Raw genomic sequence first — 72,089 nt, 5'->3', positions numbered from 1 at the left:
AGACGGAGTGGGTGAGAGAGAGAGAGGGATGTGGAGAGAGAGAGAGAGAGAGAGAGAAAGTGTGGGGCGAGAGGGAGATGGAGGGGGCGAGAGTGATGTAGGGAGAGAGCGAGAGAGAGAGGGAGGGGTTGGGAGGGTGAAAGAGGGAGGGGGGCAAGAGAGAGAGGGAAGGTGTGAGAGAGATGTAGGGAGAGGGGGAGACAGAGAGTGAGGGGGCGACAGAGATGTAGGGAGGGGGCGAGAGAGAGAGAGGGGTGTGAGAGAGGGAGAGGGAGAGGACGAGAGAGAGAAAGGCGAGAGAGAGAAGGAGGGTGCAAGAGAGAGAGAGAGGGAGGGCGCGACAAAGAGGGGGGGGGAGAGCCGAGTGAGATTGGGAGAGGGCGAGAGAGAGGGATGGGGCCCAGAGGGAAAGGGAGTGGGGGCGAGAGAGATGGGGAGGTGGAAAGAGAGACAGAGGGAGGGGCCGAGTGAGAGTGGGAAGGGGAAGAGAGAGAGGGAGGGGGCGAGAGAGCGAGAGAGAGGGGGTGAAAGAGAGGGGGAGGGGGCGAGTGAGAGAGAGGGAGGGGGCGAGAGAGAGAGGGAAGGGGCGGGACAGAGAGAGAGAGTAGAGTTGAGAGAGAGAGGGAGGGGTTTGAGAGAGAGAGGGACGATGGGAGTGAGAGAGAGAGGGTCGGGAGAGAGAGAGGGAGGGGGCGAGAGGGAGAGAGACGGGCTGAGAGAGAGAGGGAGGGGTTGAGAGAGGGATGGGGTGAGAGACAGAGAGGGGGAGGAGGCGAGAGAGGAAGAGGGAGGGGATGAGAGAGAGAGGAGTGGTCTAGAGAGAGAGTGAGGGGGCGAGAGAGAGAGAGGGAGGGGGCGAGAGTCAGAGAGGGAGGGGAAGAGAGCGAGAGGGAGGGGGTTAGAGAGCGAGAGGGATGGGGTGAGAGATAGAGAGGGAGGGGACGAGGGAGAGAGGGGATCGAGAGAGAGAGTGGAGATGAGAGAGAGGGCGGGGTGCGAGAGAGAGAGAGCAAGAGGGGTGTGTGTGAGAGAGAGAGAGAGGGGGGCGAGAGAGCAGGAGGGGTCGAGAGAGAGAGGGAGGGAGGGGGCGAGTGAGAGGGAGGTGTGAGGGGGAGGTGTGAGAGAGAGGGGGAAGGGGCGAGAGAGAGAGGGAGGGGGATAGAGCGAGAGGGAGGGGGCGAGAGAGCGAGAGGGAGGGGGTGAGAGAAAGAGAGAGAGTGTGTGAGAGATGGAAGGGGAGGGGGCGAATGATAGAGAGAGAGAGGGGGTGAGAGAGAGAGAGAAGGAGGGTGAATGAGAGAGAGTGGGTCGAGATAGACGTGAGAGAGAGGGAGGGGTGCAAGAGAGAGAGAGAGGGAGGGGATGAGAGAGAGAGGGAGGGGTCGAGAGAGAGAGGGAGGGAGGGGAGAGAGACAGAGAAGAGGTGAGGGGGCGGCGAAAGAGAGAAGGAGGGGGCGAGAGAGCGAGAAGGAGGGGGTGAGAGGGAGAGAGGGGCGAGAGACGGAGGGGGAGAGGGAACAGAGGGAGAGGGAGGGCGGCAAGAGAGAGACAGAGGGTAGAGATAGAGAGTGGAGGTGAGAGAGAGAGAGGGAGGGGTGCGAGAGAGAGATGGAGGGGCGAGAGGGGGGGAAGAGAGAGATGGAGGTGGGCAAGAGAGAGAGGGAGGGGGCAAAAGAGTGAAGGAGGGGTCGAGAGAGAGAGGGAGGGAGGGGCGAGAGAAGAGGGAGGGGGGCGAGAGGGAGAGATACGGGCTGAGAGAGAGAGGGAGGGTTTAAGAGAGAGAGGGAGTGGGTGAGAGAGAGAGGGATGGGGAGAGTGAGAGAGAGAGAGAGAGAGAGAGAAAGTATGGGGCTAGAGAGAGATGGAGCGGGCGAGAGAGATGTCGGGAGGGAGCGTGAGAGAGAGGGAGGGGGTGGGCGAGTAAAAGAGGGAGGGGGCAAGAGAGAGAGGGAGGGTGTGAGAGAGATGTAGGGAGGGGGCGAGACAGAGAGTGAGGGGTGAGAGAGATGTAGGGAGGGGAATGAGAGAAAGGGAGGCGAGAGAGAGAGAGGGAGGGGGCGAGAGAGAGAGAGAGGGAGGGGGTCGAGAGTGAGAGAGGGGGTCGAGAGAGAGAGAGTGGAGGGGAGAGAGAGAGGGCGGAATGGGAGAAAGAGAGGAAAGTGTGTGAGAGAGAGTTGGGGAGAGAGAGGGAGGGGGCGTGAGAGAGAGGGTGGGGGGCGAGAGAGAGAGAGAGGGAGGGGGCGAGAGAGCGAGAGGGAGGTGTCAGAGAGAGAGAGAGAGATGGTGCAAGAGACGGAGGGGGACGGGGCGAGAGAGAGAGAGGAAGGTGGCAAGAGAGAGAGGGAAGGCGGTAAGAAAGAGGGGGCGCAGGCGAGGGAGAGGGGGAGGTCGGCTAGAGAGAGAGGGGGGCGAGAGAGAGAGCGGGAGGGGGCAAGAGAGTGGGGTGCAGAGAGGGAGAGACACGGGCTGAAAGAGAGAGGGAGGGGTTGAGAGAGACGGAGGGGGCAAGAGAGAGAGAGGGACGGGGCAAGAGAGAGAGCGAGAGAGACGGAGGGGGTAGAGAGAGAGGGATGGAGGCGAGAGAGAGTGGGAGGGGGGCGAGATAGACAGGGAGGGTGGTGAGAGAGAGACAGGGGTTTAAGAGAGAGAGGGAGGGAAGGGGACGAGTGAGAGAGGGGGCAAGAGAGAGAGGAAGAGAGACAAGGGACAGGTGCGAGAAAGAAATGGAGAGGGGTGGCGAGAGAGAGGGGGTTGAGACTGAGGGGGTTACAGAGAGAGATGGAGAGGGCGAGAGAGAGACGGAGAGGGCGAGAGAGAGAGGGAGGGGGGCGAGATAGACAGGGAGGGTGTTGAGAGAGAGAGAGGGGGTTAAGAGAGAGAGGGAGGGAGCTAGAGAGAGAGGGAGGTGGCTAGAGAGAGAGGGCGGAGTGTAAGAGAGAGAGGGATGGAGAGAGAGACAGAGGGAGGTTTTCAAGTGATAGAGGGAGGGGTGAGAAAGAGAGAGAGAGGGAGGAGAGTGGAGAGAGAGGGAAGGGCGGCGAGAGAGAGAGAGGGGGTCGAGAGAGAGAATGGAGGTGGGAGAGAGAGGGAGGGAGGGGTGCGAGAGAGAAGGAGGGGTGCGAGAGAGAGAGAGGGCGAGAGTGAGAGGGAGGGGGGCAAGAGTGAGAGGGAGGTGGGCAAGAGCGAGAGGGAGGGGGGCAAGAGAGAGAGGGAGGGGTCAAGAGAGGGAGGGAGGGGGCGAGAGAGAGGGAGGGTGTGTTCTAGACAGAGGGAGAGGTGCGAGACAGACAGGGAGGGGTTCGAGAGAGAAAGGGAGGGGGCGAGACCGAGAAAGGGAGGGGTTGAGAGAGAGGGGGAGTGGGTGAGAGAAAGAGGGGGAGGGGGCGAGAGAGAGGGAGGGCGCTAGAAACAGAGGGAGGGGGTGAGAGGGAGAAAGGGAAGGGGGGCGAGAGGGAGAGAGGGAGGGGGTGACAAAGAGGGGGGTGAGAGAGAGAGGGCGAGAGAGAGAGGGAGGGGGCGAGAGATCGAGAGGGAGGGGCGAGATAGGGAGGGGGCGAGAGAGAGAGGGGGAGGGGGCGCGAGAGAGAAAGACAGGGGTGTGAGAGAAATGGAGGGGTGTGGCGAGAGAGAGAGGGGGTCGAGACTGAGAGGGGTGTGAGAGAGAGATGGAGAGGGTGAGAGAGAAAGGGAGGGTGTGAGAGAGAGAGGGAGGGTGCAAGAGAGAAAGGGAGGGGGCAAGAGAGAGAAGGAGGGGGCAAGAGAGAGAGGGAGGGGCGAGAGAGAGGGGGAGGTGGCGAGAGAGAGAAGTATGGGTGCAATTGAGAGAGGGAGGTGTGCTAGAGAGAGAGGAAGGTGGGTGAAAGTGAGAGAAGGGGCAAGAGAGAGGGAGGGAGGGGTTGAGAGAGAGAGTGGGAGGGGGCGAGAGAGAGAGAGGGAGGGGGAGAGAGAGAGAGGGAGGGGGCGAGAGAGAGAGGGAGGGAGGGGGCGAGAGAGGGGGGGCGAGAGAAAGATAGCTCGAGAGAGGGGGGCGAGAGCGCGAGAGGAAGGGGGCGAGAGAGAGAGAGGGGGGCTCGAGAGAGAGAAGAAGTGCGGCGAGAGAGGGGAGTCGAGAGAGAGAGGGAAGGGGCACGAGAGAGAGAGGGGGGTGCGAGAGAGAGAGGGATGGGGGTGAGAGACAGAGGGAGGGGGCAAGAGAGAGAGGGAGGGGTGAGAGAGAGAGAGAGGGAAGGAGTGGGGAGAGAGAGAGAGAAAGGGAGGGCGGCGCGAGAGAGAGGGATGGGGCGAGAGAGAGAGGGTGGGGGCGAGAGAGAGAGAGGGAGGGTGCGAGAGAGAGAGAGGGAGGTGGCGAGAGAGTGAGGGAGGGAGGGTCGAGAGAGAGATGGAGGAAGGAGCAAGAGAGAGAGGGAGGGAGGTGCGAGAGAGAGAGGGAGGGGGGCGAGAGGGAGAGAGAGACAGGCCGAGAGAAAGAGGGAGTGGGTTGAGAGGGAGATGGAGGGGGCGAGAGAGATGTAGGGAGGGGGCGAGAGAAAGAGAGGGGGCTGCGAGAGAGAGAGAGGGATGGGGGCGAGAGACAGAGGGAGGGGGGCAAGGGAGAGAGATAGGGAAGGAGTGGCGAGAGAGAGAGAGAATAGGTGGGCGGCGAGAGAGAGAGGGGATCGAGAGAGAGGGTGGAGGTGAGAGAGAGGGGGAGGGGTGTGAGAGAGAGGGAGGAGGGGGCTGAGAGAGACAGGGAGGGGGGAGAAAGAGAGAGAGGGAGGGAGGTGAGAGGTAGAAAGATGGGCTGAGAGAGGGGGGGTGAGAGAGAGAGAGGGAGGAGGCGAGAGAGGATGAGGGAGGGGACGAGAGAGAGAGGGAGTGGGCTAGAGAGAGAGGGAGGGGTCGAGAGAGAGAGTGAGGGGACGAGAGAGAGAGGGGATCGAGAGAGACAGTGGAGATGATAGAGAGGGCGGGGTGCGAGAGAGAGAGTGGGAGGGGTGTGAGAGAGAGGGGTTGAGAGAGAGAGGGATGGGGTGAGAAAGTGAGAGGGAGGAGGCGAGAGAGGAAGAGGGAGGGGACGAGAGGGGGGCTAGAGAGAGAGGGAGGAGTGAGAGAGAGAGTGTGAGGGGACGAGAGAGAGAGGGGATCGAGAGAGAGAGTGAAGGTGATAGAGAGGGCGGGGTGTGAGAGAGAGAGAGCGGGAGAGGTGTGAGAGAGGGGGGAGAGAGAGAGGGAGGGGTGCGAGAGAGAGTGGGAGGGGTGAAAGAGAGAGGAAGAGCGAGAGAGAGAGGGAGGTGTGCGAGAGAGAGGGGTTTGGGGATGGAGACAGAGGGAGGGGTGCAAGTGAGAGAGGGAGTGGTGAGAGAGAGGGGGGTGAGAGTGAGAGAAGGGGTGAGAGAGAGTGAGGGAGGGGTGAGAGAGAGAGAGAGGGAGGGGGCGAGAGAGAGAGAGGGAGGAGGCGAGAGGGGGGGGGCGAGATAGCGAGAGGGAGGGGGCGAGAGAGAGAGGGGGGACGAGAGAGGGAGGGAGGGGACGAGAGGGAGAGTGAGGGGACGAGAGAGGGAGGGAGGGGGCGAGAGAGAGGGAAGTGGGCGAGAGACGGGGAAGGAGGGGGCAAGAGAGAGGGACGGGGCGAGAGTGAGAGAGAGAGTGAGGTGAGAGAGAGAGGTAGGGGGTAGAGAGAGAGAGGGAGGATGCGAGAGAGAGAGGGAGGGTGCGAGAAAGAGAGAGGGAGGGTAGAAAGAGAGAGAGGGTGAGGTGTTGAGAGAAAGAGGGCGAGGGAGAGTGAGTGGGGGGCAAGAGAGAGATGAGGGGTGGGGGGCGAGAGGGAGACAGAGAGAGAGGGGTGAGAGAGAGAGGGAGGTGGCGAGAGCGCGTTAGAAAGGGTGCGAGAAAGAGAGAGGGTGGGCGCGAATGAGAGAGGCAGTGAGGCGAGAGAGAGGGATGAGGTGAGAGAAAGAGGGAGGCGGCGAGAGAAAGAGGGAGGGCGCAAGAGATAGAGGGAAGGGGAGAGGGAGAGATGGAGGGGTGAGAGAGAGAGAGGGAGAGGGCGAGAGAACGAGAGGAAGGGGGTGAGAGAGAGAGGGAGGGTGCGAGAGTGAGAGAGGGGGGGTGCAAGAGAGAGAGAGGCAGGGGGCAAGACAGAGAGAGATGGAGGGGCGAGAGAGAGAGGGAGGGGCGAGAGAGAGGGGGAGGGGATGAGAGAGAGAGGGAGGTGTTGAGAGAAAGAGAAAGGGGGCGAGAGAGAGTGGGAGAGGGGCGAGAGAGAGATGGAGAGGGGCGAGAGACAGAGAAGGGAGGGGTTGAGGGAGAGAGGGAGGTGTTCAGAGAAAGAGAAAGGGGACGAGAGAGAGATGGAGAGGGGCGAGAGAGACAGGGAGAGGAGCGAGAGACAGAGAAGGGAGGGGTTGAGAGAGATGGAGTAGGTGAGAGATAGAGGGGGAGGGGGCAAGAAAGAGAGGGAGAGGGCGAGAGAGAGAAGGGGTGGGGATGCGAGAGGGAGAGGGAGGGGGTGAGAGAGAGAGGGAGGGGGCGAGAGAGAGAGTGGGAGGGTGCGAGACAGAGAGGGAGGGGGCAAGAGAGAGAGGAAGGGAAGCGGGAGAGAGAGAGGGAGGGGACGAGAGAGGTGGGGGAGGGGTGAGAGAGAAAGGTGGGGGTGAGAGAGAGAGAGTGATGCGAGAATGAGAGGTGGGGTGAGAGAGAGAGGGAGGGGCCGAAAGAGAGAGACTGAGGGGGCGAGAGAGTTGGGGAGAGAGAGGGGAAGGTGATGAGAGAAAGAGAAAGGGGGCGAGAGAGTGGGAGAGGGGCGAGAGAGAGAGAGGGAGGGGTGCGAGAGGGAGAGGGAGGGGGCGAGAGACGGGCGCGAGAGAGACAGGGGGCGAGAATGAGGGGAGGGAGCATGAGAGGGGGGTGGAGGGGCGAGACAGGGAGGGAGGGGCCTGAGAAATTGGGATGTGGTGAGAGTGAGAGGGAGGGGAGCGAGAGAGAGGGGGGCGAGAGAGGGGGATGTGGTGAGAGAGAGGGGGAGGGTGCGAGAGAGAGAGTGACGGGGCAAGAGAGAGAGAGGGAGGAAGCGAGAGAGAGGGAGGGGGAGGGGGGCGAGAGAGAGAGATGGAGGATGCGAGAGACAAAGAGGGAGGGGGTGAGAGAGAGAGGGTGTGGGCGAGAGAGAGAGGGTGTGGGCGAGAGAGAGGGAGGTGCGAGAGAGCGAGAGGGAGGGGATGCGAGGGAGAGGGAGGGGGTGAGAGAGAGAGGGAGGGGGCGAGAGAGAGGGAGGAGGGCAAGAGAGAGAGAGAGAAATGTGGTGAGAGAGAGAGGGTGTGGGCGAGAGAGAGAGGGTGTGGGTGAGAGAGAGAGGGAGGTGCGAGAGAGCGAGAGGGAGGGGATGCGAGGGAGAGGGAGGGGGTGAGAGAGAGAGGGAGGGGGCGAGAGAGAGGGAGGGGGGCAAGAGAGAGAGAGAGAGATGTGGCGGCAGAGAGAGAGTGTGGGCGAGAAAGAGAGAGGGTGTGGTTGGGAGAGAGAGGGAGGTGCGAGAGAGCGAGAGGGAGGGTATGCGAGGGAGAGGGAGGAGGGCGAGAGAGAGTTAGGGAGGTGTCGAGAGAAAGGGAGTGAGGGGGCAAGAGAGACAGGGATGGGGTGAGAGAGGGGGGGAGGGGGACGAGAGAGAGAGTGAGGGGGGCGAGAGAGAGAGTGGAACGGTGGGTGAAAGAGAGGTGGGGGTGAGAGAGAGGGAGGGGGTGAGAGATAGCACGGGAGGGGGGCGAGAGAGAGAGAGGAGTGGGGCGAGAGAGAGAGGGAGAGGGCGAGAGTGAGAGAGGAGGGCGAGAGAGAGAGAGGGAGGGAGGCGAGAGAGTGGGGGAGTGGGCGAGAGAGAGGGAGAGGTGTTGAGAGAGAGAAAGTGGGCGAGAGAGTGGGAGAGGGGCGAGAGAGAGAGGGAAACGGGCGAGAGAGAGGGAGGGGGGCAAGAGAGAGAGAGAGAGAGATGTGGCGGCAGAGAGAGAGTGTGGGCGAGAAAGAGAGAGGGTGTGGGTGAGAGAGAGAGGGAGGTGCGAGAGAGCGAGAGGGAGGGTATGCGAGGGAGAGGGAGGAGGGCGAGAGAGAGTTAGGGAGGGGTCGAGAGAAAGGGAGTGAGGGGGCAAGAGAGACAGGGATGGGGTGAGAGGGGGGGAGGGGGACGAGAGAGAGAGGGAGGGGGGCGAGAGAGAGAGTGGAACGGTGGGTGAAAGAGAGGTGGGGTGTGAGAGAGAGGGAGGGGGTGAGAGATAGCACGGGAGGGGGGCGAGAGAGAGAGAGGAGTGGGGCGAGAGAGAGAGGGAGAGGGCGAGAGTGAGAGAGGAGGGCGAGAGAGAGAGAGGGAGGGAGGCGAGAGAGTGGGGGAGTGGGCGAGAGAGAGGGGGAGGTGTTGAGAGAGAGAAAGTGGGCGAGAGAGTGGGAGAGGGGCGAGAGAGAGAGGGAGACGGGCGAGAGAGAGAGGGAGACGGGCGAGTGACAGAGAAGGGAGGGGTTGAGAGAGAGAGGGAATAAAGGAGAGATAGAGAGGGGGGAGGGGGCGAGAGAGAAAGAGGGAGGGGATGAGAGAGAGGGAGGGGGCAAGAAAGAGAGGGAGGGGGGCGAGAGAGAGAGAGGGAGGGGGGCTGAGAGAGAGAGGAGGGGAGTGAGGGGGGGTGGTGAGAGAGAGAGGGGGAGGGGACGAGAGAGAGAGAGAGAGAGTGGGAGGACTGCGAGTGAGAAAGGGAGGGAGGATGAGAGAGAGAAAGGTGGGGGTGAGAGAGAGAGTGGGGGCGGGAATCAGAGGTGGGTGAGAGAGAGGGGGGGGCGAGAGAGAGTGGGAGGTGGCGAGAGAGAGAGGGAGGGGTGCGAGAGAGAGAGTGCAGGTGAGAGAGGGAGGGAGGGGTGAGAGAGAGAGGGAGGGGGCGAGAGAGAGGGAGGGTGGCAAGAGAGAGAGAGAGAAATGTGGCGAGAGAGAGAGGGTGTGGGCGAGAGAGAGAGTGTGTGGGTGAGAGAGAGAGGGAGGTGCGAGAGAGCGAGAGGGAGGGGATGCGAGGGAGAGGGAGGGGGCGAGATAGAGAGGGAGGGGGCGAGAGAGAGGGAGAGGGGCAAGAGAGAGAGAGAGAGACATGTAGCGACAGAGAGAGAGTGTGGGCGAGAAAGAGAGAGGGTGTGGGTGAGAGAGAGAGGGAGGTGCGAGAGAGCGAGAGGGAGGGTATGGTAGGGAGAGGGAGGAGGGCGAGAGAGAGGGAGGGAGGGGTCGAGAGAAAGGGAGTGAGGGGGCAAGAGAGACAGGGATGGGGTGAGAGAGGGAGTGAGGGGGACAAGAGAGAGAGAGTGAGGGGGGCGAGAGAGAGAGTGGAACGGTGGGTGAAAGAGAGGTGGGGTGAGAGAGAGGGAGGGGGTGAGAGAGAGCACGGGTGGGGGGCGAGAGAGAGAGAGGAGTGGGGCGAGAGAGAGAGGGAGAGGGCGAGAGTGAGAGAGGAGGGCGAGAGAGAGAGAGGGAGGGAGACGAGAGAGTGGGGGAGTGGGCGAGAGAAAGGGGGAGGTGTTGAGAGAGAAAGTGGGCGAGAGAGTGGGAGAGGGGCGAGAGAGAGAGGGAGACGGGCGAGAGAGAGAGGGAGACGGGCAAGAGACAGAGAAGGGAGGGGTTGAGAGAGAGAGGGAATAGGTGAGAGAGAGAGTGGGGGAGGGGACGAGAGAGAGAGAGAGAGGGAGGACAGCGAGTGAGAAAGGGAGGGAGGATGAGAGAGAGAAAGGTGGGGGTGAGAGAGATAGTGGGGGCGGGAATCAGAGGGGGGTGAGAGAGAGGGGGAGGGGGCGAGAGAGAGAGGGAGGTGGCGAGAGAGAGAGGGAGGGGTGCGAGAGAGAGAGTGCAGGTGAGAGAGAGAGGGAGGGGTGAGAGAGAGAGAGGGGGCAAGAGAGAGAGATGGAGGGGGCGAGACAGAGGAGAGTTGAGAGGGGGGTTGAGAGAGGGAGAGGGAGCGGTGAGAAAGAGAGAGGGAGGGGGCAGGAAAGAGAGGGAGGGGGCGAGAGAGAGAGGTAGGGGTGCGAGAGAGAGTGGGGGGAGAGAGAGAAAGAGAGGAAGAGGGGCGAGAGGGAGATAGACGGGCCGAGAGACAAAGAAGGGAGGGGTTGAGAGAGAAAGGGAGAGGGTGAGAGAGAGAGGGGGAGGGGGCGAGAATGAGGGAGTGAGGGAGCGAGAGAGAGAGGAATGGCGTGAGAGAGTGAGGGAGTGGGACGAGAGAGAGAGGAATGGGGTGAGAGAGGGAGGGAATGGGGCGACAGTCAGAAGGCGGGGGTGAGAGTGAGAGAGAGGGAACGAGAGAGAGAGGTAGGGGCGAGAGAGGGGCACGAGAGAGACAGGGGGCGAGAGAGAGGGGAGGGAGCATGAGAGGGGGGCGGAGGGGTGAGAGAGGGAGGGAGGGGCCTGAGAAATTGGGATGTGGTGAGAGAGAGAGGGAGGGTGCGAGAGAGAGAGTGACGGGGCAAGAGAGAGAGAGGGAGGGGGTGAGAGAGAGAGGGAGAGGGCGAGAGTGAGAGAGAGGAGGGCGAGAGAGAGAGAGGGAGGGGGGCGAGAGAGAGAGGGGGAGAGAGAAGGAGGTGGCGAGAGAGAGAGGGAGGGAGGCGGGCGAGAGAGAGAGGGAGGTGTTGCAAGAGAGCGAGAGGGAGTGGGGCGAGAAAGAGGGGGCAGTGAGAGAGAGATAGGGAGGGTAGGCGAGAGAGAGAGAGAGGGAGGGGGGCGAGAGAGAGCGAGAGGCCGTGAGAGAGGGGGGGACGAGAGAGTGAGGGGGGTGGCGAGAGAGAGAGAGGGAGGCGAGTGAGAAAGAGAGAGGGAGTGGGCGAGAGAGAGAGAGAGAGAGAGGGTGTGGGCGAGAGAGAAAGAGAAAGGGGGCGAGAAAGATAGGGAGGAGGCCAGACAGAGTGGGAGGGGGCAAGAGAGAGAGAGGGAGGGGGTGGCGAAAGAGAGAGAGGGGGATTGAGAGAGAGGAGGGCGAGTGAGAGGAGGGCGAATGAGGGGGCCAGCGAGGGAGAGCCAGAACGAGAGCAAGAGACACAGAGAGATGAACAAAGGGGGCGAGCAAGAGAGAGAGCGAGCGCGAGAGAGACAGCGAGAGAACGAGGCGGCGAGAGATAGAGATTTGACAGAGAGACAGAGAGAGGGGGCAAGAGAGAGAGTGAGAGACAGCGAGAGTGCGCGCGCGAGAGAGAGAGGATTGGTAGAGAGAGAGAGAAAGGGGCAGGATAGAGAGAGAGGGGGCTACAAAGAAAGAGGGGGGAGAGTGAGAGTGAGAGAGAGAGAGAAGCTGCGAGAGAGAGAGCAGGAACGAGAGAGAAGGGATAGCGAGATGGAGAGAAGGGACAAGCGAGAGGTAGAGGAAGGAGAGATGGATGAAAGAAAGAGAGAGGAGGCGAGAGACAGAGGGAAGGCCCAGAGAGGCAAAGACAGAGGGATGAGAGAGGAAGAGAGGATGCGAGAGCAATGAGGCAAGAGCGAATGAGTGAGAGAGGTGGCGAGAGAGAGAGAGAGAGGTGCCAAAGAAAGAGAGGGGCAAGAGAGAGAGAGGGGCAGGAGAGAGAGGGATAGAGTCGGGAGAGAGAGAAAGGAACGAGACGGAGAGGGGGAGAGAGAGAGAGAGAGATGGGGGGATATGATATAGAGAGAGGGAGAGAGTGACCGAGAGTGAGTGAGACAGAGAGAACGAGCGAGAGATTGAGAGAAAGAGTGAGAGAGTTGCAAGAAAGAGGGAAAGAGGGGGCAAATACGAGAAAGAGAGTGAGAGAGCGAGGGAAAGAGAGAGGGAGAGAGGGTTTGGGAGAGAGGGTGGGGGAGAGAGTGATCGAGAAAGGGCAAGGCAGGGGTTAGAGAGGGGCGACAGAGACAGCGAGAGAGAGTGAAAGGAGCGAGACGGAGAGGTGATAGAGAGAAGGATAGAGAGAGCGACAGAGGTGAGCGATGGTGAAGGGGGAACAAAGAGAGAGATATAGAGAGAGACAGGGGCTAAAGTGGGTGTAAGAGAGAGAGAGGGTGACAGTGATGGGGTGAGAGAGGAGAGAAAGGGGGTGTGAGGGGGGGAAAGGAGAGCGAAAGAGCGAAGGAGTGAGAGAGAGAGAGAAGGGGAGAGCGAGAGGGCAAGAGAAAGTGGGGGCGAGTGAGAGACAGAGGGATGAGATACAGAGGGGTGTCATAAAGGGAGGGAGGGAACTTTGGCCCGGGGGGGCAGAGTGAGAGGGGGTGAATGGGGGGAAGAGTGGCCCGGGAGGGGCGAGAGGGGGGTGAGGGAGGGTGCGGGGGGTGCGAGAGGGGGGTGGGGGCGAGGGGGGCGAGAGGGGCGGGAGAGGGGTGGGGATTAAGAGGGGTTTGCTGGGGGCGCGCGAGAGGGAAGGGGAGGGGGTGGGAGGGGAGGAGTGAGTGGGAGAGGGGGCAAGAGAGGGAAGGAGAATGCTGACTATGTCATTTCATCAGCTGTGAAACACATTAAGACCGGCGAAGTCCATCATGCTGATGATTTTGTGGTCAGGACTCCAGTCACTAACTTGCTGCCAGGTTCTGATAAATAACCAAAAACACAACAGGAGTTGCACTTGCAGAGAATAAGGGAGCCATGGTTACATCAACATCAGAGCACGAGGAGGCTATTTAGCTCCGTGAGCCTATTCCACCATTCACCCAAATCATGGTAATCTTCCTCATCATGACAAATCCCTGTCTTTGTCCCATAATCCTTCAGCATTTTCATTCAAAATCTACCAATCTCAGGTTTAAAATTTGCAAATGATTTCCAATCAATCGCTGTTTGTGGAACTTTATCAAACGTTATCCATTTCTGTGTATAAATGTGTTCCCCGATGTCACACCTCAATGTTCTGACTCATTGTTTATCTGTTTAATCTTCTTAAATTAAGCCTTGGAATCCAAGTATCACATCAGTAAATCTACACTGCACTTCCACTCAGAATGATACTCTCTTTAAGCCATGGTGCCCAGCCCTGACAGCTTGGTCTAACTAGTTTCGGATTTGCTGAAGCATGACTTCTAATCCTTTGGTATCTCGTCTTCTGTCGAGATCAATGTCAACATTCCACCGGCCCCTTGGTCACGTTTCCGAACCTGTTTGTGACATTTTCATGAACTATACAGCTGGATCATCCCACCAAGTTTCCTTGGAGTCCACTGTCTCTATTTTCACAATCAAGAAATATCCTATTTTGATCCAACCTCTCACTTGCCGACACAAACACATCTGTCGTTTTTTTTTCATTTACTGAACCTATCAATATTACTTTCTAATGCTGTGCTTCCATTTACCTACACTTGGAATCGCAGTAATCTGCAGAGTGGCCCCAAATTTTGAATGTGGCTTTCCTTTCATTATGGATAGTGAATAATTAGGGCTCCAACATCGATCCGTGCAGGATATCACTAAACATATCCTTCCAATGAGAATATCTTTTATTATCTGCACAAATGTCTCTTGTTCAAATCAAGTTCCTCTGCAAGGATATCTTTTGCATCTTATTACCTTTAATGGAGAGTAGAAAGGTGTAAATTCAGGGACATTCTTCGCAGTCAAATTTGCCTTGTGTTTATCTGATTGGGGGAGCAATGAATCCCATTAAATATTAATCTTTGTCTTCACGACATGGTAACTCAATCACAAAGATTAACAATGTTAAATATGTTTTCTCCTTCATGATTGATAAACTCTGGGCACATTGTTACCGATTGGTACTCGCTTTTTTCTCTCAAAAACACAGGCCCCGCCCAACTGTTGGCTCACACTCGTTACACCATATGGTCCTCGTCCTCTCCATCTGAATCTCATGACAATATACCTCGAACATGGAGAGGAGCAACGATTCCAAGCACTGAGATCCCAGTAATTGGTACCACCACTCACCCTAATCCATTGGAGAAGCCGATTGGTCCCGCACTATGTTCTCATCTGAATCGTCCTGCTGGCTGCGTTCCTTCCCCATATTAAAGTGGTGATGGCTCTCTGATGGCAGAAGGGAATGGACGGATTTCTCTTCAATCTCATCTTTCGTCATTGACTCATCAAACTCATGGGAGTACTTAGTGGCAACAGAAGCAGAGTCTGGAGAGACAATAAATGATTGACATTGTTCTTTGTTATTTTCCATTGCTCAGTGAAAGGTTTAGAATTTGAACTTGAAGTTAAGGGCTGAGCTAGAATCCTTGGATTAATTATCTGCTCAAGGAGCAGAGTTGGGTTACAATTATTGATTCAACACAACTTTGATATTGTTTCACACATTGTTTAAGTTTCCTTATGCACAACCACAAATCCAAGGGAAACACAAGGAAGTTGGATTGAATAGCTTAAGCACATGACTGAATAAAGGAATCTTGAAATAAATCAGTGCAGGACATGTGCCCATTTGACCCACATATCCTTTGGGTACGGAAGGAGTGCTAACGTAGCAAAAGATTTGATTGATTCAAACCATCTAACTGAAGAGACACATTTCCCTGTTTAAGTCATGAGATCAGTGGAAGGACAAAACATCATTCCTGGTTAAAGAATTCACCTTTCTCACCAGGCAATGAAGGCACACTGTCTCTGTGGATCGAGTCGTTGGCCACTGTTTGAACCACCTCCTCAATAGAGCTATTTCCCTTTTGTGTGGCCAAAGGTTCTGCTTTTCACCAAGAATGGTAAGGGTGAGCTGCCTTATTTACTGCTGCCGCTGCTGCTCCTATAGAAATGTCACAGAACAACACAGATGTATAGTTTCAGGACACAAACACAGGTTCTCAGTATTTGTGATTTACTCAGGCTTCCTTCCCAACCTAAACCCATCAACATAGTTTTCTTCGATTTCTTGTATTCCAAGCTTCTCCTTGAATTCATCTGTTATTTGCTTCAATTATTCCTTATGAAGGAAGTTCTACATTCAACCCCCTTTTCGGTAAAGACTTTGTCGCCCTCTGCAAATTCCCCATTAGATTTAATAGTGATTACAATTATATCCCCAGATCCATGGTTTCTGTCATTCACAAACAGAAACATCTTTTCCATGTCTACTCAATCAAACGTAACTGGACCATGTCACTCTTTTTCAATGAGACAACACTGCCCAATCTTACTTGATGAATTCAAACTCAGTTTGGATATAATTCCAGTAACTATTCTTTATCTTCCCAGATCGGAACTGTTTGCAGTGCTCCAAGGGTGATCTGTCCATGGTTCTACACATATCGAACACATTTCCATTTTGTCACCCTAGAAATAAACCCATGGCCTACTTCTCGATCTAACCTCACAAACCGGTGCCATTTGCTGCCAGTGACTCATTCCTATCTCCACATCCCTCTGCCCTATTTAAGGACATATTTCCAAAGAGGAAGTGGTCTCTTTAGTCTTTTGACCATAGTGTACTACCTCACACATGGGTGGAGGTTAATCTTCCACAGCTTTGACTGTAATATTCCCTTCACCAAATCTTCCCAACAGTAAATCTTCCTAAAAACAAAACTCCAATATATTAATGTACTTAATCTCATCAACTATTTCGTATTTGAAAAGCACTAACCGTCCAGCTCAGCTTTGAACAAACATCCTCTGCCACAGTTATTAAAATGTCTCAAGCTGAACTACAACCACTATTTGCATTCATATTCATTGCTGCCCAAGAATGAGAGGTGGTATCATTGAGGGTCTATAAAGTGGTCAAGGGATTGACCAAGGAGATGCAGAGAAGATGATTCAATCTACAATGAGTTGTCGTAAGTTTACAATAAAAGGAAAGTTGGAGGAAATACTTCTCTCAGAGGATGTTGAATCTTGGGAATTCACTACTTCAGAACAATGTTGATTCTGGGACATGAAGTAAATTTAAATAAGAGACACACAGGTTTTAAATTAGTAATGGGTTGAAGAGTTAACGATAGCTGGCAGGAAAGTGGTGTTCAGGCCAAGATGAGATTCACCATGTCTGTATCAAATGGCAGAGCAGGTACAAGGGGCTGGATTAATAATCCTGCTCCTAATTATGATGCTCTTATGTTCTTATTTCAAAAGGAGGAAGTAAGAGGAATGGACCAATACAAGGTGTTTAATGGGCATGGTATTGGAAAGACTCTGGTGAGAGGCTGTTTGATTTGGTGAGGTGAGGCACAATATCTCTACTGTAGTGTCAGCAGACCAGCTGGGCCCAGCACAGAGTAAAGACCATGATGTCTCCTTTGCAGCATCTTTCCCCACCTATCCGTTTCTAGCCTCTACCTTATTCCCCCCTCCCTAGCTTTCAGCCTGAAGCTCCTTCACCAAAAACCTTGCAGTCTCTTTCTTCAAACCCACCATCACCGAATCCCCCACCATCAACAATCTGGGGGTTTACTATTGACTAGAAATTGAAGTGGACTTTCCATATAACTACGGTAAGTAAACCACCCTCCAAATCTCTGAAGCCTGTCCACCATCTACAAGAATCAACTCAGGAGTGCAATAGGATATTCACTACTTGGCTAGGTTTGGGTGCAGCTCCAAGAACACTCAAGAAGCTTGACAGTGTCAGGGAAAAGCAGACTGCTTGATTGGCACCACATTCACTCCCTCCTCCACTGATGCCCAGAGCAGCACTATGTACTATCTACAAGATACATTACATCAATTCATAACACTTCAATAGCATCTTCCAAACCTATGACCAATACCAAATAAAAGGAAAAGGGAAGCAGTTTCATGGGAACATCACCTCTTGCAGGTTCCCTTCCAAGCCACTACCATCTGGAGTTGAAAATCTTTCAGCAGACCTGAAGTGTCATTGAGCCAAAATTCTGGAATTCCCTCCCAACAGCACTACCAATAGTTCTACAACCCACACGGACTGCAGTGATTCAAAAAGGGAGCTCACAACCACCTTCTCATGGGCATTAGAATGAGGCAATAAATGTTCGCACAGCCAGTGACATCCACATTCCATAAATTCATTAATTCCTTCATGCCTCCTCCTTCCTTCCACAACACCCCACCCATAGACAGCTGCGCTGCGCAAACACAAAGCCTTGAGCAGTATGTGGTAACCCACAAGGAGGCCCAAGCTACATTCAAGCCGTGCTCAGACAGGGGTGGTCCTGAACGAACAATCATCCCCAGTGATTCACACACCGTAGTCAACAGTGAAACTATCAGTTGCCAACGTTTTCACAAAGAGATTGGTTGGGACATGGGATGAACGGCCAGAGGAAGTGGTAGATGCAAGTACAGTTCCAACATTTAAAAGACATTTGGAGAGGTACATGAATAGGATAGGTTGAGGAATATGAGCCAAATGCAGGCAAACCGCACTGGCATAATTTGGGAAATGTGGTTGACATGGATGGGCTGGACCGAAGGGTTCATTTCCATGTTGGTGACTATGATTCTATTCTTTACAACCACAGTGGCATTTTGCAAATGTCCTAAACTATGGTGTAATTGAACAAGTTAATGGAGGCTTTTGACACCAGGGCCACAGTACTCTGTAGGTAAGGTGTTGAGTAGTAGCTGCAATTTAGTGGACATTTAATAAACAACATAATGAAGAAGTATAGAAGGAAATTACGACAGATTGTGGAACCTGTACTGAAAACAGCAAATGCTGGTGCTGACAGCAGGTCAGAAAGCATCCATGGAGACCAAGCAAGCTAACGATGTGTCTCAATGACTCGATCAGAGATCTGATGAAGAGTCATCTGGACTCAAAATGTTAGCTTGCTCTCTCCAGCAATTTTTAAAAAAAGAAGTTCATGGGATGAGGGTGTCATTGGCTCAGCAGCATTCATTGCTCATCCCTAATTGCCCAATGGGCAGTTAACAGTCAAGCTCATTGCTGTGTGTCTGGAGTCACATGTAGGACAAGCTCGGTAAGGATGGTAGCTTCTTACTTCAAGCACGTTAGTGAACCAGATGGGTTTTCCGTAACCCGACAAAGGATTCATGGTCATGAGATTCTTAATTCCAGATAGTCACTGAATTCAAATTCCACCATTTCCTGTGACATAATTCGAACCTGGTTCTCCAGAATGCAACCTGGATCTTTGGATAAACAGTCTAGCAGTAATACCACTCAGCCATCGGCTCCCTCCTGTGACCTTCAGTATTTGTTGTTTTCAGTTCTCAAGAAATAGGTTATGCATTAATTTTGAACTCTGTAAAAGCATCCACAGTGAACACAAAAAGCCCATCTCCAGTCATGATGTTTGAGTCTGGATGACTCAGTCAGACTGGCTAATGAAGCGGAGTTACGCATTTTAATATCTGGCAGTTTCTCCGCAGGTCCGTCTGGCGTTGGGCTGCTCTCATTCCTTCTGCGATGAAACAAACAAAGAAATGACATTCGATACTCTTCACTAAGTGTCGAAATTCAATTGCACCGCAACCAAAGTAATTTATTTTAATTCAAAAATGTTTCAGTGAAAGACATTCCAGCAAGCTCACCACCTCCTGTCTCAGTTTAATGGGAAATGGGATCAATTCTGTAGCGCCTACTGTCCCAGTGGAAAAGGCCACTGGTTTAAGCCCCTGAACAGGTTATCAGCTGATCTGAGTTTTCAATCTTGTTCTTTGACAGATTGCAACGTGTTTTGCACAAGGGGGCATGCAGATAGGACAAACTTCAATTATATTCAACACAAGAAAATGCAATTCCATTTAAATGAGGCAGATTAATTGAAATCAGGCCTCAGGTGAGGATACAAAACAGTCATGTTTGGAATTTCCAGAGACCATCAACATTGTCCATTCAACTGCTGAAGTTTGTCTCAGTATTGCTTTCGCAATCAACCTATTTCAATGCATTATGACACCTCTGGAACAGATGGGACAGTTCCAGGCCTTCTGGCTCATAGTTGGAGACACTACCACAGCATCACAAGAACACTGTGTTTTAGGCTGAGTAACTGGTGGGTTAATTTGCCCAATTATCTTACTAATCCAGAAGATACTGTTACAATCCTAATGCTGGGAAATAAGCAAGGTATTAATGGGAGCAAAGATGTTACAACAGTCTCTCTGACAAGGGACAAAATATCTTTCATCTGTTGTTTTGTTCATCCTTCGATAGTTTGAAATTTTTAAACCTTCTGGTCTACCATCATCTTTGCAGTTTTGTACATCTTTTCTTTCAATTTGATGTCACTCATAATTCCCTCAGCTATGCACCACTGTTCATCGTGCATTTCTTTTACAAGTTAATATATATTGTTGAGAATAATAAAATAACTGAATATATTCTTCTGCTTTGACATTCTAACTAGAGTCCCATTCCAGTTTAGCGAACTACTACCTCATCCCCTTGTCACTGCCTTTAAGTTTAGATACTAGTTGAAGAGTCAAATTCCTCACCCTAAAGCTAAATTCTATCATGCTGCATTGCATCTTACCAAAAGGGTCTTTTACTTTGAGCTCATTATTCAATCATATTATCAGGTCGAAAATAGCTGTTCCATGATTGGTTCCAGAGCATCTGTTCTGTAAAATTGCACAGAGCAGTCGACCTCAAACTGCTTCAGAAGGTAGCATAAGCTGAGTGCACAATACTATTTTAACTAACAGTGAACCCTCTGAATTCCAGGATTCTGTTAGATCCCCAAAATTACTCATAGCAAGGAATCCCTACGTTGTGGAAACACGCCCTTCAGCCCAACAAATCCACACCAACCCTGCAAAGAGTATCCCAACCAAACCTATTCCTCAATGTTTACCCCTGATTAATGCGCTGAAACTGTGCATCGCTGGACACTATGGCAATTTAGCATAACCAATTCACCGAACCTGCAGTTCTTTGAATTGTGGGTTTGCAGCCCTGGTTCGCAGTTGCTTCGTGAAGTCTGAATGTTGTTGCCTCTATTAGTCCAACAGCACTGTCACTGACACAGGAGCTGTTCCCCCAGATCGGTTTGTGGCAGTCAGAGATCCTGCTACAACCTGCGCACATGCCAACCCAGTCATCTCAATCAGAAAGAATTAGTACAGCACAGATTAGAAGACAACTTGGATCACATTGTGCTTTTGAAATCGGAGGCCCCTCTTCAACCCATCACAACTGTGCTACCTTTTTAAAATAGGTATTTGGCTAGATCCCTGCTCTCACAGTAATACAAACAATTTCTTTTTGCAAGTATTCAAATTAATTTTGGAAATTAACAGCGAATCAGCTGTCACTTCCTTTGCAGCTGATCTCAGATCTTCTTTGAAACAGCAAAACCCAATGAGAACATTAAGGCATCCAATGTTTAAAAAAAATCACATGCTCAGTCACTGTAATATGATGAGTTTTGTTTTACAGAATTCTTAGCAAAAGTTAATTTGAAGCAAAAAGGAGAACGCGAAGAGAAAGGTGAACCGCCCGTGGGTAACAAAGGCAGTCAAGAGCAGTACCCACAAGGAAAAGAATGACATAGCCGCGGATGACTAAAAAGGGAGAAAACTGATCATGTAATTAAATTGACAAGAAACAAAAATGAATGACAAGAGTTGTACAGGTATATAAAAATTGAGTATCTAACGTCAGCATCGAACCCTTGGAGGTTCTGACTGTGGAATTGATCATGGGTACAAGGAAACAGCAGATAATTTAAACCTATATTTTACATTGATCTTCATGAAGGAGGATACCGTTATCATCCTAAAGGTAGCAAATAAGCAAGTTAATCATGAGTAGAAAAATGTTATAACAGTTTTGTCACAAGGGACAAAGTATTGACCAACTAATAGGACTAAAGGCAGACAGGACCTAATGGCCTGGATCAAACACTTTTAGGGCAACTGACTGCAGAGATATTCAAGGCATCAATTGGAATATTCCAGAATCAGGGGATACAGGAAAAATCCAGTGGATTGATGCACCTGTTCAAGAAGGGAAGGGAGACAGAAATCAGGAAACTATAGATTAGTTAGTTTAATGTCTGTGTTTGTAATATGGCAGAGTCGAATATTAAAGTAATAAATAGCAGGACATTTAGAAAAGCTTATCATTTAACATTGTAGACTGGGTTTTGTGAAAGAGACACTATGACAAATTTGCAACAGTTCATTTAGGAGATAACAAGCAGGGCTGATAAAGGGCAATCCAATGATGTTCTGTATTTGGGTTTTAAAAAATGCATATGATAAGGTGCTATAGAAAAGTTAATTGCATAATACAGGAGCTCACTGTGTCAGGGGTAACCTATTTGCATGGAGTGAGGATTGGTTAACCACACTGGCTGTTGCTGAGACCTCACTTGGAGTACTGTACACAATGTTAGCTCCCATATTTAATAAGGGATAAACCAGTATTGGAGACAATTCAAAAAAAATTCAGCTAGCCGCTTCAAGGATGAAAAGGTTGACCTATCAAGAATAGCTAAACAGGTTAGGTCATTATTCAATAGAATCTCGACAAACAGATTACATACAGTGTGGAAACAGGCACTTTGGCCCAACAAGTCCACACCGATCTGACGAAGCACAACCCACCCAGATCCATTCCCCAACATTCACCCCTTCACCTAACACTACAGGCAATTTAGCATTGCCAATTCACCTAACCTGCACTTTTTTTGGATTGTGGGAGGATACCGGAGCACCCGGAGGAAACCCACGCAGACAACGTGCAAACTCCACACAGAGAGTCACCTGAGGCAGGAATTAAACCCAGGTCTTTGGCACTGTGAGATATCAGTGCTAACCACTGTGCCACCCACATAATATAAGGGGTGATCTTATGGAAACAAGGTTCTGAGGAGCTTGACAGGGTAGATGTTGACTCGATCTTCTAGCACCAATGAAGTCTCAAACTAAACATTACATAAGGGAACATTCATTTTGTAAAAAATGTAAAGAATTTTTTTCTCTCAGTGAATGGCTAGAATTTTCTAGCACCAAAAATTGTGAAAGTTAAATGTGGAAGGGGAATGGATCTGGTTGGGTTCGTCATCAGAGGGTCAGCTTGGCTTGTTGGGCTGAAGGGCCTGTTTCCACACAGTAGGGAATTTATGATTCTGTCTCAAATTATTCTAAAAGAGGGCAGATAGATTTTTGAAATATTGAGCAGTTGAGGGCTATGCGGATCAAGCATAAAAGAGGTGTTGAGGTCTGGGTTGGCCCAGCCATGATCTGATAGAATGGGGGAACAAGCCGAAGGGAATGAATGCCCTACTCCTGTTCTGATTCCTTGAGGCTCCATTTCATGCTTTTTTTATCTCCAAAGAAGAGTGTGATACAATGTGCTGAAGATCTCAGATGTTGTGAAAATGGTGTGTTTATGTACTGGATCATTTGGCATTGGTTCATCAATCACAGCGATACAGTCATGAGTAGGAAGGCAATTCCCTCCATGAATAAAGGAAATCTACTGAAGAGCTCACACAAAGGGATCCTTCCCCTCAGTGAACTCTCCCATCACATTATCCAACATATCAGCGAAAGCAGGACGCACAGTGCATGCTCGAGCCAACAAAGGGACCAGGGGTGATTGATGTCAGCACCGGACCAATGAAAGGACGGTGGGCGGAACTGGAGGACCAGGGGAGGTTGGTCCTCCAACCAATCAAAGTGAACTAGGCGCAGAACTAGACTAAACCACGTGATCACCCTCGCGCGCAGCGGAGAGTCGCTGTAATGAATTTTCGGGAAGTTTTGGAGCGAAAGGATACGGTAAGGAAAGAAACAAATAAACAGAGGGAAACGGGAGAAAAACTGTATTGCTATGAGGGGAGAGGTTTTACAAGCATGTTGTGCACGTCGGAAAACACAAATTTGAACTTCCCAGTCCCGTGTTTGTAGTAAAAGGGAAATTGCCTCAGCGCGGCTGCAGGCCTGAGTGAGCACCGCCATCTTTATTCGGGGCAACGATTCACTGGACACGTGCGCAGCCGCCGTCTTTGTAGGGGGCAAGGTGCAGCCAGGCGCATGTGCAGCCTTTCTCTGGTACAGAGTCATTGGGCAGGATTTACACAGAGTACATTCAAACTCAGAGTAATGAATGTTTATTTCTGGATTTGTTTCGTCATTCATTTAAAGGACTTGCTATCGTAACTGAGTTTGCAGGTCATTCAAAATTGGAGGTATTGTGCATAGTGAAGAAGGTTACCTCAGGTTACAGTGAAATATTGATCAGATACGGATTAATTTAGATAAATGTGAGGTGCTGCATTTTGGAAAAGCAAGTCAAGGCAGGACTTATACACTAGGGGAAAGTGAAGACTGCAGATGCTGGAGATCAGAGCTCAAAAATGTGTTGCTGGAAAATCACAGCAGGTCAAGCAGCATCTAAAGATCAGGAGAATCGACATTGCGGGCATGAGCCCTTCTTCAGGATTGCTGAAGAAGGGCTCATGCCCGAAATGTCGATTATCCCGATCTTTGGATGCTGCCTGACCTGCTGTGCTTTTCCAGCAATACGTTTTTCAGCCCAGGACTTATACACTGAATGGAAAGGCCCTGGAGACGTTTGCAGAACTACGAGACCTTGGACTGCAGGTTCATAGTCCTTCCAAGTCAAGTTGCAGGTAGATAGGATGATGAAGAAGGTGTTCAGTGTATTTTCCTTTATTGGCTAGAGCATTGAATATAGGATGTGGGATGTCATGTTGCTGTACAGGACATTCATTAGGCCACTTTTGGAATATTGTGTGCAATTCTGGCCTGCCTCCTATCAGAAGGGTGCTGTGAAACTTGAAAGGTTTCAAAAAAGACTTACAAGGATGTTGTTAGGGTTCGAGGATTTGAGCTACAGGATGAGGCATAAAAGGCTGGGGCTGTTTTCCCTGGAGTGCCATAGGCTGAGCGGTGATGTTATGGAGATTTATACAATCATGAGGAGCATGAACAGGGTAAATGAACAAGGTGTTTTCCCTGGAGTAGTGGTGTCCAAAAGTAGAGGACATTGCTTTAGGGTTAACGGGGCAAAAATTCAAAGGGGGCTAAAGGGCAACTCTTTCATGCAGTGGGTGGAATGAGCTGCCAGAGGAAGTGGTGGAGGCTAGTACAATTAAAACTTGTTGAAGGCATCTAAATAGACACATGATATGATTAGGAAGCGTTTACAGGGATATGGGCCAAGTGCTGGCAAATGGGAATAGACTAGGTTCGGATACCGGGTTGGCATGGATGAGTTAAACCGAAGGGTCTGTGTCGGTGCAATACGTCTCTATGACTGTGGGATCATAACAGCTTCTACAGCTCTACTTCATCTCTGGGCTCCCTTATGAGCACTTTGCCAATATCTAGCTTGCTCAGTATCAAACAATGGGTGTATTTTTGGTCTGTTTAGTATTTTACGATTACTTTTACAGACATTTTTGTAAGTTAATTTTTCTCTGCCGCCCAGCCCCTGACGATGTGCTGCTTATTAATTTTCTTTCTGGAAAATCTTTGACACTCAAGAATTCTTTTTTCCAATAAGCAAGTGTATTTTCCTTCCATTTCGGACTATCAAATTCTGCACCATTTTCATTCCCTGTAATCCATTTTGCACTCCCTGAAACATCAACTGTGTTTCTCCTTCCACAGATACCAGTGATTAATGCCAAAGCCCTGTTGCTTGTGGAGAGGGTGATGTTTGACTTTCTTGTTCAGCTGCAGTTTGTGTGGTGAAGGTACTCCCACAATGTGATTAGGTAAGAGATATTACAGAGTATTCATTACAGCAACAGTGATGATTTGAAGATAATGTCCAAATCAAGAACAGTTTGTAGTTTTATCATCATGCTTATAATTTCACAAAAATATTATTGGGAACTTTAGACATAAGGTCAGAGACTGATGATATTAGGTCAGGTGACCAAAAGCATTGCCAAATAAGCAGGCTTTGAGGAATGTCTTAAAGGAGGAAAGCAGACCTGTGAGGTTTTGGCTGCGAATTTCAGAAAATGATGCTTTGGCAACTGTAAAAGCAGCCACACAGGTGAAGTAATGAATTAATAGATCATTGGGAGTCTCGAACAGTTTGGGTTGTCGAGGTCTTCACGGATGTGTGATGCGGCAAGCTAGGGATGATCACAATCAGGAATTAAATCAAGGGTCAGAATTTTAAATTGAGGGATGTGGGCCGGATTCTGGCAGGTGGGACGGAATTGGGTTGGAATATCTGGTTGGCATGGACGGGTTGGATTGAAGGGTCTGATTCCATTCTGTACATCTCTGTGGCTCTATGTTGTTGATTATGAATAGGAGCCTTGTGATGGATCAACAAGTTTTGGTACGAGGGAGTACTTGGGCAGCAGAGATTTAGTTTTTCTTAAGATTACAGGGAGATTGAATGTGGGAAGCTGGCCAGGAGTGTGTTTGGATACTGACGTCTGGAGATAACAAAAGGTGGATGACAGTATATGAGCTGAGACAAGGGTAGAATCAGCTAGAAATAGTGATCTTGGAGTGGGACTGGGCTGTCACCCTCACCTCACCTCTGAGATTCAGCTGGTTGTCAGGTTGTGAATCAGGGCCGTAACACAATCGGGAGCTGAGTGACCCTGGTGGAGCCTAAAATGAGTTTCACTCAGCTGGCTATTGCTGTGCAGATGCTGCTTGATACCCCTGTTGATGACATCTTCCATCACTTTACTGCTGATCGAGTGTGGACTGACAGATGGAAATTGCTTGGGTTGCATTGCCCTGTGTTTTTGTGCTGAACATCCCTGGGCAAGGTTCCACATTGTCGCTAGATGCCAGGGCTGGAGCGGTCCTTAGCTTGGTGGGTGGCAAGTTCTGGAGCTCAAACCATCAGTATTATTGCCAGAATATTGGTAGGGCCCGTAGCCTTTGCACTACTTAACCATTTATTGATGTTATTTACACTGAATCAAACTGGCTTAAAACTCACATCTGTGATGTTGGAAATCACTGGAGAAGGCTGAGATGGATCATCCCACTTTGCACTTCTGGCTGAAGATTGCTGCAAATGCTGTCATCTTATCTGGTGCGTGGGCGTGTGAGACCCCTTCACCAGTAAGGGTGGGGATATCTGTGATGTTTCCTCCAGTGAGTTGTTTAATTGTCCATCACCGTTCACAACTGGGTGTGGCAGAACTGCAGAGCTCCGATCTGATCTATTGGTTGTGGGATCGTTTAGCTCTGTTGCTTGCTGCTGATGCTGTTTGACATGAAATAGCTTCAGGAAATGGTTTAAGTAGAATCCAAAGAGATCAAACAAATATATCACAGACAAAAGATTAACTGGACCAGAGAATAGGACCCCTTAAAGATTAACGAGGCTGTCTATGGAACCACCAGGGGTGGGAAAGATATGGAAATATTTCACGTCATTTTTACTGGAGAAAGATATGGAAGCTCGAGAATTTGGAGAAATAAACAGAGAGAACTTGTAAAGTATCCATGTTACAGTGGAGGTGTTACTGGATGTCTTGAATCGCATCAAGTTGAATAAAGCCCTGGGACCTGATCAGATGTATCCCGGAACTTTGTGGAAATCTAGGGAAGTGATTGTTGGGCCTCTCCTGAGGTATTTGTATCATTGATAGCGACAGATGAGGTGCCATTATTTTTAAAAGGTGGTAAGGAGAGGCCATTGAACAAGAGAATAGTGAGCCTGAAGTGGCAGGCAAGTTGTTGGAAGGGATTCTGAGGGACAGGATATCCATCTATTTGGAAAAGTAAGGAATAATCATTGAGTGTTGTCACTGTGGCTTTGTACGTGCACAATCGTGTCTCACTAACTTGACTGAATGTTTTGAAGTGACAAAGAAAATTGATTAAACCAGGCTGTGAACGTTGTTTATATAGACATTCGACAATGTTCCACAAAGCAGACTGGTTAGCAGGGTTACATAACATGGAATGAAGGGGAACAAGCCATTTGGGTACGAAACTGGCTTGATGGTAGGAGACAGAGGGTGATGATGGAGGTTTGCTTTGTGGACTGGAGGACTGTGAGCAGCAGTGTGCTACAAGGATCAATTATTGGATCCTTATATAAATGACTTGGATGTGAATATATGAGATATGGTTAGTAGCTTTACACAAGACACCAAAATTGGAGGTGTAGTGGACAGCGAAGAAGGTTAGTTCAGAATACAACAGGATCTTGATCAGATGGGCCAGTGGAGCAAGGAATGGCAGATAGAGTTCAATTGAGATAAATGTTAGCTGTTGGATTTTGGAAAGACAAATCAGGGTAGGACTGAAACACTTACTGGTAAGGTCCTGGGAAGTGTTGCTGAACAAAGAGACCTTGGAGTGCAGGTTCATAGTTCCTTGAAAGTAGAGTCACAGGTAGGTAAGGGAGTGAATGCAGCGTTTGTTATGCTCTCCGTCATGTTGTTGCTGTACAGGACATTGATTAAGGCTCTTCTGGAATTCTGTTTTCAGTTCCAATCTCCCTGTTCCAGGAATGATGTTGTAAAACTTGAAACATTTCAGAAAATGTTTGCAAGGACTTTGCCAGAGTTGGACAGTTTGAGGGCAGTGCATGTTTGGAGTGAGCTGCCAAGGGAAGGGGTGAAGGAGAGTACAATTACAATATTTAAAATACATTGATTAAGCCACTTCTCGAATTCTGTTTTCAGTTTGATTTTCCCTGTTCTGGGAAGGATGTTGTGAAACGTGAAAAGGTTCGGACAAGATTTACAAAAACGTTGCCAGGTTTGAAGGATTTGGGCTACAGAGAGAGGCCGAATAGGCTGGGGTTAATTTCCCTGGAGAGTCCAAGACTGAGAGGTGACTTCATGGAGATTTATAAAATCACGAGGGGCATGGATAAGGTGGGCAGCCAAGGTTCTCTTTCCTAAGGTTAGGTCGCTCCAAAACTAGAGCACATGGTTGAGAGGGCAACGATTTAAAAGGAATCTAAGGGCAACGTTTTCAAGCTGAGTGTGGTGTGTGTATGGAATGAGCTGCTAGATGAAGTAGTGGAGACTGATAAAATCACAACATTTAAAAGGCATCCGATTGGGTACGTGAACAGGAAGGGTTGTGATGGATGCAGGCCAACAGCTGGCAAATGGGACTCCAGTAGTTTAGGATTCCTAGTTGGCATGGATGAATTGGACCGAAGATCTGTTTCTGTGCTGTATATGTCTATGACGTTAATAAACTAAGATGCGTTCCTCTTTTGTGGAGAGCAAGCTGCAGCACAGAAAATATCCTTGGAGCTGAGAAGGTGAAGCAGTGATTTTGACCAGGTGCAGATTTGGTTCCAAGGTCTTGAATTTGCGGAGAGAGGTATTGTTAATACTGTCACAACTTTTAGTAACTACTTTCAAGTAATTGGCAAATAATACAAAACGAAAATGTGAACATTATTGTACTCAGTAAGTTCTGAGCATCTGGAACATTCTGAACGACACAGATTCAGCAGGTATTCTGAAATAGACTTGGAATTTTAATTTTTAAGGAAAGATTTGGGGGGCTGTGGGCAAATAGAACATAGAACATAGAACAATACAGCACAGAACAGGCCCTTCGGCCCACGATGTTGTGCCGAACTTCTATCCTAGATTAAGCACCCATCCATGTACCTATCCAAATGCCGCTTAAAGGTCGCCAATGAATCTGACTCTACCACTCCCACGGGCAGCGTATTCCATGCCCCCACCACTCTCTGGGTAAAGAACCCACCCCTGACATCTCCCCTATACCTTGCACCCTTCACCTTAAATTTATGTCCCCTTGTAACACTCTGTTGTACCCGGGGAAAAAGTTTCTGACTGTCTACTCTATCTATTCCTCTGATCATCTTATAAACCTCTATCAAGTCACCCCTCATCCTTCGCCGTTCCAATGAGAAAAGGCCGAGAACTCTCAACCTATCCTCGTACGACCTACTCTCCATTCCAGGCAACATCCTGGTAAATCTTCTCTGCACCCTCTCCAAAGCTTCCACATCTTTCCTAAAGTGAGGCGACCAGAACTGCACACAGTACTCCAAGTGTGGCCTAACCAAAGTCCTGTACAGCTGCAACATCACTTCACGACTCTTGAATTCAATCCCTCTGCTAATGAACGATAACACTCCATAGGCCTTCTTACAAACTCTATCCACCTGAGTGGCAACTTTCAAACATCTATGTACATAGACCCCAAGATCCCTCTGTTCCTCCACCTGACCAAGAACCCTACCATTAACCCTGTATTCCGCATTCTTATTTGTTCTTCCAAAATGGACAACCTCACACTTGGCAGGGTTGAACTCCATCTGCCACTCCTCAGCCCAGCTCTGCATCATATCTAAGTCCCTCTGCAGCCGACAACAGCCCTCCTCACTGTCCACAACTCCACCTATCTTTGTATCATCTGCAAATTTACTGACCCACCCTTCGACTCCCTCATATAAGTCATTAATAAAAATTACAAACAGCAGAGGACACAGAATTGATCCCTGCGGAACTCCACTTGTAACCGGGCTCCAGGCTGAATATTTACCATCTACCACCACTCTCTGACTTCGACCGGTTAGCCAGTTTTCTATCCAATTGGCCAAATTTCCCTCTATCCCATGCCTCCTGACTTTCCGCTTAAGCCTACAATGGGGAACCTTATCAAATGCCTTACTAAAATCCATGTACACTACATCCACTGCTCTACCCTCATCCACATGCTTGGTCACCTCCTCGAAGAATTCAATAAGACTTGTAAGGCAAGACCTACCCTTCACAAATCCGTGCTGGCTGTCCCTAATCAAGCAGTGTCTTTCCAGATACTCATAAATCCTATCCCTCAGTACCCTTTCCATTACTTTGCCTACCACAGAAGTAAGACTAACTGGCCTGTAATTCCCGGGGTTATCCCTATTCCCTTTTTTGAACAGGGGCACAACATTCGCTACTCTCCAGTCCCCTGGTACCACCCCAGTTGCCAGTGAAGACGAGAAGATCATTGCCAACGGTACTGCAATTTCCTCTCTTGCTTCCCACATAATCCTAGGATATATCCCGTCAGGCCCGGGGGACTTGTCTATCCTCAAGTTGTTCAAAATGTCCAACACATCTTCCTTCCTAACAGGTATCTCTTCTAGCTTATCAGTCCATTTCACACTCTCCTCTTCAACAATACGGTCCCTCTCGTTCGTAAATACTGAAGAGAAGTACTTGTTCAAGACCTCTCCTATCTCTTCCGACTCAATACACAGTCTCCCACCACTGTCCTTGATCGGACCTACCCTCGTTCTCGTCATTCTCAGGTTTCTCACATACGCATAGAATGCCTTGGGGTTATCCTTGATCCTATCCGCCAGGGATTTTTCATGCCCTCTCTTAGCTCTCCTAATCCCTTTCTTCAGGTCCCGTCTGGCTATCCTGTATCCCTCCACTGCTCTGTCTGAACCTTGTTTCCTCAACCTTATGTAAGCCTCCTTCTTCCTCTTTACGAGACATTCAACCTCCCTCGTCAACCAAGGCTCCCTCACACGACCATTTCTTTCCTGCCTGATCGGTACATACATATCAAGGACACGTCGTATCTGCTCCTTGAAAAAGTTCCACATTTCCACCACATCCTTCCCTGACAGCCTATGCTCCCAACGTATGCTCCTCAAATCCTGTCTTACAGCATCGTAATTTCCCTTCCCCCAATTGTAAAAACTTCCTTGTTGTGCGCACCTATCTCTCTCCATAACCAAGGTGAAAGTCACAGAATTGTGGTCACCATCACCAAAATGTTCACCCACTAACAAGCCCACCACTTGTCCCGGTTCATTACCGAGTACCAAATCCAATATGGCCTCCCCTCTGGTTGGACAATCTACATACTGCGTTAGAAAAGCTTCCTGGACACACTGCACAAACACCGCCCCATCCAATCTACTTGATCTAAAGAGCTTCCAATCAATATTTGGGAAGTTGAAGTCGCCCATGACTACGACCCTGTGGCTTCTGCACCTTTCCAAAATCTGTTTCCCAATCTGTTTCTCCACATCTCTGCTGCTATTGGGGGGCCTATAATAAACACCCAACAAGGTGACTGCACCTTTCCTATTTCTGACTTCAGCCCATACTACCTCCAGAGGCAGATCCCCCTCAAACTTCCTTTCTGCATCCGTTATACCATTTCTAATTAGCAATGCCACCCCCCCTCCTTTTTTACCACCCTCCCTAATCTTACTGAAACATCTGTAACCAGGAACCTCCAACAGCCATTCCTGTCCCTCATCTATCCATGTTTCCGTGATGGCCACAACATCGTAGTCCCAGGTACCGATCCACGCCTTAAGTTCACCCACCTTATTTCTGATACTGCTTGCATTGAAGTATACGCACTTGAGCCCATCTCTGTGTCTGCAAGTAGTCCCTGTCAGTGCTACCTTCTCCACAGCCTCCCTACAGTCTTGGACATCCTGACACACAGCTAGCTTACTTGCTGGACTACAAGTCCGGATCCCATTCCCCTGCCAAATTAGTTTAAACCCCCCCGAAGAGTGCTAGCAAACCTACCCCCCAGGATATTGGTGCCCTTCTGGTTCAGGTGCAACCCGTCCTGTTTATACAGGTCCCACCTTCCCCAGAATGCAGTCCAATTGTCCAAATATCTGAAGCCCTCCCTCCTACACCATCCTTGCAGCCACGTGTTCAACTGCACTCTCTCCCTGTTCTTTGCCTCTCTGTCACGTGGTATTGGGGCAGATGTGCAGCATCTCCAGAGGGAGAGAGTACAGCCCCAATGGGCTGAATAGCCCCCAGGCCCTGTGCTCTGTGATACTGCCCCATTTACTGTGAATGATGAAGCACATCCCAGGGCAGAGAGAGGGATTAGCCCTCCGCTCTCATCACAATGGGGCCCGGCTGATTGACGGCAGCTCCAGACCAATGGGAGGAGAGTCTGTATGGTCCTGCAGCCAATGGGAGTGAATGAGGGGTGTGGCCAGCAAGACAACACATGTCCATGAGCTGTGCAGGTGCAGTGTCACTGGGTGGGGTTGGGAGAGACAGCAGAGACTGGGACAGAGGCTGTGGGACCTGAATTACAAACTCCCGGTAAATTAAAACCAAAAGAACTGAGGAAGATGTAAATCAGAAACAACAACCAGGAGGTTCTGGAAAAGCTCAGCAGGTCTGGCAGTTTCTGTGATGAAATGTCAGAGTTAAAGTTTCAGACCCAGTGTCCCTTCCTCAGAACTGATACTGAGAGAAAAAATGTTGGTTTATATGCAGAAGGTAGGGTGTAGGGGAGGGTGTAAGGAGTAAAGGATAGGTGGGAATAGAGCGAGAAGAAGGGTTGGATAAAGGAGTGGATAACGTTCTGGCTGGGGGAGGGCTACTAGCTATTAATGGAAACTGTTAGTGGCTAACCATAGGTAATATGTAATGACAGGCTGTGAGAACAAGGACTGGGGTGTGGGGTTGGGGGGGCTAGGACATGGGGTTGTTAAACTATGGTGAGCCACTAACTGTCTCCGTTGTAAGCTGTTCTCCACAGACATCACTCCATGATTGGAGCTGCAGAGGACAGAGTTGCAGATGGGTGGCACGGTGGCATAGTGGTTAGCCCTGCTGCCTCACAGTGCCAGAGACCCGGGTTCAATTCCTGACTCAGGCAACTGTCTGTGTGGAGTTTGCACATTCTGCCAGTGTCTGCGTGGGTTACCTTCGGGTGCTCCGGTTTCCTCCACAGTCCAAAAATGTACAGGTGAGGTGAATTGGCCATGCTAAATTGCCCGTAGTGTTAGATGTAGGGGAATGGGTCTGGGTGAGTTGCTCTTTAGATGGTTTGTCTGATCTAAAAACCTCTTAAATGACCTTCCCAACCCCCTCTGTACTCCTCAAAGATGTATCTTAAAGTTGTTCTCTTTAATCAATATTTCCAGCATTCGTGAAGCACTTTAGGAGAATTGTCAGTGTGAAAGGCTCCATACAATGAAGGTCGTTGTTGTTAATGTCCGACATGAGGAGAAACAGGAATGAACACTCTCATACCTGATGAACAGCAGCAAAAGCAGGAAGCACTGAGCATGCTCCAGCCCACAAAGGGCCTCTGGTGATTGATCTCAGTGCAGGACCAATAAGAGGATGGGGACGGGGCTGGAAGGCAAGGTAGTGCCGGTTGGTCTGAGTGAATGAGAGGCGTGGCTACACTCAACCACGTGATAAGCTTCTGGATTCGTGGTGCTGGAAGAGCACAGCAGTTCAGGCAGCATCCAAGGAGCAGCGAAATCGGCGTTTCGGGCAAAAGCCCTTCATCAGGAATAAAGTGATACCACGTGATAACCTTCACTGGCAGCACTGTGATGTTGTGACCAAGGCATTAGAAATGTGTGAAGGTGCAGGGCATGGTTAAGGAAAGACATATTGACCAGGAAGAGAAGGAAATTTTAATGGAACGGGCTGAGACATTTTACAGAACTTAGTGCACATCGGAAAACAAGAGTCCCATTGCCTGTGGAGAGGGTGATGTTTGACTACCTTGTACAGCTGCAGTTGGTGTGGTGAAGGTGCTCCCACAATGTTCTTGGGTAAGAGATGTTACAGATTATTCACTCAGCGACAGTGAAGAATTGACAATGTGTGTGCAAATTAACAACAGTTTGTATTTTTATCATTTTTATAATTTCACAGAAATTGAGAATTTCTGACATAAGGCCACAGATGGGGATATTAGGTCAGGTGATCAAAAGTATTGCCAAATAAGCAGGTTTTCAGGAATACCTTAAAGGAGGAAAGCAAGTCTGAGAGGGTCAGGGTGCGAATTCCAGACTGTGTTGCCTTGGCAACTGTCAAAACAGCCAGACCGGTGAAGCAATGAATAAACACATCTTTGGGAGTCTGAAAGAAAATGAGTTGTCGAGGTCTCTCAGGTTGTGTGGTGCAGGGAGACAGGGATGTTCACAGCCAGGAATTACATCAAGCGAGAGAATTTTAAATTGTTGCTTGTAAATAGGAGCCTTTTGATGGATCAACAAGTTTTGGTACAAGTGAGCACTTGGGCAGTAGGGTTTTAGATATTCTTGAGCTTATATGTAAGTTGAATGTGGGAGGCTGGCCAGGTCTGTGTTTAGATAACGAAGTCTGGAGATAACACAGGGATGGACAAATATTTCAGTAAATGAGCTGAGACTAGGGTGGAGTTGGGTGATGTCACTGATGTAGAAATAGCAGTTTTGGAGTCTGGTTTCTCCTCATCACTCCCCCTCACCCATTCACAAATATTGTTCCCTGTCCTGTCTGTCCTTTCTGGTTATGTCCTTCTCTCCAATTCTGCTAAGAACTAATATTTGACCTCCCGGTTGTTGGAAAATCCTGCTCCATCTCCACTCTCCCTTTCCTTTCTGAATTCCTCATATGTGGTGTCCATCCAGGATCTATCTTTGTCCCCTCCTGTATCTCATCTACATACTGCCAGGAGGTGACATCGTATTGGTTTCACATGTACACTGCCAATGCCCAGCTCTCTCTCCCGATCATCCCTCTCCATTGCTCCACTGTTACTCATTCATCAAACTGCTTACCACTCGCCTACAACTCGATTGGCTGCAATTTCCTCCAATGAAACACTGCAATGGTTAAACCCATTGCCTTCAGTTGCTATGACAAATTCCCTTCCCTTACTGCTGAGCCCCTCCCTCTCACTGGGAAATGCCTGAGGCAGACCTACACTCTTCATAATATTACTCTCATATTCTGACCCCAAGGTGATCTTCTGATCAGACATCTACACAATCGCAAACACCAGGAACTCCAATCTCTAAAATGTTGCTTTTCTCCACCTCACCCCAGCTCCATTGCTATTGAAACCCCTTACCCATGTCTGTGTTGCATTAAAGTTGACAAATCTAAAACAGAACCCTTGATTCTGCAACTGACCCAGAGTCTGGTTCCAGGTTCCCTCATGATGGGACACATCCTCTCAGTATTTACCCTGTCATACCCCTTAATAAGCCAATGTGTTTCAATAAGATCCCCTCTCATTCTCCCCCAAATCCAATGAGTCGAGTCCCAACTTCTTCAGCCTTTTCGTAAAAGAGAGTCCCTGCAAACCAGGGATCATCCCAGTCAATCTTCTCTAAATGCCTCCGATGAAGTGATGTCTTTCCTTATATAAAGGGTCCAAAACATCTCTCATTACTCCATATGTAGTCTCACTTTATAAAGTTGCTCTCAGGTATATACTCCAAACTCTTATACTGCAAATCCCTTCAAACAAGGAACAACGTTTCATCTCCCTTCCTGATGACCTGTTGTAACTGTGTGCTGGCTTTCTGTGTTTCCTGCACGATTACCTCCTGGTCTCTTTTGTGTTGCAGTTTTCTACAGTTTCTACCATTTAAATAGTCCATTGTTCTTTTATTAACTCCTCCAAAATGAACAACTTCACATTATCCCAAGTTATGCTCCATTTGCCAACTTGGTGTCCACGTCTCCAACGAATCCCTCTCTGTAAACAGTTTATAATCCTTTTGGAAGTAAACTGGTCTGAATTTTCTCGGAGATTCCCCCCTCATTCTTCTCAACCTTTCCAGGGAGCACCGGGCAGTGTGAAGCATGCTGAGTTGCTGTCTTTTCAGAGAGACTCTTTGGAATGATTGGGAGGATCTTGCTGCCCATTGGTCAGAACTTGCCCATCAAGCTGCATGAGACTTTCACCCCCCATGTCTTATTGATGAGGCACAGCGGCAGCACGGAAGGAAAGAAAAGGAAGAAAATCCTGCTGTCCGCATCTCACTGACTCTTGGAACATTCTCTTCCATGTGTCAAAGATCTGCCCTGTTCAGTCACATGAAGTCCCAAGGTGGAAACTCATAGAAACCCACACAGATTTGCCCCTGAACTGACTGCTGGTCTCCACAAGGGGTGATGTGTACAGTCATCCTGGCCCAGGAGGAGGGGATGGTGTGAGTTTCTAACCTGACCTGACAGTGACAGATTTTATAAACTTGTATTACAGGATACTACAGGTGGATATTCAGATAGGAATCTCAGTAATTGTAACGCCAAACTCTGATTGAATTACTCCATTCATCAGGACCTGGATATTTGCACTGTGTGTGAGTATTTTGTTCCAGCTCAATTCCATTTTCTGCATAAAAATTCTCCTTTGAATCAAACCACCCTGTCAATCGATCTCCCCGAAATCTTCAATATGTGTCCAGTAATCCATTTATGATGAATTGATGAGTGTAAGGTTTAACATCCTGATGTATATGTTTTGTAAGCACTTGCCTCTCAGCTCCCCTCAATTTCCTTTGCTACAAGGAGAACAATCTCAGTTTCCACAAACCCCTGATTCCCCAGTGTTTGTTTGCTCTCTGTAAGGCACACATCAGGATCGTGTTGGAACATTCTCCACTTGCCTGCATCAGTGCAGCCCTCAACAGTATTAAAGAAAGTGAACATCCTCCAGGACAAAGCACTGTGCCTGAGTGGTGCCCCATCCACCACCTTCAGCATTCCCTCTCTCCACCCCCGATGCACAGTGGCATCACTGTCTAAAAGGTAAAGTCAGTATTGTCCTACCAGACCATAGGGCTGCTCTCTTATTAGGGAGAGATGTCTGGTGGTGGTTTAACCTGAAGGTTACCACAGCCCAAGCAAGGGGAGAGGTTGAGAATGAGAGTCCATCTATTATAGATGGATATTCTTGATATGTATGAACAACACCCATGTCCCTGCAACTAAAATCCCCCATTCCTTGAACCATCCTGGTAACTCTCCTGTGCCCCCTCTCAGGGACCCTGCCATCCTTTCCAATGTGTGGGCGATCTCTGGTTTGCACAGACCCAGCTGCTCTGTGTTCCTGTGGGTGATGTCATCATTGAGCAACAGTTGCACTAAACCTCACTGTCTGTGAGGGTGGGAGACACAAATCCCCAAAACATTTGAGATGTATTTAGTGTGCACTTGCTATGCCATGATAGATGACACTTTTCCACAAGTACTGGAAAATAGATGAGGATAGTTCGGTGGTAGTTTTCTTTCTCACAGACTCGATGGACCACCAGAGCGTTTTTCTGTTCTGTTTACCGCTGAGATGTTTATTATAAGAATATGACAGGCTCCTTTGGACATCAGGTCAGAAAAGGTAATACTAGAATAGATGACATGTGATTGGTCGATTTTCTTGGGAGGAAAGTGAGACGCAGAGGTTTAAGAGGAAATTCAGAAGCTCAGCGCAGGAATTGTAAAGGGCCATTATCAAGTGAGAAATAAACATTGGGCATCCTGAAAGCTGGAAATAACGAAAGGCACATATAGCAGAGCTTTGAGAGACTGGAGGGGATTAGACATGGGGAGGATAATGAAGCTGGATGAGTTGCAAGTTGGAAAGGATTGTGAGGATGGAGGATGTTACAGAGATAGAGATATTTTGTGGTAGAGGTTTTTGGATATTGAGGCTGGAGTGGAATTATAGAGATGAGGAGGATTTGAAAGGCTGGATGAGGTGGCACTGATAGGCAGAGTTCCAAACATAGAGGAATTTATAGAGATAACGAGTCATAAAGTTACACAGCATCGACACAGACCCTGTGGTCCAACCAGTCCGTGTCGACCATAAATTCGAACTGAACTAATCACACCTGCCTCCACTTGGTCCAAGTCCATCCGAGCATTCCCTATTGATATACGGGTCCAAATGTTTTTTTTTTCCTATTAGAATTCCATTCCCCTACCCTTTTGCTCTATATTTACACCTGACTAATTCACTCAACCCAATCATCCCTGAACACTATGGGCAATTGAGCACGGCCAGTTCACCTCCCCGTACATCTGTGGATTGTGGGAGGAAACGGGAGCACCTGGAGGAACCCACGCTGACATGGAGAAGAATATGCAAACTCCACATGGACAGTCACCCAATACAGGAATTGAGCCTGTGTCCCTGGCGCTGAGAGTTATCAGTGCTAACCGTTGAGCCACTGTGCCACCCTGAAATTGTAATTGCATTCACATCTACCATGTCCTCTGCAAGTTTATTCCACATGTGAACCACTCTCAGTGCAGAAACAAAAAATAAAATCCGGAACTTCTTTTTTAAGCTTTACTTTTTAACGTGAGAAACGTATGTCCCCAATCTTGAATCGTGCCCCCTCCTGGAAAGGGCACCTGCTGTTCGCATTACCGAAACTCTTCAAGATTTTATAAACCTCTAATAAGGTCACCCCTCAGCCTCCTGTGCTCCAGTGAAAAAGGACCCAGCCTATCCAGACTCTGCTTATAACTCAAACCATCCATTCCCATCACCATCCTGGTAAATCTATTCTGAACCTGCTCCAATTTAATAACATCCTTCCTATAACAGCACAACCAGAACTAGACACAGTATTCCAGAAGAGGCCTCCCCAACATCCTGTACAACCTCAACATAACGTCCTAACTCCTATATTCAAAGATCTGAGCAATGAAGGCAAATGTGCTAAACTGCTTCTGAACCACCCCGTCTGCATGTGACACATAGTTCAAAGATCTGAACCCCTCGGTCTCTTTGTTCCATATCACTATCCGAGGCCCAACTTTTAATCAGTGTAAGTCCAGCCTTCGTTTGTTTTATCAAGATGTAATATTTCGCATTTATTCCAATCCAAAAATCACAAACATCCTTTGAGTATAAAGGCAAGTGGTATATACTTAAGAGTTAAATCGGTAAGGCAATAAGGGGACAGGAGACCGCTTTGGCGAATAGGGAAAGGGTTTTTAGAAATACATTAAGAGCAAATGGGTCACTAGAGAGAGAATAGGCCACCTCAAAGATCAGCAAGGCAGCCTATGTGTGAAGACACAGGAGAGGGGGTTGTTGGGGGGATACTAAACGTGTGGCATCAGTGTTTACTGTGGAGAAGGACAGATTTGTGGAGGTTGTCAAAATTAGAGATCGTGAGGGTGATGAGACAGGAGGAGATTGGAGGACGTTACAGAGATTGAGATGTTTGTGATACCAGAGATAGCGATGGTTCTGAGGCTAGAGAGGATTTCTAGAGATAAGGAAGAGTTTAGCCTGGATGAGATGACAGTGATCTGGGGAGTTGTGAGCATGGAGGAATTCACAAAGATAGTGAGAGTTAAAGTCATAAAGTGATACAGAACAGAGACAGACCCTGTGGTTAAACCATTCCGTGTCGACCATAATTCCCAACTAATCTAATCGCCCCTCCCTCCGCTTGGTCCACATTCATCCAAACATTTCCTATTTATGTACTTGTCTAAATGTCTTTTAAACATTGTAATTGTATTCACAGCTGCCTCTTTTTCTGGGAGTTCACTTCACACATGTAAAAGTAAAAACAAATCCCCAATTTACTTTTTAAACCTTTCTCATCTATTTTCAAATTGTATGCACCCAGGTCTTGAAAAACTCCCCCCCCCCCACCCCACCCCCGGCCATTCACCTTGTCTACACGCTTCATGGTTTTATAAACCTCTAAGTTCATCCATCAACCTCCTACGCTCTAGTGAAAAAGCATCCCAGCCTATCCAGTTTCTCCTTGTGACACAATCCCTCCATTCATGGCAACATCCCGGTTAGTCTCTTCTGAATCCGCTCCAATTTAATAATATCCTTCCTATAACAGCACAACCAGAACTGGACACAGTATTCCAGAAGAGGCCTCCCCAACATCCTGTACAGCCTCAACCTAAATTCCCAACTCCGGTACTCAGTGGTCTGAGCAATGAAGGTAAGTGTGCTAACCACCTTCTTCTACAAGTTCCACTCCTGACTCTGATGGACAGTAACTGCAGAATCAGAGTCCTGCAGTGATGTGTGAACTCTACACCACACGGAGCAGGGGGATGACCACTTCCCTGTGTGCACTCACTGGTGTCTCAGTCGTGTTGAGTCTCAGCAAATCCCTTGTCACACAGAGAGGGAAACAGCTCCTACCCAGTGTGAACCCGCTGGTGTCTCAGGGAGTCAGGATGAATCACTGAATCCCCTCTCACACCCTGACCATCTGATTGGCCTCTCCCCTGTGTGGGCTCACTGGGGTCTCAGGGAGTCAGGATGAATCACTGAATCCCCTCTCACACCCTGACCATCTGAATGGCCTCTCCCCTGTGTGGGCTCACTGGGGTCTCAGCAGGTGGTGCATTTGAGTGAATCTCTCCCCACATTGGGAGCAAGTGAATGGTCATTCTCCAGAGTGAGCTCGCTGGTGTTTCAGCAGATCAGAGGACTGAGTGAATCCTTTCCCACACATGGAGCAGGTGAAGGATCTAAATCCATTGCGCCCGCTCTGGTGCCTCAGCAGATTGTAAGATCGAGTAAATCCCTTCCCATACGTGAGGCAGGTGAACAGCCTCTCCCAGTGTGACTGTGTCAGTGAGTGTCCCACTGGGAGGGGTAAGTAAATTTCTTCACATTTACACAGCTTCGCCCTGGTCCCGTTACATTGGTGTCTTCCCAGATCACATGACCGGTTAAATATTCGACCAGCTGCCGAACATGGGAATGATTTCTCTGAGCTAGGAATGCTGCTTTCCCCTTTTTATATTACTGATAAGGATCAGGACCTGCAGAATTGGACGACTCTGCAGTTGATGTGATGTTAAAGCTGAGTTTTCCATCTGTGAACGCTCTCTGTCTGTGAAACTACAAATGCCAACACCAGCTCTCCCTTCAGCTCTCCTGAATGTCTAAATTTAGACGAATGCAAAGACCTCAGGAATGTGTTTTGCTCTCATTTGTTTCTGAAAGTAAATTGGAGCCATTTTGAATAAATTTATACACTTTACCAGCAGAACTCATGCCTACTCTGTCATTTACGATTTGTAACCTCTGGGAAATTTGTTACCATCTTCGATGACCGTTATAATGCTCTGCCCACTTCTTTGGAGCCAGGATAAGTCAATTCTAATAATTACCAATAGATTGTATCTGAACAGAATGTCCCCACAACAGTAGGCACTCTGACACTCAGTGCCCATCATTTAAGTTCTTTTTCTTAAACCCCTCATGTGTCTGGCAATCTGGCAATACAATTGGAGATATTTTATACAGTAACCTTTCAGTCTCAATTGCCAGTTCCAGTCCTTGAAGCAGCCAGTAACACGCCATAGTGACTTGAATTCTAACAGCAGCATTGCCTTGGCAGGAGAGATTGAGGAGAATGAAGCTGTCTTCTCTGGACTATCTAAACATGAAACACTTCAAATGAACAAAAATCTTAAAGAGATCAATATGGTAGACACAGCAAGGATGTGTGCCCTGGCTGGTGTGTCTGGAATGAAATAAGTACTAACTGTGGTATCTTTACCCAGCATCACCTTTAGCTGCATAAATGTTTAAGATTTATTTGCTGCTCTAATTCCACTCTCTTGATCACTCCCCTTTGTAACTTCTGTAATGTTGGCAACCGTGCAAATTGATAACATTTGTTTCAATCCATCCCAAAACCTCTCTGTATCTGTGTCTCACTTTTGTTCACTGAGACCCTCATTCAATCTGACCTCTTTACAAATCCTGCCCTGATATTCCCTTAGAGGGCTCAGAATAAAATGTTCACAGAATTGTTAATGCAGAAAGGAGGCTGCTTCACTCATCAGCTCTCCAAAGGTAAGAGGGCTGAAAGGTAAGGAAGAGGGGTGTGTGGGGTTGGTGGGATGGGAACTCGGAAGGCAATAGGTAGATGTAGATGGGAGGTAATGGGGAGAGGGTGGGGTGGATAATTGGGAAGGAAGATGGACAGGTGGGACAGTTCAAGAGACCAGTGTCGAGTTGGAGGGTTGGATCTGAGAGAAGGTGGGGGGAGGGGAGATGGGCAAACCTTGATACCGTGTGGTTGAAGGGTCACAAGATGGAAGATAAGGTGTTATTCTTCCAGGCGTCGAGCGGCTGGGATTTGGCAATGGAGGCAGCCCAGAACCTGCATCTCCTTGGTGGAGTGGGAGAGGGCGTTGAAGTGGTCGGCCACAGGGTGGTGGAGTTGTTTGGTGCATGTGTTCCAGAAATGTTCTCTGAATCAAGGTGGCGTCCTGACTCCCCAATGTAGAGGAGACAACATCGAGAGCAAAGGATAAAATAGGTGAGGTGTCTGGACGTGCAGGGAAATCTCTGCTGGATGTGGGAGGATCCTTTGGTGCCATGATTGACGTGATGGGAAGGTGTGGGCATAGGTTTTACACCTCTTGAACTGGCTGTCAAAGGTGCTGGGAGTGGGGGGTGGATTGTCGCAGAGGAAATGGTCTTTGTGGAATGCTGAAATGGGTGGGAAGGGAAATATATCTCTGATGATGCGGTCTGATTGTAGGTGGTGGAACTGGCAGAGGATGATGTATTGTATCTGGGTGGAAGGTGAGGACTGGGGGGTTCTATCCTTGTTGTGGTTGGAGGTGTGGGGTACAAGAGTAGAGGTGCAGGAAGTGGAGGAGATACACTGGAGGGCATTGTTGACCACATGGGAGGGGAAATTGTGAATGCTTGAAAGAGGAGGCAATTTGGTATGTTCTAGAGGGTTCTGCCAGCTTGCATCAAGTTTCACTGGAACACTGCAGTAAGCATGAGACAGAGATGTTGGCCAGGGAACAGTCTTATGTGTTAAAGAGCAGGCAACTGAAAGCTCAGGGTCTTTTTTGCAGCAGAACGTAGATCATCAGCCACCATTTCCACCACCTCCACTGAGATGCTGCCAGACACAGGTTCCTGTCCCCTCCATTAACAGCGATGCACCCTCCCAGCAAGATCATTCTCCACTCCTTTGTATTTCCAAATGTTTCTGTCTCTCTTTGCACTCCATCTCAACCTATTATTTACTCTTTATCCCCTATCTCCTGCAGTCCAAAGATATGCAGGTTCGGTAAATTGGCCAAGCTACATTTCCCGGAGTGTTCTGGGATGCATAGTTTAGGTGCATTAGTCAGGGGAAATGTAGAGTAATAGGGTCGTGCAATGGGTTTGGGTGGGATAATCATCGGAGGCTGGGTGTGAGCTTGTTTGGCTGATGGCCCTGTTTCCACATGGGAGCTGGGAAAATTTAGAATTCCTACAATCGGATCTAAGGAAGGGTCACAGGTACCAGAATGACCCTTGGTGTGTGAAGGAGGTGGAAACGGGAAACGGGAAGTGGCAGCGGAAACCGAATGAAATGTATCAGTTTAGACTGGGAGGGGTTTAATTACACTCTGTACAGGTCGCTAGTCCTGAATTAGAAACTCCTGCTCCCACGTTTGCAGCAAATGGGAAAATGTCTGCGAACCTCAGGCAATGATAGGACCTGGGTTATGGCCACCACCTTTATTGGGGGCAAGGTACAGCGAGGCGCATGGACATGTCCTAATCCTGGGTGGGGGCGGGGCGATTTGAAGAGGAGCATTTACACATCAGACACACACCAGGGAAATATTTGTCTTTAATCTTCATCTTGCACTGACTGTGAGCTTTGTCTTGTGAATTGTTTTTTATGAGATATTAATTGAGAATAATTGAGACCGGGATCTCAAAAGCATGTTTCTACAGTCAGCGGAGTCATCAAGATCTGAATATCATTGGCATTTAACTGTGGAACGAGAAAGGTTTGTCTGTTCTGTCTGTTGAAAAGTAGCTCATATTTTTAGGTAAAAACAATGTCCTGTGGCCCAACATTTCAACTCCCCTCCCACTCAGCAAGGACATGGAGGTCCTGGGCCTCCTTCACTGCCGCTCCCTCACCACCCGACGCCTCGAGGAAGAACGCCTCATCTTCCGCCTTTGAACACTTCAACCCCAGGGCATCAACGTAGACTTCACCAGTTTCCTCATTTCCCCTTCCCCCACCTCACCCCAGTTCCAGACTTCCAGCTCAGTATTGTCCCCATGACTTGTCCTACCTGCCTATCTTCCTTTCCACCTATCCATTCCACCCTCCTCTCTGACCCATCACCTTCATCATCACCCCACTCACCTATTGTACTCTTTCCTACGTTCTCCCCACCCCCACCCTCCTCTCATTTATCTCTCCACGCTGCAGGCACCCTGTCTCTATTCCCGATGAAGGGCTTTTGCCCGAAACGTCGATTTTACTGCTTCTCGGATGCTGCCTGAACTGCTGTGCTTTTCCAGAACCACCCTATTCCAGACTCTCATATTTTTGTAAAGCAAATAGCAGAAACATGTACAAATTCATGGTTGGATCACCCTTGGGGTATGTGCTCTGTTCTGGGCCTTGCAGCCCAGGAAGGAGATATTGGTCTGAGAGGGAACATAGATTTATCCAAACTACACCTCGCCTCTTTGCAGGAACTGTCATGTTTAGACCCAGTCAACCACTTCATGACTTTAACCTGTGAACTCCTTACTTTCAATTCCCTGTAAATTTCCCATTAAAATTTCTTATGGACTCAAATTCCAGTAACTTTTCAGGTGGAATTTTACAGATTCTGACAATTATCTGTTCATCCAGAAATTGCTGAAGGCCATGTTGACGCTGAGTGCTGCTTGGCTCAATGAGAATGTTTTGGAGTTGGGTGAAAACAAAGGGAGATGAGACAGGGAGAAGGTGAAGCTGAAACTCAGTTTTAGTTCAAGCCATTCAGATTTTCGCATGGTCCCAATGGGAACAGCCAATTTGTAAGCGACACTGTGGAGTATTTGTTAACAGTTTTTAAATTAAATATATCAGTTTAAGTAAAGATTGGGGCTATTGATTACAATGGACATGTTTGAAGTGAAGGAAGGTTGAAAGCTCTTTTAAATTCTCTTAATGGGAGTAACTAGCTGAATCTAGAGAGACATTGAGACAGGAACCCTCAGACCCGTGGCGGGCTCCTCTTGTACAATGTGGGAAATAAGGGAAGCTTCTAGTGTCCCTGACGGCTATGTGTGTAGGAAGTGTGTCCATCTGCGCTACTGGGAAACTGCTTTTCAGACCTGGAGCTGTGAGTGGACTCACTGTGGACCGTCTATGACACTGAGAATATTATGGACAGCATGTTTAGTGAGTTTGTCACACTGCAGGTGAGGGTTACACAGGCACAAAGGGAATGGGTGACCATCACATCAAGTTAAAGGCTCAGCAAGGGAATGCAGGAGTCCCCATTGATCATCCCCTTCTCAAACAGATACTGTATACCGGTTGAAATTCTGTTGGGGGTGAATGGGTGGGGTGGTCTCTCGGGGAAATCAGCAACAGCCTGGGTCATGACACCACAGATAGCTCTGCTGCACCGAACAGGAGGAAAGACAGTTGCAGGGCTATAGTGACATGGGATCAATGGTCAGAGTAAGGGCAGGTATTTCTGTGGCCACAGGCATGAATCAAGGATGGCATGTTACCTCCCTGGTGCTAGGATCTGTAATAGCATGGAGTGGCTACAGTGAGTTCTGCAGCTGGAGGGTAAATAACCAATGGTTGTGGAACACACAGATATCAACAACATCGCGAAACAAAGGGATGAGGGCCTGAAATATGTATAAAGGAAAATCAGAGATATATTAAAATGAAAAGTAATAATGTCAGACTTACACCCAGTGCCATGTGCTAGTGAGAGCAGGAACAAGAGGATAGATCAGCTGAATGTGTGGCTGGAGAAATGGTGTACCAGAGAAGGGTTTAGATTTTCCAGGCACTGCGACCGTTTCTGGGCTAGGTGAGACTTGTACCAGCCTGATTGGTTACCCCTGGGCAGGGCTGGGAGAAATCTCTTGGTTGGGTGATTGCCAGTTCCATTGGTGAGATTGTAACTAGTCTGGCAGGGGATTGGGAGCTAAAGAGTGGCTTAGATGGGCCAGATTCAGGTCAGGGAACGGGAGATAGAGTATTCGTGATGCAGACAACAGCTCAGAAAGACAAAGGAAAGGAGAATTAAACGAGGATTGAGTCCTCTTCATCCATCAGTCCTGCCATCCCAGGGGTGAGCGTCAACAAAATATGAAGCCTTTTAAATGTCTATGACTCTAAGTGCCTCAGCAAAATCTTGGAAATCTGAAATAAAAACAAAAAAAAATTGCTGGAGATCCTCAGCAGGCCTGGCAGTATCTGAAATGGTGACAGTTGCAGGAAACATTGCAGTTTTGAAGACGTTGTATAATGCCATCCCACAGTGTCCACTACTCCAGGCAAAATGTCCCCAGCCCCTCCTTATGGGTCACATGTTTCAATACTGGCAGCACCCTTGTAAATCTTTTCTGGACTTTTTCAGGTTTCCCAACATCTTTCCTACAGCAGGGATATTAGAATGTAAAGCAGTCTGGGCATTCCAAAAGTGGCTGAGCCTATAAACTCTACAACCGAACCATGATCTCCCAACTCCTATACTCAATGCACTGCCCAATAACAGCTAGCATACCACTGACTGTGTGGAGTTTGTACATTCTCCCCGTGTCTGCGTGTGTTTCCTCCGGGTGCTCCGGTTTCCTCCCACAGTCCAAAGATGTGCAGGTCAGGTGAATTGGCCATGCTAAATTGCCCGTAGTGTTAGGTTAGGGGTAGATGTAGGGGTATGGGTTGGTTGCGCTTCGGCGGGGCGGTGTGGACTTGTTGGGCCGATGGGCCTGTTTCCACACTGTAAGTAATCTAATCTAATCTAATCTAATCAAACACCACCTTCACCGACCTGTCTACATTCAGCCCCACTTTCAAGGCTCTATCAAACCACTCTGCACAGTGTATTTGTTCGTCAACACTTCCCAGGAACTTGTTATTATGGCGCTGAGTCCTATCTTCCTGAAATCGGGGAGACTAGAATTGAATGTAGTATTCTAAAACTGGCCTCACCAATGCCCTGTACAGCCACAACGTGACCTCCTAACTCTTATACTCAGTGAGAGAATCCATACAGTGTGGAAGCAGCCCATTCAGCCCATGAGACCTTACCAACCATCGGAATACCATCCCACCTGAACCATGTAACCCAGCATTACCCCCAGTTAATCCACCTAACCTGCACGTCTTTGGATTTTTTGAGGAAACCAGAGCGCCCAGAGGATGCCCATGCAAACACACAGAGGGAGAATGTGCAAACACAACACAGAGTGGAATCGAACTCAGGTCCCTTTATTAATGAGTGCACAGACCAATAAAGGTCAGCGTCCCAAATGCAGTCTTCTGCACCCAGTCTCCCTGAAACTTGACTTGCCAGGAGCTATGAAGTTCTGAGCTCTTCAGAGGGATTGAAAGTGAGGAGGAAAAAACAGGAACAGGGTTGAGTTGTAGATCTATAAAATAACTCTCTGTTCCCCCCTCTCTGTTTCCCTCCCCCTCTGTTCCACTCCCCGTTCTCTGATTCTCCCCTGCCTCTGCCTGTCCTCCCCTGCCCCCATCTCTGTCCTCACCTGTGCGACACTCTCAATCCCCACATCGTCTCTTTCCCCCCACCCTCAGCCCACGCTCTCTGCCTACTCTCCCCTCCCTCTTCCCTAGTTCTGTATACCCCAGCCACAGGGAAAGGACCTTGTCTATTTGCCCTACCCATGACCGGCTGTTTTTATAAATCTCTATCAGGTCACCCCTCAGCCTCCGATGCTGCAGGGAAAACAGCCTATCCAACGCTGGCAACATCCTTGTAATTCTTTTCTGACCCCTTTCAAGTTTGAGAACATCCTTCCGATAAGAAGGAGACCAGAATTGCTGGAATATTTCAAAAGTTGCCTAATCAATGTCCTGTACAGCCACAATATGACATCCCGACACCTATACTACATTCTCTGACCAATAAAGGAAAGCATACCAACTGCCTTCTTCACTAACCTATCCATCTGTGACTCTACTTTCGAGGAACTATGAACCTGCACTCCAAGGTCTCTTTGTTTCGCAACACACCCCAGGAACTTACTATTAACTGCAAAAGTCCTGCTAAGGTTTGCTTTCCTAAAATGCAGCTTCTCACATTTTTGTAAACTGAACGCCTCAGCCCATTCGCCCATCTGATCCAGATCCCATTGTACCCTGAGATAACCTTTTTCACTGTCCACTGCACTGCCAATTTTGGTGTCATCTGCAAACATGCTAACAATCCCTCTTATGTTCACATTGATATAAATGGCAAACAGGAGTGGATTCAGCACCGATCTTTGTGACATTCCATTGGTCACAGGCCTCCAGCCTGAAAATCATCACTCCACCACCACACTCTGTCTTCGACCTTTGAACCAGTTCTATATTCAAATGGCTAGTTCTCCCAGTATTCCATGAGATCTAACCTTACGAACCAATCTCCCATGAGGAACCTTGTCGAATGCCTTACTGAAGTCCATGAAGATCATGTTCACCGCTCTGCCCTCATCAATCCGCTTTGTTACTTCTTCAGTAAACTCAGTCCAGTTCATGAGACATGATTTCCCACGCACAAGGATTTTATTGATATCCAGGACTTAACTCTGTACATTGGGGTCTGTGTCGCCCAGTTATAGGAGTTAATATTCTGGATAACGTTCACGTACACCAGCTTTGTGTTTGTGACTGTGTATTGAGTCTTGTTAATAACACCAACACAGGTGAGTTCCTTTTGAAAGGCAGTCCCTATATCCCTACCCCCTCCCACCTGCTCTGTCTCCTCCATCCCCACCGTAGACAGTAAGTACGAGGAGCTCATGGAGTTTCCATGTGAGTGAGGTTGAGCAAATCTTCCTTTATTTCCACCAACCCACTATGAAATGGTGGTAGTGTCCTTTCCTCTGGACCAAGAGGATCGGGTTCAGAGTTTGGTAACAGCGGCTTTGAAGAGGCTGATTAGTAAACATGCCCAAGCCACCAGGCAATACTGTCTCCCACCTGTCCCTGCCTGAGTCTCCAAACAGAACCTTCCTGTAGTATCAATCCTGTCAGACTCTCCCATTGCTCAGTTTGTCCAGGATCCCCTCCTGCTGCTGCACTGCTCCTGTCCCTCACTGGCCTGTCCATCCCCCAGTGTCCTCCACATTCATTCATTGTTTACAATCCCATTATTTCCCGTCCTCAAGCCCAGCCCCCTCCACTCTATTGGGCAGCAGCTGATCTCAATCCTCCAGGCTCCTGTGTGATCTAGAGCATGTTCCATTGGAAAGGAGATCAGTGCACGGGCGCAGTGCTGGCCAGTTGGTGGCGTATGTGCAGGGCAGGTCAGTGCCAGGGAGGGAGGCTGTGGATGTGTGGGATTAATCTGTCATTAGCAGCTCCCTTCCTTCTTTCTTCTGAGGACACGACCCAGGGGAATAGCCCTTTGCCTGGTGTCCTGACGAGTGGTCAAAGTATCAATGGGGGAGCATTTTACAGCAAGTTGTCAGAACTCTTATGAATAGTCAGGATTGTTATGGAAAATGACAAGGATGGGCCTCTAATTATAGTTCTAATTTGGTTAATTTTAGTTCAACCAGATATGATTTGGCCAGTGTGTGCAGAATGGCTCTCATCAGAGAATGGGGGTTCTGGGAGATGGGGGGAGGATTCACCAACACCCTGGAGGCTCCAAGTCAAACTCATTGATTTGGTTCTTCATCTGCAGACAGCAGCTCGGAAACTGAATTCAAGGCGAGGAGAGAGATTGTGAGAACTGGGTATGGAGGAAAGGAGGGACGAGATTGGTTTGGATTTCAGTTAACAAGAGAGAGAAATTGTGAGATTGAGATTTAAAGCTTTGGGGGAACAAGGAAACTACAATTTAATACTATCATTGTCTTATAGAGTTCCATCCTGTATTAAAAATGGTGACTTGTTTTTTTTCTGTTGTAGGGTACGGAAAGGGTGGATTTGCAGATGAGAAATTCAAATTGAACTTCATGTTCTGATCTGATATTTACTTGATCTGTGTCGATCTGAATATCATTGGCCTTTTCATCTGGAAGGAAAGGTGTACATTCTGTCCGTGGGCGAATATTTCAAATCTCAGTGTGACTGGAAAACGTACTGAGACACAGCCAAGTCCATGTTAATGTGCTTTGTGGCTTTGAAAGGAGGCTGGTTGTCAGGATTATCTCTGTGGCAACGGCAGTTCAAAAAGTCTAGTTCAATTCAGCACTTTGTGTTTAAACAACACACCCCTCCCCAACACCTCCGTGGCTCAGTCAAGTACTTGACAGGTGTTTCAGTTTCGTTGGGGTTGTCTGTCAGGATTCTCATGTGGAGGAGCGGGTCTTGGAATGGGGTGGACAAATTTAAAAATCACACGACACTAGGTTATCGTCCAACAGGTTTATTAGGAAGCACTAGCTTTCCAAGCACGATGTAATATTTAACTTTCAGGTGCATCTCTATGCTGACAGACTCTTCAGATAAGTACTTCAACAATTAAATAGGCCATATGTTCCCCATGCAATAGGTTTCCTCGAGCAGTGTAAACTGCTATTCTTGCCCTGGGGATAGCTAGCCATTTGTATACCCAGTCAAAATCCCATCAAGCTTTTTGTTGACCTTTGAAGTTTTTCTAATCTCCTAGTTTCTCCTTGGTCTTTGCCAATTTGTATGCCTTCTATTTCAATTTGATAGACTCCCTTATTTCCTTAGACACAAATGGCAGATTATTCCTTTTCCTACAGTCCTTCCTTTTCACTGATATATATAATTTTGCTGTGCACTTTGAAAAATTACTGCCTCATCCTGTTGTAGTCTACTTTGTTTAAGCACAGGATCTTGGGATTGGACTTAATCTTCCCGCTTTCCATCGGTGTTCTAAATTCAACCAGGCTTCTCACAAGTCTTTTATCAGATTACGAGGTGAGGCGATGTTTCCTGGGTGTTTTGGTTTTCATTGTCAGAGACCTTGGCTTTGTAATAAAGTATAGAATCGATATTCACAACAGAAAATTTTGAATGCCGTGAATGTACTACACAGTCTAAAACCATAAATCACTGTCTCCCCTCAGTTTAAAATTGCAAAATCATTATCTCCTACACACGTCCTCACTATCTAAGTTTGGAATGCTAATCCACCTGACTATCCTGCATTTTCCGAAAATCTCCTTTAGTGAAGATGGTGAGTTTTGGATTCAGTTTTGCAGTCATTACCGTAAGAAGATAAGCATTGGGCACAGGAGAGGCAATGCAGCCCTTCGAACCAGCTCCACCATTTAATACGGTAATGATTGAGCTCACCTCGGTCTCAGCTGGATTTTCCCGCCTGCTCTGTCTCACCCTTCAACTCATTGCAAATTCAACATCTGTATCTCTTCATTAAATTTGTGCATTGCCCTGGCATCCACCGCATTTTGAATAGGGGATTCCACAGATTCACAACACATTGAGACAAGTACATTCTTCCTCATGAGAATAGAATAGAGTCCCTATAGTGCAGAAACAGGGTATTCGTTCATCGATTCCACACCAACCCTATGATGAGCATCCCATTCAGACCCACTCTTTCCTGTAACCTTGCTTTTGCAATGGCTAATGGCTTAACCTGCAAATGTATGGCAATTTAGTATGGCCAATTCACCTATCCTGCACATCTTTGGACTGTGGGAGGAAACTGGAGCACCCAGAAGAAACCCACGCAGACATGGGGAGAGCGTGTAAACTCCACACATTCGCCTATGGCTGGAACCAAACCCAGGTCCCTGAAGCTCTGAGGCAGCAGTGCTATCCACTGAGCCACCTCTGCTACAAATCTACTTGGCCTCATTAACCTCCCCACCCCCAAATTGGTCGAATCTATGTTGCTTATGTCAGAAATCAGGTTATGGAAGCAGATGTCTGAGCAAAACCCAATGACAGCCCATATGTCCTGCGTGTCTGAATGGGGATTCTCTTCACAACAACATCCAGCCCACACTTTCCAGAGATAGGGCTCCAGTGGCTTCATGTCGACTACAACTCACACAATCCCTGAGGCAGGGACTACACGTGTGAGGGGAAACCCGGCACTGCACATGTACACATTGTGGGCCGATTTTGGAGCATGTGCTTTGGGGTTAATAGCGGAAAGTATTTCACACTGTGATTGGCTGGAGGAGGAATGCATCTGCTTGTAGTATTGATCTGTTGGTGCGTTAAAGTGTCATCACACCCATGTGGGACCAAGTTCCATCCCCAACTCATTGTAATGCTTGGAATCGACCAAGGGGAAACACAGAAGGATCTGACCCATTCTCCCAGACTGAAGGTTCCTCTTCTGTCCAGGATCTGCCACCTCCCTTTCTGTTTCCTTTTGTTTCATTCTGCTGTTACATTATTGACTTGCAGCAACTGAAGGGAAAGGAAGTGAACCCAGAAAGGGTGCAGAGTCTAACCAGGGACTGGAAGTGGTGGCATGGATCTGTTTATCAGTTACTCCATGAGAATGGGGAGGGTGTACATTAGGGGTTAGCAGAGTCAGAATGTTGGGAGAGAGTAAGAGGGCTGGAGGGTTACAGCTTTGGGGGGAGAAATGGTAAAAAGATATTCCAGAGAAACTAGAATTGTCTGTTCTGAATTTCTAACCTGTACATATTCCTTTTATACAGGGTGCTAGATGGTGAAGATTTGCAGACTGAAATCTCAAAATCACGTGCAGATAGTGATTAAGTTACACAACATTTGAAGAACCAAAGATGGAGAATCACTCGGCCAAAATCCTGCAACACTCCCCCTCACAGCATTGTCGGTCTATCTGCGCCAAATGGACTGTGAATGGTTCAAGATGACAGTTCACGACCATCTTCTCAAGGGTAACTAGAGATGAGGAATAATGTTGGCTGAGCCAGTGATGCCCATATCCTGGAAATGGTTTCTATCTCTCGTTGCTGAAACCCAATTGATGTTCCTGCAGGATGATGAGGGGCGCTGAGTGCATTCTCCAGGAGGCAGCACCCTCACATTACCCCTGCCTACACCCACACAGTAACTTAGCAACGTCACTGGAACAAAAGGCAGTGAAGTCCAAGGAGGACTGAGATATAGTTCTTCGAGGTAAAGTCATTGGAATACAACAGGAACAGGAAACTGAGCGGGATGGTCAGCTGTTTCCCATTGAATGGTGAAGCAGGATCGAAAGGCCGAATGGCCTTCTCCTGCTGCTATCTTCCAGGTATGTATATAGCCATGGAGCCTGGGTAGGAAGAAGTAGGCAGGGCAGGGATTCTCCAGGCGATAACACTTCCACAACAGTTTTCAGTGAGGGATGATTTGATGGATTTTATTTAACATTTATCTTTAAAGCAAGGTTTTTGAATTTGTTTTTTTAAAGCAAATGTACAAGTTTATTCCACAATAAATACATCGAAAAGAATCGAAACTATCTGCATATAACAGCTTTTAAAATTTCAAATTCACTTGAGAACAAAATCCTGTCTACTCCTGGACACCACCACTTTCCAGTTACTCAAACTCCAGTGAAGTATTCCCTCCCTGTCTGAGCCTTTGGTTTGATTTAACTGCTTTTCAGTCCTCGTTCTGTGAGCTGTGAAGCGTTCTTATTCCCCATTTCTCTTACCCAGAAATGTTATCTCACACAACTGAGCAACCTTCCCAGCATCAACATCACTATTGCATTATTTTGCTTTTTGTTAACATATAATCACCAGCAGTAGCACACCAGTGTCATCAGTTGAATATTTAGAAATAAAGCCCATTATGGGCAAAGCAAACCATTACAAGTGACAGAGTGGGAACCGACTAAATCAAAGTCGAGTTGGAGGTGAGGGGGCAGCGGTGGAGATAAAGCACTGTATCCCCTGCTGTGCCCACCTCTATCTCAAGGAATCGAGAGCATTGATATACACCACATGCTCCTTCTCCAAGGACACCCTGCTGCGTCGCCTTTATCCTCAATCGTAGAATAGAATCCCTACAGTGCGGTAGGAGAGCATTGGCCCATCAGACTCCACCGATCATCCGAAGAACATCACGCCCACAGCACTCCATCCCTGTAACACTGCATTTCCCATGGCTGATCCACCTAGTCTGCACAATCCTGGACACTGTGGACAATTCAGCATGACTGATCCACCTAACCTGCACAACTTTGGACTGTGGGAGGAAACCAGAGCACCTGGAGGGGACCCACACTGTCCTGGGGAGAATGTGGGAACTCCACACAGTGTGTTGACCAAAGCTGGACTCCAACCTTGTACCTGGTGCTGTGAAGCGATCATAATTTAAATAAAAACAGATGATCATTGCTCATTGTCACATTGCTGTTGTTGGAGACTTACTGCCCAGAGAAACACCCTGAAGTTCATAAAGCGGCAATGTAAGTTCAGTCACCTCCAGCCCAGTTAATGTGATTAACAACAACATCAATACTCCAACAGTGTCATCATGTACAAGGTCCAGTCCTGACTCTGATGAACAGTAACTCCAGAATCAGAGCCCTGCAGTGATGTGTGAACTTTATCCCACAGCAGGTGGATGACCACTTCCCTTTGTGCACTTACTAGTCTCTCAGTCGTGTTGAAGACTGTGCAAATCCCTTGTCACACAGAGAGGTAAACAATTCCTACCCAGTGTTAGGGTGCAGGATGAGTGACTGACTCCATTCTCACACACACAACATCTGAATGGCCTCTCCCCTGTGTGGGCTCACTGGGGTCTCAGGGAAGCACGATGAATCACTGAATCCCCTCTCCCACACTGACCATCTGAATGGCCTCTCCCCTGTGGGGTCTCACTGGGGTCTCAGGGGGTCAGGATGAATCACTGAATCCCCTCTCACACACTGAGCATCTGAATGGCCTCTCCCCTGTGTGGGCTCACTGGGGTCTCAGGGAGTCAGGATGAATCACTGAATCCCCTCTCACACCCTGACCATCTGAATGGCCTCTCCCCTGTGTGGGCTCACTGGGGTCTCAGGGAGTCAGGATGAATCACTGAATCCCCTCTCACACACTAACCATCTGATTGGCCTCTGCCCTGTGTGGGCTCACTGGGGTCTCAGCAGGTGCTGCATTTGAGTGAATCTCTCCCCACATTGGCAGCAAGTGAATGACCTTTCCCCAGAGTGAGATTGCTGGCATTTCAGCAGGTCACTGAGTGAATCCTTTCCTACACACGGAGCAGGTGAATGGACTCTCCCCGGTGGGAATGCTCTGATGTCTCCGCTAGTAAGAGATTTGAATGAATCCTTTGTCACACATGGAGCAGGTGAAGAATCTAAATCCACTGTGCCCTCTCTGGTACCTCAGCAGATTGCAAGATCGAGTAAATCCTTTCCCATACGTGGGGCAGGTGAACGGCCTCTCCCCAGTGTGACTGTGTCGGTGAATGTCCCACTGGGAGCGGTAAGTGAATTCCTAATTATAATTGAGCCCAATCTCATTCTGCTCGGACCAGAACCTGTTCCAGAGAGTGTTGCAGGAAAGGCAGAATGCTCAGCTGCAGCTGGTCACCTGACCAGTCACCAGACCCGAAAGGTTCACTCTCCACAGATGCTGTCAGGCCTGCTGAATCTTTCCAGCAATTTCTGTTTTTGTTTCTGATTTTCCAGCATTTTCAGATGTTTAGTTTTCCTGTACTCATCTTGTCTGTTGCAGTGGAGTTTATTGATGAATTTGGAGGGTTTAGAAAATCGTACGTCAGGACACACATCAGCTGTGATGATCATGAAGGCAGAGCAGGGTTAAGGGGCTAAATGGCCTCTTCCTGTTTTGATGAAAGTTATCCATCTGCAGCTTTTGGTAACATTTCCCCTCACTGCTCACTTCACCTCCATGTCTAACACACTGTTACTGACTGAACAAACCTCCTGTGTTTGAACTAAACCTGCTCATGTTCAGTGGCTCCCTCTCCTACCACCCGGATTTAACTCTCATCATGGAATGCTGTCTTGTATTACTGTGGGAATGCGCACAAAGGACTAATGCTGGAGTCTGTATTCCCTGGGATCCACAAAGCCCGTTTATTTCCTTCTTCCTCTCTTATTCTGGCTATTGACCTCTTGGTTGCAATCCATTCTCCTGTCATGCTCTTTAAGATGCCCATGTGGGTGGACTAGAGGCAGCTGGGATTTAATGAAGGGAAGTGTGGATTACGCAGGTACGAGAAGCTGTGACAGCAAAGTAACGGCAGAGTTTCTCCGTGACCCAGTGAGTGGTGAGGCACCGGAGATTGTGGGGGAGGCAGATTCAATCAGGGATTTGGGAAAACACTCAGAGACTGACCTATCCATCTGATTGTTAACTCGGTTAGATAGACATAAAGCAGAATACACATTTCGATAGCACGTTTGATGACCTGGGGTAAGATATAACATGTTTCCAGTCAATGATTTCAACCTCAAATCTCTGAAAACACAGGCACAAAGCTTCCTATTTGTACCAGGCTGTCTCTCAACCTTCTCTTTTCTTGGGAAAATTGTTTTACGTTGTTTAGCCTTTCCTTGTGATTATAACCTCTGTGTTCCTGTAGAATTTGTGACTGAAACTTTATTTTCCTGATCCTTGTGAGTGATGCCATCAGCAGAAACAGGTCCTGATCTGTTAGGAGTTTTGGTTGGAGTATTTGTATTTACAAATTCATTCTCACCCTCATGTACAGTGTGAAATTGCTGTAAAACAGAATGAGTGGAATGAGTGCAAACCCACAGAAACACAAAGGCAGCGTGTGTACCTGAGCTGAATGAACCTGGCTTGAGGAAAACGTGACGACAATCAATGCTAGTTCGAGTCACACAATCCCTTAGGCACAAAAACAGGCTATTCGGTTCATCGAGTCGGCAACGACCAACTGTCCAACCATACCCCCATAACTCCACATTAACCATGGCTTACCCAACCCACCGAAATTGTACACTACAGACCATGTTAGCATGGCTAATAGAGCAAACCTGCACATCTGTGGGAGGGTCACAGATTACATCCAAATGCTCGGAATTGTGGATGAAGGCGCACAAATACTTTTGGCTGATGCAAATGCTGTATTTTTCAAAATACAATCGGGGGGGAACTGCAACCAGAAAGATTTCCAATTATCTCTAGAGGAAGAGAATTCAAAACTCGAGCCACTGACCCAGGGGGTGCAGTGTAAGTTACAGAGGTCTGGGAACCATCAGAAATGTAACAGGTTGTGAGTAAAGTGAGGGTGAGACAAGGACAAAAAGACAGTCTGTCACATGGGGGAAGGCAGGAGAGATTGAACAGCAGAAATGGTAGTCCGTCAAGGCCACGGGGAATGGAGTTAGAGCTGGGAAAGAAACAAGGAAACAAGGTGTGGAGCTGCCAAAGAAATGCATTGAGAAAATAGATTATAACAACATAGAGGGCAGAGTTCACAGTCTGAAATTGTTGCTCTCATTGGTGAGTACAGAACACCGTAAATCCGGGGTAGTTCTCTGATAGCCAACGCATACAGGATAGGCCAAGTGGCCTCGATTTGTGCTATAACTTTCTGATAATTGTATTGTGACATTTGGAATTCAGGTCAGATGAGCTTTAACTTCTCAAATTGGACTGGAGTTTAATATTCTGGAGAAATGTCAAATAAATCGCATCGATCCCATTCTGCAGACTTTAGTCCATAGCCCTGCATGTTCCAGCATTTCAGTTACATCCATATCCTTTTATTCTAATGTGATGCATGTTACTGCCTCTATCAGCCCATCAGTGAGTTCCTGCTCCCCACCATCTCTGAGGGAAATGAGTTCTCCATTCCCCTTTTTTTCTGAGAATTACCTTCAATCTAAAACCTTCAGTTCCTGACAGCTCTGTTAATGAATGGCTGCTTCCTCTCCACTTTTCCTGGATTCCTCAGCATTTTATAACTTCAATTAAATCTCAGCACATCTTCCTTGGATACACTCCCCACCCCCAGCCTATCCAATCTTTCGTCAGAGCAGAATTTGTCCATTCTGAGTAACAATCTGATCAATCTCGTCTGTACCCTCTCTGGTCAGAACACAACAATCCTGGAATGTGGGGACTAGAAGTGAGTGCAGGACTTTAGCCGTGGTCAGACTAGTGTTCCTGACATTTCCAGTGTCACCTCCGTGTTCTTGTGGTTGTCGCTGACACAAGAAGTATCCTGGTTTTCCCGCATGGAACTGGATGTGCACTCCATGGGACTGGGATTCCCTACCATGTGTTTATTGTTAACTAATCCTAAATTAACTTCAGATTTAAACATAATTATCAGCTACCCACCAATCAACTTCTTTCATTATACTCAAGTCACCTTACTTCTTAAAATCTCTTTAAAATTATTGCTATCTAAACACAACAGGGTTGAATTTGATGAACAATTACTCAGGTGTATTCACTGTTGCAATCACTTTAAGATTATCTTTACCTTCAGCTACATCTGGTGAATTGAACACTGATTGTAATTGTATGAATATCAAATGGACTTGAGCTTTATGATAACTAATCCAGTCTGACATTCTTGTTGATTAATATCTTGGAGAGAACTGTCCTCAGAACTCCAGCTGTGCTTTGACTTCAATCACAACTGGATGTGGATGGATAGAGATCTTCGATCTATTCTGTTGTTTCCCGAATTACTTTGCTCTGTCTATCACTTGCTGCTTATGCTGTTTGGAACACAAGTAGTCCTCTTTGGTAACTTCATCAGGTTAACAGCTCATTTTTAGGTTTTCATGCTGCTGTAACTGACATGCCCTCCTGAATTCTCACAGTTGATTGAGGATTGATCCTCTGGTTTGATGGTAAGAGGTAAATTGGGGGAATATGCTGGGCCGTGATTCTGTAAGTTTTGTTGGCGTACAATTCTACTGCTATTGATGGAAGTAAAGAGCGAAACCCTTACACCGTAGGCCCTATATACAAGAAGCTACATGCAATATCATGAACACTGATAGGCCAAGAAATGAAATGAAAGAGCATCACTGTACAATGATGCAGGATCACAACTGCAGTAAGGGGAGATTAAGAGCCAACTTGACATAGGAGTTGGGAAAGAAGCAGCTGATCAGATTGTCTCATTCATAGTCACAAAGGGAGTCTGTGAGATTATTGTACTGTTGGAGGTGAGGATGGAGGAGGTCAAGAGCCCTTCAAAAGAAACTCATCTGCCTGAGAGTTATGGGATCGAGTTGATTGCCATGCATTTAATAGAAAGCTAATTCAAACTGTTTTTATTCACAAAAGATAACAAAACTGACAGTGTTTCCAATCATCATCAGAAACAAACCCGAGAATACACGGTTCCGAGATGGATGTTAATAGCCCATCAACATTCAAACTCCTGTAATCATTCAGCAAACTTATGCATGATTAATCAGTCCTGATGAACCAGAAAATCACTGTTCACTCTGTTCAGATAGACAGCGATGTAGGGAAGGATTGGCCGAGTGGTATTGTCACTAGACAGTTCATCGAAAGCCCCAGGTAAAGTTCTGGAGAACTGGGTCCAAAGCCTGCTGCAGCAGGTGGGGGAATTTGAATTCAATGAATAACCTCAGGAATTTCAGAATCTTATGGTGACCATTAATCGGTTATCAGAAAAACCCATTTGGTTCACCAATGCCCTTTCAGGAAGAAAGCTGCCATCCTTACCTGGTCTGGCCAACATTGTGACCTCAGACCCACAGTAATGTGGTTGACTCTTACCTACCCTCTGGGCAATTAGGGATGGGCAGTAAATGCTGCCGGGCCAGTGACATCCTCATCCTGTGAATGAATAAAGGAAAATAAAAGTCTCTACCCAGTGTGAATCTGTACATGTTCAACAATGTTGTGAACATTTCCAAAGCTTAGTTCTCTATATACAAAACATTATTATCATTAAAACTGCCAAAATTATTGTTCACTCCTTGGTGTGAGCAAGAGAAAGAATATCCGTCTCCTGTGGTTATGAGTAAATTCCCTGATGTTTCAGCCGGATGGATGCCTGAGGGAATCCCTCTACCCCACACACAGAGCAGGTGAATAGCTTCTCCCCAGTCTGACTGGTTTGTCCAGTTTCCAAGTGGGATAGGTAAATATTTCCTTTCTGGCATTCCCCACATTTCCACAGTCTCTCCCTGGTGTGGCTGCACTGGTTTTTTGCCATTTCAGATAAATGCTGGCAGACAGTTACACACACCATGTAGGTGTGTTACTGCCCAGTCTGAATACTGCTGTTTCCTGTTGAAAACCTTTTGATAATTTGGTTCCAATGATCTGTTAGCGGCCGTGAACCCCCCCCCCCCCCACCCCCCCATTCCTGATGAAAGGTTTACGCCTGAAACATCGATTCTCCTGCACCTCACATGCTGCCTGAGTGGCTGTGCTTTTCCAGCACGACAATTTATGACACTGATAAACAGAATGACTGTCAGAGCTGGATGTGGTTTTGCCTGAATCCTTTGACCCAGCCCTTCACAGGATTGGGACATTCAAGGCACGTCTCTATGAAATGGGATGGATTTGCAGATTCCAAACAGGCATTACGTAGTAATTCCTTGCACCAGGATATAGATATCATCGCCCTGATGACGGTGGAAGGAACCAATATTCATTTCCACAATCTGTAAGAAAGCATTTCAGGTATTGGTGTGGCTGTAGATGTTCTGAGATATTTACAATCCTGGGTAGACCATCCTGGAGCAGGTGTTCAGTTCGGTGTATCCTAACCGCTCCCCCCCCCCCCAAAAAAAAACAACAAGCTAGCATAAAGCAGTAAACATTATCTCCTGCTGTGGAAGGACAGCCTGCATTAGTCTGAGAAGGAACACTGAGCAGATTTACCTCAATGATAATTTAACCCCATGAAGGCAAGTGACCAGAGCAAGTCAAGCAAGTCCAAATAAAATGCATTATACCACAAAAAGAGTCCCATCAAATCCAAGCTGGCTCTCTGTAGCAGAATCCCAAATTCTCATGCCCCATCTGTCCCCTACACTCAGCAAGTTCATTTCCCTCAGACCTGTTTTCATTGTTTTTATCAATCATTGATCTTCTCTACTTACATCACCATAACAGGCAGCATGTTCTGCATATTTCCAGACAATGCAGTCAGCAGGCATACTTGCTAATCTCCCGCTGTCTCAAAACCTTACATCTAATCTTCAGTCTTGTGCCAGCTGAATATCATTGACCTTTTCTTGTGGAAGGAAAGGTGTGCATTCCGTCTGTGAATGATTATTACAAATGTCGGTGTCACTGGAAAAAGTACTCTGTGGTTTATGGTTTTGAATGGAGGCTGTCTATCAGGATTATCTCCAAGACAATAGCACCTCACGTCTATCCCCCTCCACATCAATGAATTTAATACAGGCTGTGATGTCAAACACTTCTTCCACCACCTCTGTGCTCACTTTTACAATCAGGACTCCCGCCCACCTTCCCAGGACCCCTTTGCCAGCCTCCAACACACTCCATCCACCTGGATATCCCGTGCTGGCCTATTCCCTGGCCTAGATGTCTACATTTCCAACTGCCGCTGAGACATTAACTACCTGAACCTGTCTACCCCTCCCCCACTCCAAACTCTCACCATCGTGACGCACAGCGCTCCACTCCCTCTGCTCCAATTCAAGCCTCACCATCAAACCAGCAGATAAAGGGGATGCAGTGGTAGTTTGGCACACTGGCTGCTACAATGCTGAAGTCAGATGCCAACTTGAAGGCAACTCCCCCTTCCGCTCCCTCGACCATGACCCCACCCCTATCACCAAACCATCATCTCCCAGACCATACAGAGCCTCATCACCTCAGGAGCTCTGCCGACCACAGCTTCCAGCCTCAGAGTCTGGGAACCCTGCACTGCCCGATTCTAACTCCTTCCCAAGATCCACAAGCCTGACCACCCCAGCCGACCCATTGTCTCATCTCAACCTACCTTGACAATGTCCTATCCCCCTGTCCAGGATCTCGCCACATATGTTCAAGACACCACCCACGCCCTCCACCTCCTCCAAGACTTCTGTTTCCCTGGCCCCCAACGCCTCATCTTCACCATGGATATCCAATCCCTCTACACCTCCATCTGCCATGACGAGGGCTTCCAAGCCCTCCATTTCTTCCTGTCCCGACGTCCCCAACAGTACCCTTCCACTGACACTCTCATTCGTTTGGCCGAACTGGTCCTCACCCTTAACAATTTCTCATTCAAATCCTCCCACTTCCTCTAGACAAAAGGAGTAGCCATGGGCACCTGTATGAGCCCCAGTTATGCCTGTCTCCTCGTTGGCTATGTAGAACAGTCAATCTTCCATAATTACACCGGCACCACTCCCCACCTCTTCCTCCGCTACATTGATAACTGCATTGGCACCACCAGATGCTGCCGTGAGGAGGTTGAGCAATTCATCAACTTCACCAACACATTCCAACCTGACCTTAAATTTACCTGGACCATCTCTGACACCTCCCTCCCCTTCCTGGACCACTACATCTCCATTAATGATGATCGACTTGGCACTGACATTTTTTACAAACCCATCGACTCCCACAGCTACCGGGATTACAACTCTTCCCACACTACCTCCTGCAAAAATGCCATCCCGTATTCCCAATTCCTCCCCCGTATCTGCTCCCAGGAGGACAAGTTCCACCACAGAATACACCAGATGGATTCCTTCTTTAGAGAACACAATTTCCCTTCCTACATGGTTAAAGATGCCCTCCAACCCATTTCGTCCACATCCCGCACCTTTGCCCTCAGACCCCACCCCTCCAACCGTACCAAGGACATAACCCCCGCCCCCCCGCCCCCCGGTGCTAAAGTTCTACCCTACTGACCTTCACATTAACCAAATCATCTGCCGACATTTCTGCCACATCCAAACAGACCCCATCACCAGGGATATATTTCCCTCCCCACCCTTCAGCAAAGACCGTTCCCTCCGTGACTACCTGGTCAGGTCCACGCCCCCCTAAAACCCGCCCTCCCATTCTGGCACTTTCCCTTGCCACCGCAGGAATTGCAAAACCTGCGCCCACACCTTCTCCCTCACCTCCATCCAAGGCCCTAAAGGAACCTTCTACATCCATCAAAGTTTTACCTGCACATCCACCAATATCATTTATTCTATCCGTTGCTCCCGATGCGGTCTCCTCTACATTGGGGAGACTGGGCGCCTCCGAGCAGAGTGCTTTAGGGAACATCTCCAGGACACCCGCACCAATCAACCACACCGCCCCGTGGCCCAACATTTCAACTCCCCCTCCCACTCTGCCGAGGACATGGAGGTCCTGGGCCTCCTTCACCACTGCTCCCTCACCACCCGACGCCTGGAGGAAGAATGCCTCATCTACCGCCTCGGAACACTTGAACCCCAGGGCATCAATGTGGACATCAACAGTTTCCTCATTTCCCCTTCCCCCACCTCACCCTAGTTCCAAACTTCCAGCTCAGCACTGTCCCCATGTCTTGTCCTAATTGACTATTTTCTTTTCCACCTATCCACTCCACCCCCCGACCTATCACCTTCATCCCCGCCCCCCCCCACTCACCCATTGTACTCTATGCTACTCTCTCCTCACCCCCACCCTCCTCTCACTTATCTCTCCACCCTTCAGGCTCTGTGCCTGTATTCCTGATGAAGGGCTTTTGCCCGAAACGTCGATTTTCCTGCTCCTCGGATATTGCCTGAACTGATCTGCTCTTCCAGCACTACTAATCCAGAATCCCCCCCCCCCCCCCCAGTATTTCCCAATCTGGCACCATTCCACGAAATCACAGAATGTGTAATGCTGCTCGCTTACGATGCCTCTCTTCATTGTGTAAGGTTCCAATGATTTATCTGCTAATCACTCAATGTAGTAAACTGCATTTCCAGCTCACAATCTGATCTCATCTAGACTGGGGAGAGAAAAACAGAACTGGTGACAAACGTGGGTACACCTACATTCTGTCTGCAAGCAAAAAAATACCCTGAACTTCCAGGTTCCTGTCACTGCAACATCCCACTGTGTTCCCATGCCTCCATTTCAGTTTGGTCTGCTGCAGAGCTCCCGCAGAGCACAGAGCAAGTGGGAAGAGCGGTAAGTCATTTCCTGCTGAGACCCCGTGCAATCTTCAATACCCAGTATCGACTTCAATCATTTTAGACCATGTCCACCTTCTTTCACGTTCCGTCCCCACCTACCCATACCAGTCATTGCAAAGGCGGATCGTTTGGCTCGAAAACTTCTCCCCAGATGCACTAGACCTGCTGGTTTTGTTCAGTTATTTCTGCTTTCCTTTGGATAACTTTATTCAGTTCTGATCGCCAGCCTTCAGGACAGTGTGTTTGCACAGGATGGTGGTCAGAGGAGATTTACCAAGGTGGTATCTGAGCTCGACCATTCGAGAAGCGAAAGTGATAGCTGCAGGTGCTGGAGCTCAGAGTCGAGACAGTAGTGCTGGAAAAGCACAGCACGTCAGATAGTATCTGAGGAGCAGGAAAATCGATGCTTTGAGCGCAAGCCACTGCCATTCCATTATCTGCCGATGCCTGGAGGAAGAACGTCTCATATTCCACCTTAGGACTCTCCAACTACAGGGGGTAAATGTGTATTTCAACAGCTTCGTCATTTCACCTACCCCTACATTGTCCCAGTGCAAAGCCTCCAACTAGGCGATGCTCTCTGGAGCCGGCCATCAATCTCCCCCCACCGAACTATCACATTCTCCCTCACCTTCATCCACCTGTCGCTTTCCCAGCTACCTGACAACCAACCCTATTCCCCTCCCTCAACCCCGACTCAAAAGTCTCATTCCTGATGAAGGGGTTATGCCCGAAACATCGATTTTCTTGCGCCTCGGATGCTGCCTGACTTGTTGTGCTTAGAAAGCACTATACTCTTGCCAATGCAAAGATAGATGAGCTAGACTTGGGCTCTTCATCTGAGAGCGGAGAAAGCTGAGAGAGAAATTGATTAACGTGCACATAAAGGGATAGATATGTGCGACAGTAATAAACTTCTTGTGGAAAGGGTTAATGAACAGGGATATAGATAGAAAGCTAGAGAGAGGATGTTCAGGGAAGATTTAGGAAGAATGTTTACATCCTGAGGGTATTGTTTGTCTGTAACTCACTGTTTGAACGTGTGGTAAAGCTAAGGGTCACCAAAACACTTCAGGAGTATTTAGCCGAACACTTGAGTAGCTAGAGCATGCACGGATAAGGACCATGTGCTGGAAAGTGGGGCGAGGATAAACAGATGTTTGATGAAAGACTTGAACACAGTAACTTTGGGTGCAGTAAAATGGAGGCTAGTACAGCTCTGTGGCACAATGAAAGACGTGTTGGACTTCGACTGCATTGTTAAGATTGTGATTCAAAGTTTGTGGGTTTGAGTCCCACCAGAATCGGAGTTTAGTTCAGATGTAAGCTGAATGAATGATTGATCTGCTGATTCATCATCAGTTCCCATCGTCTGGACTTCTCCTCCCTGCCATGACCAGAGAAGATTCCTCACTTTCTGGATGGTGAGTTTTGAGGGAATCATATCACTTGAAACATGATCAGCCCAGAATCGGCTTCACATTCACAATACCCACTGCAGAAGCTCACTGTTTCTAAACACATTTCCCTCCCACAGCTGCAGAGTTTCTCGGTTTATTCATTGTCTTTTTCCCTTTGGGCGACAGGTTGATGTAGATGGGCTTGGAAAAGACATTGACGTGTTCGGTCAGCCATGATGATAAGAAATGGCAGGGTAGCACTGGCGAGCGAAATTGCCCCCTCCTATTCCTCTGTGTCTGTGCTGTTTCTGACAGAGGGTTTTAAACAATAACATGATGAGGACCCTGTGAATCTACACCATGGAATACCAAGGTCTTCCCCTTTATCCCACTGTTCTCACAGCTGGAATACACAGCTCCTGTTGTAGCTTTAGATCAGACAGTGGAGGATTCTCCCAGGCGCTCTGTCAGACTGCATGCTCCTTCACACAGGTTTCCAAGTGGGCACATGGAGCAAACGGCCGTGTGGATATTGGGGATTCAGGGACAGATTTCCCCTTTGCCTGGCTACAGTTCTGGCCACGGTAATAATCATGAATTTGGGAAATTCAATATCTTACTCTGGATTCTTATCATTTTACAATTTAAACTGAAATACAATTTACTCTTGCATGACATTCTTATATCTTCAGTATTGATGAAAACTGTGCATCATGTCCTTGGATGTAGCCATGATGAAGATTGATGATGAGTGCAGTATGTTTCATGTTGTCCGTAGGACTTGCAGAAGGAAGTTCGGGAAGTGTTGATGAATCGAATCCTGTGCTAAATTGAAGCCGACCGAATGAGAATCCCTGTGACAGCGACAATATAACATTGTCTGTAAACAACGCAGCGATAGACAGAAACCCAGTTTTCAATCGAGTCTATTTTGCGCGTCATTTTTCTGTGTCCCATTTCTGAACCTGATGCTCGAAAAGTCACAGGTCCATGTCAGTTCCTCCACCTCTGCCTAAACTTTAACTTCAGAACCACAGCAAAATTAGAACAGGCGGGTCGAAGGTCCCAGAGGTACAAGTAGGGCACGTTATCGGCTTGCCGCCGGTGGGCTCCAGTGGAGCAACTGATCAGCGCTTGGTCCTTAACAGTGTGTTAAAATGCCACAGTTGTAATTTCAATCCTTATCTAACGCTGGTTTTACTGACGTTGATCAGGAATTATTGGAACATCAGACTGAAGGGTAGTTGAAGAATAATGTCGAATAAATTAGCATCTATTCTAAAACTCCAGTTTCTGATTTGTGGGATTGTTCTGTCTTTGGGAAAGATATCAATTATTAACTGTAAAACTGCACATATTCCCCAGGTGATTGTCCATCTGTGGATCAAGAAACCGAGGTGACATTTTAGCTTGATGACCTTTTTCAAATCTCTGACTGGATTACATTCTTGAAAAGGTCTTAAACTCGTTTCCTATAATCCTGTTTGCTGCAAACTCACACAGCTCATTCAACCGTTCGAAAGGAAGTAGATTCATCTCTTTGGGTAGACTGAATGTTGTCAGTGAATCTGGTAAAGACATGACAAATATTTTTGCTGCTGTGCAGAACAGAGGGTTGCAACAGGAATAAGAACGTGTCTTGTCGCTGGATTTTTCATCAGGAGATCAGTGGATATTAAATGGACTCAGTCCCGCTCCTGGTCATTGTGACCAAATGTTCAAGGCAACAGATGGCAAAGATAATGTTGCTTGACATCGACAGGTCCATTCCTACTCACTAGAGTCACAATTGTTTTACAGATCACATGAGTGGTGGAGATGATGATGCTTATGGCAACCTGAGACAGTGTGGCATTTAATCCCATGTTGTTAGTCTCACTCTATCCCATAAACCAGTTAGCCAGCGGACTGAGCTAACCGGCTTCCATTTAATGCAAAGCTAAAACAAACAGCTCAGTACATTAACAATTTGTAGTAGTTCACGTCGAACCAGCTGCTGCACCTTTCAACACCACCAGCTCTTCTTATACTTAACATGTTCAGTTGCAAATATTATACAATTTCTTTCCGATGAACGCTAAACAATTCCTGAGTGTGTCACTTTTGCCTCCCCATCCAGGCAGCCCAGAATCCCTGCCCCGGTTAAATTCGCCCCTTGTGTGTCTGCATGTGGCCTTTCAAATATGCTGGAATCATCTTCTAAAATGCATTTTTTTCTTTCTGAAAAATCATCACCGATTTCAAAAACTCAGGACAAAAAGTACCTGCTGCAAACGTCTTTGTCGTTCCTCGCTGGTTTTGAAGCTCTAACCTCTAGTTATACACTCACCTGAACGAGGTAATTTCCCTCTTATTTGCCCTTACCAACCTCACATCCGCAAGAAAACCTCCATTAGGTCACAACTCAGTCATTCCTGATTTATGTTGCATGAATCTTCATCTATTCCACTTTCCCATTAAACCCCTTTCTTTTCTTTTCTCGTGTCTTTATCTCCCAGTAAATCATATTTCCGTCGTCTCTAACGATATTGTATCAAGGGAACTCTGACCATATCCTTCTTAACCAAATTGAACCCCCAAACCCCGTGTATTTCATCATGTCTTTATATCCCGGTAAATGTCGTTCTGAGAAATGATGTTGGGTCTAATTCAACTCATTAAAACTTACCACTTTGCAATGCAATCTCATTAACGGTACAGGAAAGATGAGGGTTATTTCACTTACAGCTGAATTGTTGTCTGTAGCAACATTGGGTCAAATCACAGTCACACAGGTGACTGCTGTTCTCATTTTTATTCCTTCTCAGTGTGTGCTGAGGTAACACAGTGAGACATCAATTAATATTGTTAGACATAAGTAAGGGGGCATGTTAAATCTGAGGTTATGAGAATAGGGCAGTTTTGATTAACATACACCAGAGATTGTTCAAATCTCAGGCACATCAGACTGTTAGAGAGTGATGTTGAGAGAAATAGACTGTCTTGGCAAATGCCAGTGTTACGAACTTGTGGGTGTAACGTACGTTTAATGGTGCTGAAAGGTCTGGCTAGCACAAGGAGTCCAGAACAAGGCAACAACATAACATTTGCTCGAAACAACTAAGAGCTGTGTTACATGGATACAAAAAACAAATTCGAATTTGGACAATCAGTTTAAATTATGCCCCAATCAAGTTTGAATTTCTTATTTTTACAATGTTAAAACCAATGAAACGATCCAACGTTGTGTGGGACAAATATCGGACATTTTGAACAATTACCCAAGATCGGCAAAGAATAGCAAAGAGAGCAGCTAAAAGACCAACAGATGTAGGATGTTAGTAACATCTCCAAGAGGTGCCTATCTGGAGGAATAGATTGCATAGAAAAAAAGCATCAACACCGACCTGGAGAAAAAAATATACAGAGGACGATACAAAGACAAGATTCGACAGCTAGCAAGTTTTTAAATTTGAATGTTTTTGTAAACGTTATTGGGGTCGTGGTTGGGGAAGGTATTATAGAGCATATGGTTTAGAGAAATGAGTTGTACGTTGATTGTTCTCTGTCAATAAAAAACAATCAAGTTGTTATTTTTTTAACTTTAAGTAGTGAATATTGTGTTCGTTCTTTGCCTGTTGAATTTTAACAGAAGACAGCACGGGGCGAATCATTTCTGTCTTGTTGGTTTACATTAGCAGAGGAGGTTTACCCCGTCACGTCACACCAGTTCCTGTGGTTGCTTTATTGTTTCGCTCATTTGTGCATTTTGCTTCAGTAACGATTTTGAAGTTGTCCCCTCTACACAAAACGTCCGTGCTTTTGCACCCTTGTACAAACGGAAGAGTGGGTCTCGGCGACAGGGCTCCCTACAATAACATTCGACGCTGATTCAGTCTATCTATCCTGATATTGATCCTTGGAAACAGCACTGCGCACTCTCCTCCAGTCTGGAAAACAATCGCTACACAGATAATGTTGTATCAAGGGGCTTTTCATTCCATCTCTTTCAATTCCTCACAGACTCCGTTTCAACAGGTTTTGTCACTTAGTCATTTCTTTGTTTGTGCTCAAATCCTGTGAGCAGAGGGTCACAGTTGGAGCGTGCTGAGCCCATAACTCTGAGGGCTGACCATACTCCGTGCACTGTACTCTGCTGTTCATCATTTCACTAACAGCAGGTAGATGTATCTATGCTCTGCAAATTTTCACCCCTATTTTCAGAAGCAAGACAATCAGTTCCTGGTTCCTCCTTTTGTTGTCACACAGACCATGATTGTAAATGCTGGGAACATGCACTGGTCGGGACAGTTTGCTCTACTACATCCATTTTCTCCCCAGCAGGTGGTAAGATGATGGTCTGAATCGCCTTGTTCTGTTTCCTGTCACTCTGGGATGATGTGAGTTGTGAAATCTACTCTCTGAGCTGGGGGCAACGTGATAAACCTTATACACATCAGGTGCAATGTGCCTGAGCGACAGGACTCTCTGCAGTAACATTCCATGCTGATTCAGACAGCATAGTCCTCCTGTGAATTCGAGAAGGACACATAAACTCTTCCCGATGACTGAGAGAGATTCTCTCTTTCCCTGCAGTTCTACACATTCCTATTTATCTCCGATGGCGTTATTTGCTCAAGGTTCCCAAAAGGATATGATCTCCTGTGAATGCGTGATCTCCATTTTGTTCCACTTTCCAGAATTTCCATACCTCCCACTCCCACTCGCCCACTCCCGCGCTCCACAAGCCCGTGTTTGATAGGAAGCTGAAGAGCGGACTCACATTGCTCTCCCACGACACTGATTGCCAAGAAGAGATTAGTTCATCCAGTTGCCACTGGTGGGGGCCCACTCGCGGGTAAAGTGGCTCGCACTGCCTCCGGGGAATCGGAATTCAGAATGGTAAGGAACTGTTATTAAAACTCAAGTGCTACCTTCACTCCGAAGCAACAGAATTGTTTTTTTTTAAACAAGCAAATTCACCTTGTTTATGGATCATGCTTCTGTTGCGGTTCTGGCTTGTTGAACTTGGGTGTGATATCGCCTCGGGTGGGTGACGTAAGTGCGAGAAGTTACACTTCAGCCCTGGAGTTTTGCATCCAGTTCCATGTTTGATTCAGAAAGTATAATTTTGATGAGATCGAGGTCAGATCAAGGTACCGAAGCTTAAAGATACACAGCAGCAGTTTCTTGTAGGCCGTTACTCGGCGGAGAAATGGATTCTCTAACTTCAAATGATGATGATCCTGTTAACGTGGACTTTGCCGAGTGCACGTCCTGTGCGGAGTAACTGAAAGCCTTAATCTGTTCAAAGTTTTGTTTTTCTCATGGTGCGATCTGCATGCCTTTGATTCCTATGATCTGCCTTTACCAATCGCAAGCAAAGGTTTTTACTGTACTCGGGTTCATGTGACAATCAATCAATCAAATAACGTCAATCAGTCGAACCACACAGACATTTCCTACTCGCACAGAAACCCACCAACACTCTCAAACAAAAACTAACAAAGTTAAAAGACTCAGTACAACCCATGGACAAAACTGACGTCAGCTACAAAATTCAATACAATGACTACCACAAACACTACGTAGGACAAACAGGAAGAAAGTTAAACACCAGGATACATGAACACCAGCTGGCCACAAAAAGACACGACCCTCTCTCCCTTCCAGCCCTACACACGAATGAAAAGAAAAACACAATTTCGACAGGGACAGCACATCTATCCTGGGACAGGCTAAGCAAAGACATGGCAGAGAGTTCCTCGAGGCCTGGCACTCCAACCGCAACGCCATAAACAAATGCATAGATCGAGATACTATGTATCAACCACTCAGAAAAGGAACAGGAAATTAAATCACCACAAACCCCAGGAACGCAATCCAGGGCAAACATATAAAAAGAAAGCAGGAGACAACAGCTTCGCTTCACTTGGAGGTATCCACTGATGATGTTACCTAGCCAGGTAATGAAAGGTCTGGATATCAGACCTACAGCTCAGCGAGCAAACCTACACGCTACATTTCCTTATTGTTTGATGCCAGCACAGCGAAGGCGGGCTGCATGGCCTCACTTTGCACTGTGGCAAGTTTTGGGATTCTGAGTAAAATCACAGTTAAACCAACAGAATGTGAGAAGTTACTCACAGGTTATATTGACACAGCCAAAATACATCTGCGCCAGAGAGTATCACGCAGTAATAGTGAAGACCTTTTGAAATCATCCTCTGAGGTTGATGCCACACGCCAGACGAAAAGCTGAAGCCTATGTGAAACCTCTATGGTCAGCGATAACAGAGCGGCCCGGGGGGGCGGGGGGGGTGCGGTGTAGGGGAGAGAGTATTCGGCTGATAGCCCTAAAATTAATGGATTGAAAACATCTTCTGCTCGTTGATCATTCCCACTTTCAGTGTGTGTACTGCCCCGCCAGTGTTTCTCTCCAACAGAGCTCCATTACACGTATTGCATGGTGTGTCGCTTTCAGCTTCCTTTCACTTAATGTATCTGAAATGAATATTTCGTACTGATACACCCGGAAAATTTACACAAGTGAGAAAACACACTTGTGAAGTTCTGGAAGCTCTTCTCCTGTTCACTGTCGGTCTGCTCTGGCCTGATTCGCAAAATAACTTGCCAGAGCTGGGAAGAAACTGGAGAATGTGAGATATATCAGTTGCAGAGTGCTCTCTGCGCATGACGCCTTGCAGTTATTCACCACATTGTTTCACACAGCAGTGTCGTCCCCGTGAAATGAAAAGCCGTGAGTGACAATTGGTCAACTTGTTGGAGACTGCATTACGATACAGACACAGCTCGCATTATTATGACATACATCACGAACTATGAATAACCACAAGCAACAGAGAGTCGCCACGGACTCGATGGGCTGAACACCTTCTGTCGACCCGTGAGTAACGCCACACGTTGATGCTGCCACTCTTCCAGTCTCTGGGACAAAGTGGCTGATGGTTAAACAATGTTTCATTGTTAACATTATCGTCTGCCTTAGACAGTCTGCAGCCCCGCATCTCACGGCCGTGGGGATGACTCAGTGAGTGAGGATTTCACTCGGATTGTCTTCATGTGGGACAGTTGGGGCTCAAGTATTCACTGCTGCCCGATTGAGCAAAGAAACCGATGTCACTGTTACAAAAACC

General features: G+C 47.8%; 1 long non-coding RNA gene across 1 annotated transcript; it reads left to right on the top strand.

Annotated features, from left to right (window-relative positions):
* Window positions 1-24,535: 24,535 nt before the first annotated feature.
* LOC140494446 (uncharacterized) lies at window positions 24,536-52,918 on the top strand. The gene is made up of 5 exons (XR_011963975.1): window positions 24,536-24,574; window positions 35,784-35,883; window positions 39,403-39,507; window positions 49,450-50,430; window positions 52,155-52,918. It is a non-coding gene; the product is annotated as an uncharacterized lncRNA (long non-coding RNA).
* The last annotated feature ends 19,171 nt before the right edge of the window (window positions 52,919-72,089 follow it).

This window comes from Chiloscyllium punctatum, chromosome 24 (assembly GCF_047496795.1).
Source record: "Chiloscyllium punctatum isolate Juve2018m chromosome 24, sChiPun1.3, whole genome shotgun sequence".
Taxonomy (NCBI): domain Eukaryota; kingdom Metazoa; phylum Chordata; class Chondrichthyes; order Orectolobiformes; family Hemiscylliidae; genus Chiloscyllium; species Chiloscyllium punctatum.
This window is presented reverse-complemented; position numbering and strand designations above follow the sequence as displayed.